Source organism: Macadamia integrifolia, chromosome 5, assembly GCF_013358625.1.
Source record: "Macadamia integrifolia cultivar HAES 741 chromosome 5, SCU_Mint_v3, whole genome shotgun sequence".
NCBI lineage: Eukaryota > Viridiplantae > Streptophyta > Magnoliopsida > Proteales > Proteaceae > Macadamia > Macadamia integrifolia.
This window is the reverse complement of record NC_056561.1, coordinates 45,736,280-45,803,710: the sequence shown is the minus strand read 5'-3', so window position 1 is coordinate 45,803,710 and position 67,431 is coordinate 45,736,280. Positions and strand designations below refer to the sequence as shown.

Here is a 67,431-nt window from a genome sequence, read left to right as displayed (position 1 = left end):
GGCCTCCTTTGCCTTTATGCATGTCATCTCAACAATGCTTCCATATATCCTTTCTCCTTTCAAAGTAGCTCCTAATTTTTTTTTTTGTGTGCAAAAGCAGCTCTAATGTAGCAACGCTCCAATGGATCAACCCAAACCCACTCCAGAACCCGGACCAAGACCAAGATCCAATTTGGGTTCCAAGTTACTGATTTGGATTCAAGATCATTAGAATATTCTAGGATTTTATTTTATTTGAGAATATTTGTTACCTTTTATTTTAAGTTATTTTGGTGTAGCTATTAGGTAAGTAGAACTTTCCAATTTTAGTTTTATTGTGTTTCTATTTTATTAGATTTTAAATTAGGAAGTTTCTTTTATGTTAGATTAATTTCCTAGTTGGCACTTGTATTTTTTTAGCAACTCTTCTCCTACTTATGTAAAGGCCATGTGTAATGCCCCAAATTTTGGAACCTTATATATATATATATATATATATATATACTTTTTATGCTTGCTTAAAGATTTAAAGTTAGGATGTATTTAATAACTCAATGAGTTAGCCTAGCGTTTAGTACCTTGACTAATTAGAGGTCCTAGGTTCAAATCTAGTTAATATAGAAAATAAGGGAGTTTTATTTAATTGAAATTCTTTTCTTTTACTTCTAAGATTATTTTATTTTATTTTTAAGATTCTCTCTTATTTATTTTTTAAAACATTCTTTGTGGACTCCACCCAATTTACACAAAACATTAAGTTAGAAGAGTGAGAGAGAGAAGGAAGAAATGGAAGAAAACCTTGTGAAGAGAGAGAGACGTGGAATATGAGAGAAAAGAAAAAAAAATAAAGGAAAGAAAATAGAACCGTGAGAAAGAAAGAAAGAAAGAGAAAAGAAGAAAGGAAGAAAGGGAGAATAGAATCGTGGGAAAGAAAGAAAGAAGGAGAGAAAGAAAGAAAGAAAGAAAGGGAGAGGAAGAGGGATTTTGGAGTCTACTCTTCTGTTTTTCAGACTACTTCAGGTAATGATGTTCTCTTTGCTGGTGGTTTTTCTTTTAGGACCCAATTGAGGTCTTATTTATCTTAGTTTAAGTTTTGGTTATGCTATTTTTCTTTTTTTTTTGGACCCTAAATATTCTTAGGGTTGATGATTTGTTGTACCGTTAGGGTTCTTGGGACCCATTAGGGTTTTTTTTTTTTTGGGACTCGATATGGGATCCAATACGGGACAAACCGTGACCTAAATCTGAAACTATTTATAAACGTCTGAGATTTAATTCATTGGGAACATATATATTTTTTTTGGACTCGATATGGGATCCAATAAGGGACCTAAACCGTGACCCAAATCTTATATTCTTTATAAGGTCTAGGATTTAATTCATAGGGATCATATATATTATTTTTTGGGGACCCAAATTAAACTAATGGGTTATTTTGAGACCTAATTATTAGGACCTTGTGCCGGTTAGATATGGCAAAGATTTCTTAGGATTCTCTGGGCTACCCAATAGGGGTAATTGGGAGACCTGAACTTGTATTTCCCTAATTGTTTATAATTCGACTGTTAACTTTTGGGCATACTTTAGGGGTTAGTAGAGCCTTCCTAGGGGAGGCTTCAATCAGAAATTGGAGACCATATGTTCAGCAGATTGAGAGTAATTTCAGAATTTCTTAAATCTAAAAGTTTCACTTTGAGATTGTAGTTTTTCAATTACTCCTTGACCACTCAAATGATCATTCTCATCTTTGGAAGGGTGATAATACATGTAAGGGTAAATAGACTACTCCGTACCAGACTAGAGAGGGATGTCCCATTGAGCCGTGGGACTTATACCCACTTTGCACAGTGGTGTATATTTAGTCACAGAGTGGTGACAATAGTGTGATTGTGTGATCGTGTGATTGTGGGGGCCATGTTTCCTATGGTATTATGGGTGGTGGTAGCTTATTTCCCTCAGTGCCAGCTAAAGTGTGATAAAAATGAATATATTTTTTATATGATCGCATTTTAATTAAAAGTGTGGTTTTGAGAAATTAAAACTATTTGTTTTAACCATTGTTTTTGTCTGATGGTTTGCCCTGTGATATGTTTTACTATTTTCCCTTGCAAGGCCGTTGAGCTTAACCTATTATTTGAACATCATAGATGATTGAGAGGAAGGTACGCGTGGAGCAGGTGTTCGAGGGCGACCTGAAGCTATTATCAGTTTATTTTATTTTATTAGATATTTGTAGTAGTATGTGGATTTATGTAACTTTGACGGAGCGTTTTTATTTAAATTTGAGAATGCACATTAGATTGCCATCAGTAGGTAAGGTTTGCGATATTTAATCTGTGAGTAGCTATTTTGTTTTGTTGACATTTGAATATTATGAGTTCTCATATGCCTATTTGTTTTGATGAATGTCTTGGATCGTTTGATCATTGCTCGCGAGGGTTGTACCCTTACCTGTATCTGGGTCTGGGACATGACACCATAGGCCACAGTAGTTTTAGTTGAGGAATGAAGAAAAAAAATTTGATTTGAGTAATGCCTGCGTGGCTGTCTCTCTTCCCCCCCCCCCTTTCCTTCTCTCTCTTAATCTATGATATCTCTCCCTCCCCCTCTCTCTTTTATCTCCTCATTGTCTAGCGAGACACTCACTTTCTTCTCTCTCCCTTAATTTCTTCTTCTTCTTTTTCCTCCCTCTTATTTCCTATTATTTCTCTTCACTGCTGATACTTTGTTCTGCCTTATAGTAACACAGTACTTTCATAGACTCTTATCGATCTATCACTTCCCCCTTTTCTGTCTCCCTATTACTTTGGGTAGATGTTCCCTTGTCCTAAGCGACTCAACCTTGAAGTCCTTGATCATTGAAACCCTCCCTGTTGGTGGCGGTGTCTCTGAGTTGTCAATGACTTACAACTACCACCTGGAGAAATTTCAGAGCTTTAATACTTGATCAATGATTGTTGTTAGATGTCAATGAGTCTTGGATTCAATAACGCTGGGGAAGGCAATTATGTTCACAAATTTTTGTGAGATTTGGAGCCTTGGTTAGGTGGCTTGGATCAGCTTCCAAGTTTTGGTTCTCCACCTCCCTGTTCTTGGCTATAGGCTGAAGGTAACCTAATCGTTGGGTTTATTTCAAGTTCTTTTTTCTGGATTTCCCATTATACCCCTATAAGACCCCTTTATGCCATTTTGACCTTTAACTTCTTTGGTTCCAAATCCAACCTTGAAAATAATTTAAATTCCCACTTGAGTCCTCTTCCTTAACCGACCCATTGAAACATTAGAGATTTCTAGTTGTTTACAAGAGTGCCATTCCCCTTATAAACATCAATATATTTACTGTTTTGACCCTTGATCTTAGACCAAAATCACTTAAGTTTTAAGTGGGTCCCCAACCGTCCTAGAAGGGTCTCCTTGGACCCACCGGCCCCGTATTATTTTGTATCAAAGAAAATTTCCTGTCAACTCCTTTACTCCAATGGTCGCTCACATCACCCCCTCATCTGAACTGTGGGCTCAGTTACTTCAACTGAATGAAGAGACCTTGAAGGTCGTTAGAGCCTTCCAAGAAGAGTTGGTTGCTAGGAAAGCACAAGTTGTTACCCTTCAGGTCATTACCACCAGACTTGATGCCTTAAAGGCACGTATTATGAACCTTGGCAGATAGCAACACCAAGTTATTCATGACATTGTTATGACACCTCAGGAACCATGCTCCGATCAACAAAATGAAGAAGCATTAAAAACCCTCCAAGTTGATCCAGAAGTGCCTAAAGCTTCCCATCTAGAGACCATTACAGCAAGCGTTGCTATTGAAGTTGAAGTTAAACTGGATGACCCGATGAAGGTAGCACCTGAAGAACTGATCGATGGCCCGATCTCATTTTTGAAGCCCCGCCATCTGATTCCAATCAAAATCATATCATTTGTTGACGACCATCAGAAGATCATGATTGTTAATCATGAGTTTTAAGTTACAGATTTGGGTTCAAGCTTATTAGAATATTCTAGGATTTTATTTTATTTGAGAATATTTGTTACCGTTTGTTTTAGGTTATTTAGAGGTAGCTATTAGGTAAGTAGAACTTTCCAATTTTAGTTTTATTATGTTTCTATTTTATTAGATTTTAAATTAGGAAGTTTCTTTTATGTTAGATTAATTTCCTAGTTAGCACTTCTCTTTTTTTTTTTTTTTTTAGTATCTCTTCTCCTACTTATGTAAAGGCCATGGGCCATAGTAGTTTTAGTTGAGGAATAAAGAAAAAAAATTGATTTGAGTAATGCCTACGTGGCTATCTCTCTTCCCCCCTTCCCTTCTCTCTCTTAATCTGTGAAATCTCTCCCTTCCCCCTCTCTCTGTTATCTCCTCCTTGTCCAGCGAGACAAAGCCCTTTCTTCTCTCTCCCTTGATTTCTTCTTCTTCTTCCTCCCTCTTATTTCCTATTATTTTAATTCACTGCTGATACTCTGTTCTGCTTTACGGTACCACAGCATAGACTCGTATCGATCTATCACTTCCCCCTTTTTCGTCTCCCTATTACTTTGGGTAGATGTTCCCTTGTCTTAGGCGACTCAACCTTGAAGTCCTTGATCATTGACACCCTCCTTATTGGTGGCTATCTCTGAGTTGTTAATGACCTGCAACTACTGCCTGGAGAAATTTCAGAGTTTTAATACTTGATCATCGCTTGTTGTTAGATGTCATTGAGTCTTGGATTCAATAAATCTGGGGAACGCGATTATGTTCGTAAATTTTTGTGCGATTTGGAGCCTTGGTTACGTGGCCTAGATCAGCTTCCAAGTTCTGGTTCTCCGCCTCCCTCTTCTTGGCTATAGGTTGAAAATAACCTAATCATTGGTTTATTTCAAGTTCTTTATTTTGGATTTCCCATTATACCCGTATAAAACCCCTTTACGCCATTTTAACCATTATCTTCTTTTGTTCCAATTCCAACCTTGACAATAATTTAAATTCCCACTTGAGTCCTCTTCTTTAACCGATCCATTGAAACATTAGAGATTTCTGGTTATTTACAAGAGTGTCATTCCCCTTATAAACATCAATATATTTATTGTTTTGACCCTTGACATTAGACCTAAATCACTTAAGTTGTAAGTGGGTCCCCAACCATCCCAGTTGGATCACATTGGACCTACCGGCCCCGCATTATTTCATATCAGAGCAAATTTTCTGTCAACTCCTTTACTCTAATGGTCGCTCACACCACCCCCCTCATCTGAACTGTGGGCTCGGTTTCTTCAACTGAATGAAAAGACATTGAAGGTCATTCGAGCTTTCCAAGAAGAGTTGGTTGCTAGGAAAGCACAAGCTTTTACCCTTCAGGTCTTTATCATAAAACTTGATTCCTTAAAGTTATGTATTCTGAACTCCAACAGAAAGCAAGGTCACGTTATTCATGAAATTGTGATGACACCTCAGGAACCATGCCCGATCGACAAAATGAAGAAGCATTGAAAGCTCTCCAAGCTGATCTAGAATTGCGTAAAGCTTCCCTTCTTGAGACCATTACAGTAAGCGTTGTTGCTGAAGTTAAAGATAAACTGGATGACTTGATGAATGTTGCATCTGAAGAACTGATCAATGGCCCAATCTCATTTGTGAAGCCCCGCCATCTAATTTCGATCAAAATCATACCATTTCTTGACGACCATCAGAAGATCATGACTGTTGATCATGAGGTGCACTGGATCTTTACCCCATCAATGCCGTTGATCAAGGGTGCTGATTCACTCCTGTAAAACTCGTGGATGAGTTTTTCTAAACATCAGGGGAGTTGATGTAGCAGTGCTCTGATGGATCAAACCAAACCTGCTCCAAAACCCGGACCAAGAACCAGATCCAATTTGGGTTCAAGATTATTAAAATATTCTAGGATTTTATTTTATTTGAGAATATTTCTTACCTTTTATTTTAGGTTATTTTGAGGTAGCTATTAGGTAAGTAAAACTTTCCAATTTTAGTTTGATTGTGTTTCTATTTTATTAGATTTTAAATTAGGAAGTTTCTTTTATGTTAGATTAATTTCCTAGTTAGCACTTCTCTTTTTTTTTTAGTAACTCTTCTCCTACTTATGTAAAGGCCATGGGCAACAGTAGTTTTAGTTGAGGAATGAAGAAAAAAAAATTGATTTGAGTAATGCTTGCCTGGCTATCTCTCTTCCCTCCTTTCCTTCTCTCTCTTAATCTGTGAAATCTCTCCCTTCCCCCTCTCTCTTTTATCTTCTCCTTGTCCAGCAAGACACCCCCGCTTTCTTCTCTGTCCCTTGATTTCTTCATCTTCTTACTCCCTCTTATTTCCTATTATTTCTCTTTACTTCTGATACTTTGTTCTGCTTTACAGTACCACAATGCCATCTTAGACTCGTATCAATCTATCACTTCCCCCTTTTTTGTCTCCCTATTACTTTGGGTAGATGTTCCCTTGTCCTAGGCGACTCAACCCTGAAGTCCTTGATCGTTGACACCCTCCTTATTGGTGGCTATCTCTGAGTTGTTAATGACCTGCAACTACTGCCTGGAGAAATTTCAGAGTTTTTATACTTGATCATCGCTTCTTGTTAGATGTCATTGAGTCTTGGATTCAATAAATCTGGGGAACGCGATTATGTTCACAAATTTTTGTGCGATTTGGAGCCTTGGTTACGTGGCCTAGATTAGCTTCCAAGTTCTGGTTCTCCACCTCCCTCTTCTTGGCTATAGGTTGAAAATAACCTAAGCATTGGTTTATTTCAAGTTCTTTATTCTGGATTTCCCATTATACCCCTGTAAAACCCCTTTACGCCATTTTACATTTATCTTCTTTGGTTCCAATTCCAACCTTGACAATAATTTTAATTTTCACTTGAGTCCTCTTCTTTAACCGACCCATTGAAACATTACAGATTTTTGGTTATTTACAAGAGTGCCATTCCCCTTATAAACATCAATATATTATTGTTTTGACCCTTGATCTTAGACCTAAATCACTTAACTTTTAAGTGGGTCCCCAACCATCCTAGCTGGATCACCTTGGACCCACCGGCCTCGTATTATTTGGTATCAGAGCAAATATTCTATTAACTCCTTTACTTCAATGGTCACTCACACCACCCCCTCATCTGAATTGTGGGCTCGGTTACTTCAACCGAATGAAGAGATAGTGAAGGTTGTTAAAGATTTCCAAGAAGAGTTGGTTGCTAAGAAAGCACAAACTTTTACCCTTCAGCTCATTACCACAAAACTTGATGCCTTAAAGGCATGTATTATGAACCCTAGCTAACAGCAAGGTCACGTTATTCATGATAATGTGATGACACCTCAGGAACCATGCTCTGATCAACAAAATGAAGAAGCATTGAGAGCTCTCCAAGCTAATCCAGGAGTGCGTAAAGCTTCCCTTTTAGAGACCATTACAGTAAGCATTACTACTGAAGTTAAAGATAAACTAAATGACTCGATGAAGATTGCACCTGAAGAACTGATCGATGGTCAGATCTCATTTGTGAAGCTCCGCCATCTGATTCCAATCAAAATCATATCATTTCTTGACAACCATCAGAAGATGATGATCATTGATCACGAGATGCGCTGGATCTTTACCACGTTAATGATTTGATCGAGGATGCTAATCGAGTGGTGCTGATTCTCTCATTCTATAAAACTCGTGGACGAGTTTTTCTAAACATTAGGAGAGTTGATGTAGTAGTGCTTTGATGGATCAACCCAAACCTGCTCCAAAACCCAGACCAAGAACCAGACCCAATTTGGGTTCAAGCTTATTAGAATATTCTAGGATTTTATTTTATTTGAGAATATTTGTTACCGTTTGTTTTAGGTTATTTAGAGGTAGCTATTAGGTAAGTAGAACTTTCCAATTTTAGTTTTATTGTGTTTCTATTTTATTAGATTTTAAATTAGGAAGTTTCTTTTATGTTAGATTAATTTCCTAGTTAGCACTTCTCTTTTTTTTTTTTTTTTTAGTATCTCTTCTCCTACTTATGTAAAGGCCATGGGCCATAGTAGTTTTAGTTGAGGAATAAAGAAAAAAAATTGATTTGAGTAATGCCTACGTGGCTATCTCTCTTCCCCCCTTCCCTTCTCTCTCTTAATCTGTGAAATCTCTCCCTTCCCCCTCTCTCTGTTATCTCCTCCTTGTCCAGCGAGACAAAGCCCTTTCTTCTCTCTCCCTTGATTTCTTCTTCTTCTTCCTCCCTCTTATTTCCTATTATTTTTATTCACTGCTGATACTCTGTTCTGCGTTACGGTACCACAGCATAGACTCGTATCGATCTATCACTTCCCCCTTTTTCGTCTCCCTATTACTTTGGGTAGATGTTCCCTTGTCCTAGGTGACTCAACCTTGAAGTCCTTGGTCATTGAAACCCTCCTTGTTGGTGGTTGGCTCTATGAGTTGTTAATGACCTGCAACTACTGCTTGGAGAAATTTTAGAGCTTTAATACTTGATCAACGCTTGTTAGATGTCATTGAGTCTTGGATTCAACAAAGCTACGGAAGGCGATTCTGTTCACAAATTTTTGTGAGATTTGGAGCCTTGGTTAGGTGGCCTAGATCAGCTCCCAAGTTCAGGTTCTCCGCCTCCCTATTCTTAGCTATAGGCTGAAGGCAACCTAATCGTTGGGTTTATTTCAAGTTCTTTATTTTGGTTTTCCCATTACAACCCTATAAAACCCCTTTACGCCATTTTAACCTTTAACTTCTTTGGTTCCAATTCCAACCTTTACAATAAATTAAATTCCCACTTGAGTCCTCTTCTTTAACTGACCCATTGAAACATTAGAGATTTCTAGTTATTTACAAGAGTGCCATTCCCCTTATAAACATCAATATATTGATGTTTTGGCCCTAGATCTTAGACCTAAATCACTTAAGTTTTAAGTGGGTCCCCAACCATCCTAGTTGGGTCTCCTTGGACCCACCGGCCCCGTATTATTTTGTATCAAAGCAAATTTCCTATCAACTCCTTTACTCCAATGGTTGTTCACACCACCCCCTCGACTGAACTGTGGGCTTGGTTACTTCAACTGAATGAAGCGACATTGAAGGTCATTAGAGTATTCCAAGAAGAGTTGGTTGCTAGGAAAGCACAAGCTATTACCATTCAGGTCATTACCAGAAGACTTGATGCTTTAAAGAAACGTATTCTGAACCCCAACGGACAGTAAGGTCACGTTATTCATGACATTGTGATGACACCTCAAGAACCATGCTCCGATCAAAAAAATGAAAAAGCATTGAAAGCTCCCCAAGTTGATCCAGAAGTGCCTAAAGCTTCCCAATCAAGAGACCATTACAGCAAGCGTTGCTGCTGAAGTTAAAGATTAATTGGATGACTTAATGAAGGTTGCACCTGAAGAACTAATCAATGGACCGATCTCATTGGTGAAGCCCTGCCATCTGATTCCGATCAAAATTATACCATTTGTTGATGAATTTCAGAAGATTGTGATTGTTGATCATGAGATGCGCTGGATCTTTACCGCATCAATGCCGTTGATCGAGAATGCTGATCGAGTGGTGCTGAATCTCTCATTCTATAAACTCATGGATGAGTTTTTCTAAACATCAGGGGAGTTGATGTAGCAGCGCTCTAATGGATCCACCCAAACCCACTCCAGAACCCAGATCAAGAACCAAATCCAATTTAGGTTCCAAGTTACTGATTTGGGTTCAAGATTATTAGATTATTCTAGGATTTTATTTTATGTGAGAATATTTGTTACCTTTTATTTTATGTTATTTTGGGGTAGCTATTAGGTAAGTAGAACTTTCTAATTTTAGTTTTATTATGTTTCTATTTTACTAGATTTTAAATTAGGAAGTTTCTTTTATATTAGATTAATTTCCTAGTTAGCACTTCTCTTTTTTTATTTAGTAACTCTTCTCCTACTTATGTTAGGGCCATGGGCCACAGTAGTTTTAGTTAAGGAATGAAGAAAAAAAAATTGATTTGAGTAATGCCTATGTGGCTGTCTCTCTTCCCCCCCCCCCTTTCCTTCTCTCTCTTAATCTGTGAAATCACTCCCTTCCCCCCTCTCTCTCTTATCTCCTCCTTGTCCAGCGAGACACCCCCCTTTATTCTCTCTCCCCTGATTTCTTCTTCTTCCTCCTCCTTTTTATTTCCTATTATTTCTCTTCACTGCTGATACTCTATTTTGCCTTACTGTACCATAGTACCTTCATAGACCCGTATCAATCTGTCACTTCCCCCTTTTCTGCCTCCCTATTACTTTGGGTAGATGTTCCCTTGTCCTAGGCAACTCAACCTTGAAGTCCTTGATCGTTGAAACCCTCCCTGTTGGTGGTTGTCTCTATGAGTTTTTACTGACCTGTAACTACGGCTTGGAGAAATTTCAAAGCTTAATACTTGAACAATGCTTGTTGTTAGATGTCATTGAGTCTTGGATTCATTAAAGCTGGAGAAGGCGATTCTGTTCACATATTTTCGTGAGATTTGGAGCCTTGGTTAGGTGCCCTGGATCAGCTTCCAAGTTCTGGTTCTCCGCCTCCCTCTTCTTGGCTATAGGTTGAAGGCAACCTAATCAATGGGTTTATTTCAAGTTCTTTATTCTGGATTTTCCATTATACCCCTATAAAACCCCTTTAAGCCATTTTGTCCTTTTAACTTCTTTGGTTTCAAATCGAACCTTGACTACTTTAAATTCCCAATTGAGTCCTCTTCCTTAACCAACCCATTGAAACATTAAAGATTTCTGGTTATTTACAAGAGTGCCATTCCCCTTATAAACAAGGATTAAAGTATCAGTATTGGTCGCCGTATCGGTTGGCCAAAATTAAGATACATATCGGAGGGTATCATATCGTATCGGAGAAATATTTTTTTATACACTTTTGCATAAAAAATTTGTTAAGAAAGCTATTGATATGCATAAATACTAAATTGAGGGTATCGCACTAAGAATTCAAGGTTTGTAGTTGTCCCATAAATGTAAAATCCTTGTTCCCAACATTGATTTTTACTTTAGTTAGAGAGAAATTTGGCTGGTAGTAACTTTGGAAAAAAAACCCCTAAAAAAATCGTGTTTTTTCTAAAACATGACCCAACTTGGCCATTATATGATCGTAGCGCACTATATCGGTACGTATCGTACCGTATTGATATGTATCAATATGCACCGATACATACCCATACATACCGAAACATACATTTCACTCGATTTTATTTTTTCATAAAGTATCGGTAAGTATCGGTGTGTATCGTATCGTATCGGTGGTGTATCAGCGTGTATCGTATCGTATCTATGGTGTATCAGTGTGTATCGGTATGTATCATAGGATATATGTTGATACGAAAGGGTTTTAAAAATTCCATATATCGTATCAATGTGTATCATATCGGTAAGGATCGATATAGATACGTATCAGCCGATACGGTACAATATGTACCTATACTTAAAACCATGCTTATAAACATCAATATATTTACTGTTTTGCCCCTTGATCTTAGACCTAAATCACTTAAGTTTTAAGTGGGTCCCCAACCATCCTAGTTGGGTCTCCTTGGAACCACCGGCCCCGCATTATGCTCCGATATTCGATTTAATGTACTTATTTCAAAATCTATCTTTCCTACTCTTGGCATTCACTCATTACAACATCAGCTGAATGCTACCTCATTAACCTGTATCTAGCAGCTCTCCACCAGTTAATCAAATAATATATATCATGCAAACACAACCTATGGAAAGGTTGCATAAACTCTGATAGGAAATTCCAATAAAACAAGAAACTTTTGTTTCTCTTTTACAATGTCAACTCTTCACCATCACAAGGACTAAAATGGCTGGAGAAGATTATCGCATATCCAAACATTTGCAACAATGAAAGAAAATCCCCAATAGAATGAGAAAAAGTTCTATTGTAGCTGGCAATTCCTAACCTAATCCACCAACCCCTCCCAGGCCCAGTTAATGTTGGTCTTCTAAATTCTGTCAATGCTATCCATCAACCTAAACTCAACCGATCTTGGTTGAATGATACACGTCACGGTTTCTTGGGGTGGGGAACACAGAGATAGAGAGGGGGAAGATAGAGAGCGGCACTGCCTAAAGAATAGCAAATAAACAATATATAGAAATTAGCACATGTGTTGTTATGATCCTTATCTCTATCTAGCTTTGCATTCATGGTCCCAAATGCTGCATGTACAAGTTGGCAGTCTTTCTTACATCGACTACAACAGTATCCTAATTAGATGCATAAAAGAGAACATGGGCAACAATCAAGACCAAAAGGGAATAGGAAACAACATCAACAACAAAAGCCCTACAACATGGGCAACAATCAAGACCAAAAGGGAATAGAACCCAAAGGAAATGCTAAGACAAGGAGTTAATAGGTAACATAGGGACTCCGCAAGATTCCATGATCCAGCTATTACAGGAAGAAGGCTCCCCTTTGAATATGAGCTCACATTGTGTTTTTCATTATAAAGATATAAGACCATGTTTGTGGATGGGGTGGATTGGATATGAGTTGTTTGGTTCAGAGGGTCTAGCGTCTAGTACCTCTTAACTCTCTGCAAGAAAGAAACATGAAACCTATATATGAAGAACATGTCCTTGGTCAACAGATTCTATCAGTCTACCTTAATTTCTCTTTTCCTGAAAAGTATTTTTATTGGAGGTGATACGAAGAAGAACATAGAAATGGATGAAAATCCTTGGAGCTTATATATACAGAAGGAAATTGAAAAAACAAGGATCAGAATTTGAGGTTACAACTTCCATTATTTTTTAAGAAATAATAACTTTGCATTTCATTTTATGAGCATGAGGGAAGTTTGTTCTAGGAGAATTATTCCAATCCTAGACTTGTATCATAAGTGTTACTCAAGGATCAATTCTCAGTAATTGTATAACAAGACTTGAGAGGTGGTGAAAAAACTAAGAACATTGTAGGATAAAGCTTCTCTTTTCCAATGTGAGGAGATGGAAAGTTGGCACGAATCATAGGTGGAAGGAGATCTAATCTAAAGAATTACATATATTAAAGAATAGAGATTGAAGAAGATGATACTCAATCCCTAGCAAATATCTTGCCATGATCCTTACCTCTGTCCAGCTTAATTTGCATGCATGTTGGACCCACATTGTCTCTTGCTATGATTACAAAAGAATTATGGAGAATTCAAACCTTAATTACCTCATGAACTAATTAGAGATGTAGTTCTCCAAGTAAAGATCATTCCCAGTAGCTTATTGTCATGCAGCAACAATGTTAGGTTAAGCAATCTCAAAAAAAATTTGAAGGAAGGTAAATATTTTACAAAAAAAAAGGGGTGGGGGTGGGGGTGGGGAGATGAAGACATGATTCCGAGAATCTTTAAATTAATTGGTTATAACTGAATACGTTACCTCTTCATACACCTGGGTTAGAACGAGATGTTCGTCCTCTGACATGCGCCTCAAGATTGACATGCTCCTCCCTCCCTGTCCTCCACCACCGAAATGACGGAACCAAGTGGGGTTGGTGGGGGTTCATCATTAATAACTTCCTCCTTCGAAGAACGAACCAGAGGTCTAAGTTGAGGGTTTTAACAGAAAACCCATCATTGCTTCTTGAATTTACTAGGGCAAAGTCTCAGATGAAGTCCGATAGAAAAATAGATGGAACGTAGGACAAAGAAGACGATGAAGCTGTTCTCCCCACTTCCGCGCCTCTGATTTTGCAGTTAGAAATAGGGAATGGAGATTTTGGGACAAAGCTATCGACAGGAGAGAATATTGAGATCGTATTTTGCTTGTTTTTTGATGCAATATCGTATTTTGCTGACAACGTATATGGGTTATATGGAATTGAACAAATGAGTTTTCTTGATGCCAATCCCACAGATGAAACTACTCCCAACCACCATTATGATTAGTTGAGGAGCCAACCAAAAAAACTTTTGACTATATATATTATATATGGGCTTTACAAATTTCATTGAAAAGGCCCATATTTCCTAGAAGTCTTCATCTTCACTTGGATCTCTCACTCTTTGGTGCTCCATCTTCTTTTCTTCCTTGTTTCTTCTAAATTTCCCTTTTTCTAAGATGTAAGACTTATGTTATTATTGATGAAATTATCAGTGTTATCGGCTTCTACACTCAACTTGTCTCCTATGTGTGAACTATAAGTTATGTATTTATCCTTAAGCTTTTATTCAAAGCCTAATCACTAGTATTCCTAGCACTTCATAAGTTTATGACTTAAAGCAGAGTATCGCGCTCTGATACCACTCATTGTCACACCATGCCTCCACTCATCTGAAGTTTGGTGACATGGACACGCACATGTGTTCACAATCCGTCCAGGATCCACGATGTAATACTTTAAGTTCATAAAACTATGAAATGAATCTACGATCACATAGATAATATTAATCAAAATATATATAACTAGCGATGTCTAATGATATTACCGTATTTACCAAAAAAGAATGTTTCATAGATAAATCATAATTACAGTTATGCCACTAGAGTTACATCTGATAGGTACCAAAAGGAAATTAAAGAAGAAGATGCTACTCTCATCCTCAGTGTGCTCCAAACGCACAGTCATCACATACGCAACCGTCCTCATGCATAGCTAGCTCCTTATCTCAGAGGTCAACTCCTTAAAGAGCTGGTTCCTAGGTCACAGGCTCTGAATGATTACCTAGATCAACATCTAAAAATGGTGCAACAAATGGGGTGAGCTTCCATGAAGCCCAATGAGGGGTACACACAAACATACACAATAATTCATGAAATACAACAAATATATAAATATCAAAACAAACCAATATGAATGATTTAGATGAACGCAATGACATGATCCGGATTATTAGCAAACAATTCTAAGCAATAGATTCTAAGTCCATAGTGGGTATCAGTGCTATTGTAATATAGATGGTATCTCCAATCATGAATGTACGTTATCGGTCCCCAAGGATACAAAGGTAGCTGCGAGTTAGAAGCATCCCGGTCCCTACATGGCTACTTCGATACCAGTAAGCCCCTATCTATAATCCCTCATAATACTACTATATCAAGTCCAACATCCCATGTAGGGCATACCCAACACTGAATCTAACATCGTGAAGGTTTGTCATGACACTGGCATCCCCACCACCTCAATTACCGAAAATGTCCCCAATCTCGAACCATCGGACAGTAGGATTAGCCAATACGTAAACCCCTATTGGCAAGGGTTGTAGCACCAGGGTGGTTATCCTAACTCAATGCATTCTATATAAGTCACATCACAAATAAACTCACACACCCCGTGGGCGTACATTGTCGAAAACTCAACCTTTGGCTACCCTGTACCCCACACTCACACACTATGGGCATGCAGTAACCGGAACCAACCTTTGGCTACCTTGCATCCCAATCTCCATAACACACTCACACATACTCACACTGGGCATGCAGTGTCGGAACCAACCTTTGACTGCACTGCATCCCAGTCACAGACACACACATGCACAATCATAATTCATACCATCATGAACATCAACACACACTCACCCTGGGCATGAAGTGCCAGAACCAACCTTTGACTACTTTGCATCCCAGTCACAGACACACACATGCACAATCACAATTCATACCATCATGAACATCAGCATTCTCCACAAGAAAATAAGGTTATAATATGTAAAATTACATGATCATCCACATATGCATTAGGAAGTAACATTCCATAAAAATCACACAAATCCCCTCACCTTGAGTCCTAGATAATGGTATATAGTAGACGGTCTCGTGTCGCATGCTCCTATCACTTATCGGTTCCACTCCTAGGATACATAGTGTTTTTAAGAAAAGCAATCATCCATAGGGAAATGAAACCCTAGGCACATGTTCAATCTTCATTTCTTATTTCTCATTTCTTTGAAATCGGTCTCAAATTGGGGGTTTTATGACTATAGGTCTGATTTATATGTGGGGGATGTCCACCCACCTCAAGTAACTGAGATTAAGTGTAATTAATGGGTTAGTTAAGATAGGTTTACACAATGCACCCAAAATTCCCCAAAGTTCAAGTCTCGATTAAGTTAAATTAAGAAATTTTGGTTGAGGGTTTATGTGGTGATCACCAATGGTTTATGTGGTCACCCCAATCCATATGTATTTAATTTTATTTTTTCTAACTCAATTTTGGGCTTAAATAGTGGGGGGTAGAGAATTTGGGCAAAACCCACCATTTCTAGGGTTTAGTTACCCAAATTGAGAATTTTAGATAGGAATTTCATAAAGGGAAGCTCATAGACTCAATTTAAGCCTCCCACCTTGCTAGGGTAAGTCTCCTACACCAAAGCCCTCTCCCAATTGGTAGTTTTGATAAGTGGGAGGTGGATTTTAGGCAATTTCCCCATTTTTAGGTTTTGTGTCGCCCAAATTAGGGTTTGAAATGGGGATTTCACTAGGGAGGGTTCATGGTTTCAAATTAAACCATTGATCTTGCTAAGACAAGTCCCCAACATCAAAATGCCCTCCCAAATTAGTAGTTTGACAAGTGGGGAGGTGAGAATCGATTGGGGTTTCTCTTACCTAGCTTAAGAAAGAGTGGAAATGGAAGAGAGAGAGAGAGAGAGAGAGAGAGAGAGATAGAGAGAGAGAGAGAGGACCTACCTTGAATGGGTAGGTGCTCCCCTTGCTCTCCCTTCCACGAAAAATACCACTGCTACCTAGTATTTATTAGTATTAGTGTCCTCCGGTGCCCCATCTATACATTAAAGTAAGAAATTTTAGGGCACGGGTATAATATCGATCATTTTAAGTAATCGGTCCTCATATGCTAGGCATGGTCCCATTTATAAATGGCCAGTCAAGTTCTGGTATTTAATTAGGCTACCAATAATCAGGATAAAAGGGCCTTAGTTGGGATTTAAACGAGATATAATTAGGCTTTCAACAATCTTTAAATGTGTTTGATTTAGTAAATAGACGAGCCTTAAATATGTTGGGCCAAGTCGGACTATTAATCGGTCGGTGTTGTTCTAGCACCAATCAAGTAGCACCCTTGCATCAGGGAACTACATATTAATGAACATGTTGGGCTGCAACTCAACATGTTTATTAATCGGGCCAAGCCAATTTGGGTTTTAAATGGTTGATCTCAGTGGGGCCCGTCTGGGCCTATAGTTTGACCTGAATTGGGATTGGATTGGTATCGGCCTTATCCAATCCCAATACCAAGTTTGATATCTTAAACCTTTTGTTTGATACCCTTTCCTGTCCATCCAAATTCACCATTGACTTTTTACCAAAAAAATCTCCTCAATAGCTAAAGTAAAACTCAATAAAGAGGAAGAAAAAAAAAAAAAAGGGAAATGGTCTCTAAGCCTAAGGCATTCTACACGACCTCTTACATTGGATTATTATACTGGTTTTTAATTAAGAAAGGGAGAGAGATAACGGTAAGCTAGTGGACAACACCTATTAGAGCGTCGGATGAGGTATTATACAGGAGGGCTAAGGTCATAATTCAAAAAGGAGAAGAGAGAGACACAGTGGAAGCTAACTTACGGTATACCAATAGCATACCCATCCATTTTCAAAAAAATAATTAGAAAATCAATATGAAAGGGTGAAAGAAAATACAAGTCTTGGTCAATTCGAACCACCATGTCCTAGAAAATTCCCAAGTGCTCTACTATTTTGAGCTAAAGACTCCTTACCTAAAAAATAAAATTGTTAAGAATTACATAGAAAACATCAACAAAGTATGGTATGAATATATGTAATAGCACAATCAAAACCCTTAAAAATCAATCTAAATCTAATCTGAATCTTGTAAGTGTTGAATTGCTGATGCTTGAGAAGAAAAATGAGAAAGTGAATCAATAGAACCCTACACAAGATAATATTGAATATATATATATTAGATTCTTTAGTTTCCAATAGAGAAAATTAAAAATTGTTTGGAAGTACTCACCAAAAGTGAAGTGAAGCTTCCATATCGGTTCTCCATCTGTTGTGCATCATCCGGTAGATTTGACATTGAAAATTCTGAATTGAAGTTCGTAGGAGTTGAAAATTCTTCTGACCTTTGAGTGTTACTCAGTTTCGAACTCTTTTCTTTTCCTTTGTTTTTACCTAGCCCTTTGTCCGTCTACCACCTTTTGTATATTTTGTTTTATTATTCATATGTATTCCATTGTATACGTCATCTGGTTCTACAGTAGGGATTGGCATTTGTGGACCATCAAAGACTTGGATACTAATACTTGCAAGCTTCAACAATAATTCCTGTGCAATCTCCTTGACCAGAGCATATCCCTCAGTTGTATTTGAGGCTTTTGATGCTATCTTAATAAATTCAGGACAAAGATGCCTATAACGTTGCATATAGTCCAAGCAAACATCTTCTTTAACAGTTTCCCCCTATTGCCGTTACCATTGTCTTTGCACCCCGTGTCCATCTCTTCAAAATATAAGATCCAGGAATACGTTTAACATCTAGTAAACTAAAAACTTTTAGACAATGACAACAAAGAACACCATCTATCTCAACTTTCTTGCAGTTGCAATATATAATATGCTCATCTGGGTTACAACATATTTTATAGTCACAATATAAATCAACAATCACAATAAAAAATTCACTAAAAGGAATATGTAGCAAACAGTCATCCAGTTATATTGCTCTTAAAATAATTCAAAAAATAAAGGAGTGTATACTTTCCCAGCTTGTTTCATAACAATTGACATTGAGCACATGAGTCCTAGAATCTTGTTTCTTGATTCAAATTTCTCTTTTAACTCATTAGCATGCTTATTATTTAAAACCCTCTCAAAGTACTTAAAATATTGCACAATATCCAAACTTACATTCAAATAATCTTGCCAATCACTATTCAAACTTTCACTAAGATGTGTACTCTAAATGCCTAATGTTAATGTGTTTTCATGTAGCAATTCACCCATTTATATTTATGCTTGTTTATCCGTTGTAATCATGAATTATTCTCAACTTCATATTCATTAAGCAGTTTCAACCATTCATCCTCGAATTGAAGTTAAGACTTGTATTGAAATATACATTTTTTTTTTAAAACTCTTTAAGAAAACATGAGCCACCTTTTATCATGTTATCCAAAAGCTTAATGCCATTTTGCATTAGGTGCCGGGTACACAACCCATGCCTCTCTTGTAATGCTCGTGCCATAGTGGCATCTTGATTCTTGAAGGTGGTAATAAGTTATTTTATCACTATGTGCTTTAGCAAATGTCTCAAATATCTATTTGAAAGATTCAATCATCTCATCATATAAAAGTGTTACCCCAAATACAGTGCATCTTCTGTGATGATTAAACCCAGCGAATATTCCAAATGGTTGTACTATTTGTTTGTGCAAAATATAGTATTAAAACTAATTACATCTCCAAATTGTGCATAGTCAATTTTTATTTTCGGTTCAACCCAAAATATATTGGTTATTTGCTCTTCATTATCCAGTTATATTGCATATGTAAAAGAAGGATTATACCTACTTTGGGTAACAAAATATTTTAACAAACTACTTGCTTCATCATAAAATAAGGCACGCCTTCTTTTAGTACGGAGATAATTCCTAACATCAAGAATCATATAAGAAAGGTTCTCTCCCCAACCAGCCTACCTACCTATGTACTTAAATGTGGATTTAGGTCTGATCCCCGAGTCATCTGCAAAATCAATTTTATTTTTTATGTATATTTGACATATTCCTCTGGGAATACATCATATGAGAAATAACTGAAAAGATGAAGAACGTGATAATGGCCTTCAAATATATGTTCAGTTGTGCCTGACATCCTATTCTTGTCTCAGCTCGTGGATTATTAGTATCAAGAAAAATTTACATCCACCTCCCCTCGCGTTTGCTTTTATTACGTTCTCCCCCCTCGGAGTTTCATTTATTATATTTAAATCCATCCAACCTAACACCATGAGTGAGGTGTTAATTTTTTAAATGGAAAAAACTTTTATACGCGTACTATATTTTGAACTAAAACATCCTAAATTTGAAGACCATTTTTCCCTTTACATCTTCAACCCTAAAATCCCTAAATCTCCAAATACTATTCTTCCATGTCCGCTGTCAAACATTCTCCCATCTTCACTATCCAAATTGGCTCCCAACCCAACATTTTCCCTAACAACCATTCTCTTGCTCATCAAGCCCTCATCTAGAACAGAGCCATCTTTGCCGATCTCCCACGTGCGTTAAATCAATCTGCCACTGCTTGCAAGCCAAGAGCCATAAGCACTTCTCCTTATGGCCCATACTGGCGGCTTCTCTGCCAAAACCTCACCTATGAGATCCTCCACCCTTCTCGGCTGAAGAGGTATTAATTCAGCTATCTTTGGTTTTTCAACATTGACCTCAATCCATGTTTGATTTTAGGTCTTATATCCACCCCCCCCTTCATAGTCAAACATTTGATGAAACAACAGAATGAGGTAAATCAATCCATGAGTGTGGCCTTTTCTGCTTCAAAAAGCCTCACCATTCTTCTTGGATCAGTTATTAATCCTGCAATAGACCAAAGAAGTTCTTTGGATGATTATCAATAATATCCAAAACTACTATGAATCTCCTTCCAACCACTCATCATAGTAGCCCCCTCTTCAATAAGCATGAACTAAGCATTGTAGAACAACAACCTAGTCCTACGCCAAAGATACAGTTACTCTCCAAAAAAAAAAAAAAAAGAAGAAGCAAAATCTAAGATATGGCAATCCTTGTTTTCTCTATAAACATTACAATAAGATCTAGAAGGACCTGGGTTATCCAATGCTAATCCATCAAATCTGAGTTTGATTTCCTTCAGTGCTCCGAACCCTGGAGAAGGTCTCAAATCCAGGGGAATCTTGTAGCCAATGAAAGTGAAAATTACCCAAAATTCCTAAAATTACCAAAGTATTCTTAACATGTAGGATCTAGGCTTGGATCTGAAACTGGCCAAGAGAAACACCTTTGCCGGAATATTCTCTCCTCTTTACCTTCGCTGGACATTAAAGAAAAGCATTTGGAGATTTAGGGATTTTATGGTTGAAGATGTAAAGGGTAAAATGGTCTTTAGATTAGAATGTTTTAGTTTAAAATATAATAAGGGTATAAAAGTCTTTTCTATTTCAAAAACTAACACCTCACTCACGGTGTTAGGTTGGGTGGGTTTAAATGTAATAAATGAAACTCAAGGGGGAGGACGTAATAAAGGCAAACGCGAGGGGAGGTGGATTTAAATTTCCCTAGTGTCAATGTTTCGCTTGTCTTTATCAAACAACCACTTTTAGAACATACAAATCTCGGTAAAGTTATGGTTGTCTTGTCTTTCTTACTCCTATTAACAAATCCTCTCCTAATACTAAACCCCATATCTGATATAGAAATCATGAGACTCTGCCTCTGAATTAAACATCCCAATTCGAGGTCTACACTCAAGATCTCCACCATGGTCATCCTCAAGGAATAAACTAGCATTCTCTATGATTCAATGATTTGATGTACTTTACTAACCAATAACATCTACAATGAAGCAATCGTATGATAAAGATCTCTCTTTTATTTTATAGAGACAAAAATCCTACATCCATAACTCTTCAAAAGCAATATAACAGAGAACAAAGTATGTCCTACCAACTTCCCACATAGTAGTCATAATTTATAATGATGCAAGCAAGGCTGCCAAACCTAAAATTATGAAGTAGTGTAGCAACTATATTCATGAAGCAATGAAGAATTCAACTATATTCAGATTCAGCAATAGCAGTCAACAGTTAAAATATCTTCTTATGCATGGACAATTCATTCATATATGTTTGTCATTTCCCCAACTACCTTGCAACCAAACAAACAAAAAATTCCATTGTAGTCTTCAAAGACTATAAAAGCTAATCCAAATTCTGGAGCCATCAAAGCATTAGATAGAATAGATGACTATGCCAGAAACCCATTTTATATAATCATATGATTGTGCCAAATTCCCATTTTAATAAGTATCATATAGAAAATATTTTTCCTCTAAGCAAGACCCAATGTTAATCATGTAACAATTTAAGGGAGGATCTTAGGATAATCTATACCACACAAACATCTAAGAATTTTAGATACAAATTGAAGACAGAAAGCAACAGCTGAAAATAAAAGAAAAAATAAATAAATCATTCCATTCAGCATATGTGATAGGAGATAAGACTGAATCCTAAAAATATAAAGATATAAGCTTCAGTCAGTTAGCATGTAAGCTGCATTGGTAAAAAAAATCACCTTAAATGCCAAAAATAGGATTCTCTTGTTTAAGAGATTATCTCATTCAAAGATAAAAGCTTCAGTCAATTAGCATGTAAGTTGCATTGGTAAAAAAAGTCATCTTAGATACCAAAAAATAGGTTTCCCCTATTTTAGAGATTATCTCATTCAAAGATATAAGCTTTAGCCAATTAGCATGTAAGTTGCATTGGTAAAAAGAATCATCTTAGATGCTAGAAAATAGGTTTTCCCTGTTTCATAGATTATCTCATTCATCTATTTATTCATTGAAGGAATAGACAAAGGTATTCTAAATAAGAATGTAGGTTTTACCTCAAAGAGAAGAATGTCCAGAAGCCGGCGAGCCTTCGATCGAAAATCTAGGTCAAATCAATTTAGCAACTTCAAAAATTGGAGAAATCAGAGTGGAGCTTCAGTGCTTTGAGAGAGAGAGAGAGAGAGAGAGGTGAGGATCCGATCGCAAGAGATGGAACCATACAAGAGCAATCGGTATCTATCCTTCAGTGATTTGAAGACTGAAGAGTGAAAGAAGAGATGAATACACCTAAGAAAGAGGAGTGTATTCAACGATATGAAAATTGGAGATTTAATGTCTTTGAAAATGGATCGGGTTTTACCTGAGAGGCCCACCTTGGGATAGCAGCCAAACTACTGAAATCCTATCTTTGAATCTAGACTGGCACGTCATTAGGGACATGTGTCCAAATCTTGTAATAGAACTGCACCTAATTGCATTCAGAGAATTGGAGAGGATAACCATCCAAAAAAAAAAAAAAAGAGCAAGTATAAATTGAAGTGAATGATAGACCACCCTCACTTTTAGAAAGCCCAAATGCCTTGGGTGTGACCTTTCAAACCCCTGAGGTAGTGGTGATGACATGGCAACTGCCTAGACACCCTCACTTTTATAAAGCCCAGATGCATTGGGTGCTACCTTTCAAATCCCCGAGGTAGAGGTGATGACATGGCAACTGCCTAAAAGACACAATGCCTCTATAATTAATGAACTTTGATAACAGCACAACGCTAAAGGAACAAGCTCTGCCGTAAACTCTGGATTACTTGGACAACTAAACTCAGAAGCCCAAGGGCTCGGCCATACAAGCCAAACAAGGCCGAGGAGAATGGACCAAGCCAAGCCTATTAAAGCACATATTCTAAAGCCCAAGGGCTTTGTCATATGAACCAAACAAGGCAGAGCATAATAGGTTGAGCCAAGCCTATTTATGCACATGCTCTAAAGCCCAGGGGCTCGGTCGTACGGGCCAAACAAGGCAGAGCAGAATGGGCCAAACCAAGTCTATTAAGACATATGATCTAAGCCTAACGCCAAGCAGAATGGACCGAGCCAAGCCTATTAAGGCACGTGCTCTAAAGCCTTGGGGCTTGGCTATACAAGCCAAACAAGGATGAGCGGAATAGGCCAAGCCAAGCCTATTAAGGCACGTGCTCTAGAGCCCAGGGGCTCAGCCACCTGAGTAAAAGCAAGGGGCTGAGCTAACCCAATCTGAGGCCAAACAAAAAAAATTGAAAATTTTACTCTCTGAGTCCAGATGACCTAAGTTCACAAAAGACCTGGAGGACTAGAGGGCTTCTAATATGTATAAAAATGACCTGCCAATGAGTGATCGACACATGGCACGAAAAACCCTCCCCAAAAGGAAACTGAAGAAACTGAAAGGAAACAAATCACTCAAGATTTTGAGATCATACAAAGATCTTGCCTCCCTCTTTGGCAGACTCCTATCTAGACTCAACTCTCCACGATCTGGTAACCGACCTCCACAAGGAACCCATCTCTAGGCAAGACTCTACTCTACCCTATGCTATAAAGAGTGGGGTAGAGTCCAAGGTAACTCATTCCACAACTCGCTAGCTACTATTGCTCTCGTTTATATTCTTCATTTTTGCACGGATCTGACTAAAACATCAGAGAGTCCCCTCTTGGGGTATGCTCCGAGCCTCTCTTGTGTGTTCTCACTGTGCAGGTTCTTGGGATAGATTTCGGCGACATCACCCATGAAAAGTGCCAAAGTTTATCATAAAGTGAGTACTGAGATCTAAAAGAGAGCTAAAAAAAATTGACTAATTAATTCTTGAACCAGAGCTAATTGACAAAAGTTGGTTCAACTAATTGAGTTTGAACCAATGTTTTTAATAACTAGCCAAGTATCAATCCTTCTAGTCTATTGATTGTCGGTTTGACAATAAAAATAAAAGGATGCTTTTGGTTATTGGTGAAATGAGAACTTATAACTTTTTTTTTTTATTGCTCCTTGTCTTATTCCCAAAATTACTTAAGGTAAGGGTAAAAAATGATTTCAAAATAAGTTGAAAGTGACTTGTCATTATTATTGGGCGAAGGGATAGGCAAACTGGTAAGCAACATGGACATAGGAGGGGGATTGGGGGACAAGGGCAGGCAGAGGTCTTCTCACTAGCAAGAGAGAGAGGCAAACACAAGCTAGGCACAATGCTAGTGTGCCCAACCTTTTTCCTTTATTATTATTAAAAGTTGGTATTGTCTTGCACATTTTTTTGAATACATATAAAATGACAACTTTTATTATCATATAAAACATTATGTTATACTAAAGCCTTACAGGCTATGAACGCTAAGCAGTATGTTGTTAAATCGGATATGTGATGTAAGGACTTTTAGTTATTAATATTATGTTTCTTAGATTTAAAAAAAAAAAAAATATATATATATATATATAGATGCTATACTAAAACGGAAATAATTAAAATTATAAAGTGCAACACAATAATAGATATTCAGGACACCTGACAATAAGAATCAATGACTTAGATTTCATTATTCTAAATAAAAGAAGGATATAAGATGACAATTCTAAATTATATTATATAAATCAGGGTTGGGTTGGGTTTTGGCCTCAACTTAGGCCTGGCCCAACCGTGATCCGAAGTCAGTGTTTTTCAATCCCAATCCACCCTCAGGATCATAAATCTTACCCAGACATTATTCGGATTCAGGGTGAGTTTAGGTCAATACACCCCCAGTGAAGACACTGGCTTGGAGTCTTTGGACCATCCAAGCCCAAAGCCCACAACCCATAAGTTATCCCAGGGAAAGTTGGAAACCTATCACCAATATCATCAATTGGTGGACTCGAAGGGAGGAGGAAGATCAAGGAAATAAAATGGAAGGAACGGTAATGGTGGTTGCTACGATGGCTTGGATCATGTTGTCTTCTTGTAGTTGTAGTAAGCTTCACCCAATAATTTTGGTGCCCGGGAGTGGAGGAAACCAACTAGAAGCAAGGTTAACCGACGCTTACAAGCCCACGAGCTTGGTCTGCAACCGTTGGTTCCCGATCGTTCCAAAAGAAGAAGGGGCCTGGTTTAGACTCTGGTTCGATCCTTCCGTCCTCGTTGCTCCATTCACCAAATGCTTCGCTCATCGTATGACTCTCTATTACGATCTCCACAAGGATGACTACTTTAATTGTCCCGGTGTTGAAACCAGAGTCCCTGATTTCGGCTCCACTCGTTCGCTGCTCTATCTCGATCCCAAACTCAAGTATTCTCTCTCTCTCTCTCTCTCTCTCTAACTCTGTTTTCTGTTTAAAATTGTGAGAATTTGTTCAAAATTTTCTTTATCATTTTTATTTGTTGTGAAATATTTCTCTCTTGAATCTCTTTAAAATGCGAACCTAGAAAAATCCCAAGACGAAGATCGAAGTTGCATAAACTCTCTTTCTCTTACACACACAGATAAGAGAAGACTCCTAAGAATGGTTTGTATGTTGCCACGTGAGCTCTTTTTTTTTTTTTTTTTCTGCTGAGAGAAGGGATTTGTTTTTTCTTTTTTGGGCTGCTGCTGAAGAGAGGTGTCTCTACTCTCTACTCTCTACTCTTAGAATACGAGGATTTATATAACAAGGGGAATGGGTTCCGGAAAAGGCAGCTGGGCTTCTGCATCATGTAGGGACTAATAGTAATGTATGTGAAAGCATCAATATCGGTGGGATTTTCACTCTTCATAAATACATGGTTATGTCGTCAAGTCCAAATTGTCTATAGTGAGGGATGAGTTGTAATGAACATCCAAAGATTGGGAGGGCCCAGCTATGCAACTCAGCCGTTGGATGCTCATTGCTCCTAACCGCCTCAGCTTAGGAAATTTTGTTGCTATTTCGCCGTCCCATGTGTCTTGCTGCAGGGGTCACATTGTCTTTCATGTATTTTTTTTTTTTTTTTTCCTCATAAAAAATTATGTTAAAGTTCTTTGTCTGGTAGCATGGCCCCTCCACCATCACAAGCCAAGCACACAATAAAGTGGGCATTTTTGCCTCTCATGAGGTCATTTTGCCCCCTTGTATTTGGGCGCTGGCTCTTGACAAACTCCTTTCTTTTTCTTAAAAAAATGAGGATTAGCTGCTACGTGAACCGCACAAATTTGTGGATAGAAAGTTACTCATGCCAATACGCCATTGCTTGAATTCACTATGGCATTGTGTAATATTAAGTCATTTTTTGGACTACCCATTTTGGGCTAAAGTTTTACCTAGGAAATGTGTATGGTCCTGCATCTTGCACATGGACCTTCACTGAACAAATGAAGTTTTGTTTTTCCTACTTGCTTACCAGTTATTTCTGTAGGGCATTAATTTCCTAGCCAAACTAGACCTAACTAATAATTAACTAGTAATCAGAGATTTGTGTGCTTACATGCTGCTGGTGTCCATCAAACTCAATTTAAGGTGTTTAAATAAAATTTAATTTGTATTTTTTTTTAAATAAGCAATGGACTGGAAAACGTAGACCTTAAATTGTTCGTAACTAGAGATAAAAAGAGATATTCTATTTATAATTTTTTTCACATTATATATTTTAGGAATATGATTTCAAATTTCGAAAGTAGAAATATAGTATTTATATTGTGGCTGTATCGAATTAGATCATTGAGAGTCTTGTCTGTATTGATGTCAATTGTATGTGAGCTTTTAGTGTACAAAATGTTGATGTATATATTTGTTAAAAAAAAAAATGTTGATGTATCCATCTGTATATATCAATTATAGGATTCACAATGTTTATTCGTGAATAGAAGAGATGTTAAACATGAAATTCACTTTCAAAATATGGTGAATATATTGAGAGAGATATTTATCTGTGATTGGAGAAAATTTCAAGTTTGATAGTAGATTTGTAAATAATTTGTAAAAATAATTAAAATTATTTTTTATATTTTAAAAGTGTTATATAAATTTCATGTGTCTAATCAATGGTCGAAACTCTCTGACTCAGATATTTCAACAGACTAGGTTTTTTATAGTAGCTTATTCCATGATCGCAAGCCTATTATATGATAGTTTCAAATAAGGAGACTAAAATACAATTAATTATATCACTTAAAGGATTAATTAGTTATATCCAACCTAAGTAAGATTGAGTTACTCATTAGTAAATAATTCTATTTAGGTGGTTGAGTCTGACTCATATAAGGCAACCTTGGTAGGATCACTAATAGGATCTCATCGCTTGACTTGTAGACTGCTACAAGGATACTGGGTCGCATAATGTATAAAATAGCAGTCGACTGCCCCTACACATCTTGAATCTTCTCTTCCTCTATTGATTATGAGTCAGGGTTTTTAAACCTTACAAGAGCATAGATGGATCATTTGCTATTGTTCTTCTTGTTCAATCATTTATTCAAGGGATACTTATGTCTTCTTTGTGTGTTTCTTAAGTGATGCATTCCATTGGAGGTACTGCATTTATGGTACCAACTGCTAACCCTAAAGCCTTCTTGTGTATTCTTCGAAAACCATGATGTGTATGAGGATTGATCTGTGATTGAAATTTTGAATTGAGATCATCTATGCCAACACCAACTCCTTCAAGGACTATACTAGTAAGAGAATTTTTTTTCTTCTAATGTTTGTTGTTCATGGTTGTTGAGATATATTACAATATCAGTCATGTGATGGGAGCTTATGGGCTAGCCTATCTCATTTAGTTGGGATAAAGGATAAAGGTGCATAATTGTTCTGTACAGAAAATTTGATTTTTTTCTTTTTTTTTTAACCATGCCCCCCAAAACTGCCCTACCATTAAAGGGTTAGGCTCATGCGTGACTTCAGCCTACATGGCCCAAAAATGTGAGGCATCCTTATCTTACCCTTGCCCCAAGACTGCACCATTAATAAACATCTCTGACTATAACTTTTACCCATTTGTGGTAAAGAGGGGTGGCTTGATCCTTTTTATTTATGGGTAAAAGAACCCTGGTCATGCGGCCTTTGCATCAGGGTTGGGGTCAATGAGGAGATATATTGACATCTACAAGGGTAGGGGCATCATTTCGCTCCCTCTGTGTCTTGACCCAGGGACCACATGTCAGGGAGGATTCTTGTCCTATTTATTTATGTTACTTTAGATGCTCATGGACTCATGGTTCTTGCTCCATTTCTAATTTCCGTAGGCACATCACAAACTACATGGCAGACTTGGTGGACTCTCTAGAACAAGAAGGCTACAAGGAAGGTGAAACACTCTTTGGAGCACCATACGACTTCAGATACGGTCTAGCAGCGGCTGGTCACCCATCTTCTGTAGGTTCCAAATTCCTAGAAGACCTTAAGGGACTAATAGAGATGGCAAGCACATCCAATGGAGGAAGGCCAGTGATAATCCTTTCCCACAGCTTAGGTGGCCTCTTCGTCCTCCACTTTCTCAATAGAAATAACTTATCTTGGCGTCACAAGTACATTAAGCACTTCATCTCCTTATCAGCTCCTTGGGCTGGTACTGTCCAAGAGATGCTTACCTTTGCTTCTGGTTACTCCTTAGGTGTCCCTTTGGTTGATCCATTGCTTGTAAGAGAAGAGCAAAGGAGTTCAGAAAGCAACCTGTGGCTATTACCCTCTCCTAAACTATTCCCTCCTAACAAACCTCTTGTAATTACAGAAAACAGAAACTATTCTGCCTATGACATTCCACATTTTCTTGAGGACATAGGGTTTCCCCAAGGTGTACAGCCTTATAGAACAAGAATTTTTCCATTAATAGGTAACTTTACTGCACCAGAGGTCCCTGTGACTTGCATATTTGGGAGTGAGGTCAAGACACCTGAGACTTTGTTCTATGGGAGAGATGGAGGGTTTGATGAACAACCTGAGGTTCTGTATGGAGATGGAGATGGGACTGTGAACTTGATGAGCTTGTTAGCACTTGAATCAGAGTGGGCTGGGATGGCATCCAAACAGCCTCTTAAGGTGATAAGAATTCCTCAGGTCTCTCATACATCTATTCTAAAGGACAGTGTTTCTATGGCGGAAATAGTAAGAGAAATTTCTATGATAAATTCAGTCCAAGTTCTGAGATCAGTTTCTTAGGAAAGTTAAATATAAATTAGTGGTTTTCATTCTTCAGTTGTTGTATAAGCACATGTGCAATTACTAACATTGGACATTTTTTTTTTTTATGAGAATGAAAAGGTGCATTAAATAAAACCAGAATAGATATCTACATCCATAACAAAGAGGGAGATTTGTTATGCATAGTTTGGTAAGTAAACGATTTAAAGGAGCCGTTGGTAGGCCTGAGCCAAAAAATTGTGTTGGGAATGATTTAATAGACATCCAAAGAACAAGGGACGATGCTCCAAGGCCATGATTTGTTGGAATTTAAGTTTCAGCTATGGTCAAATTGGTCTTTTCAAAATGGTTTTTTGAAAATCCAAAGTAGTCTTTTTGAAATTCAGTTTTCCCCCTCAAAAGTGTCTTTTCTACTTTTACTATTTTGTCTTTAGCACTTGTGGAGTTGTGTATGAGCTAAAAACAACTCACAAAAGTTTAGTTCTACATTGCTTAGGGATGAAAGAAAACTTGGATATATATATATATATATATATATATAGAGAGAGAGAGAGAGAGAGAGAGAGAGAGAAGAATGTTTGTTAAGGGTGCAAGGCACTCTCTCTTGTCATGTGTGTGTGGGGGTTTCTGGGGTGCTTTTGGATAACGCGAGAGTTGAATCGGGCCATGGCCGAGGTTGGGGTCAGATACAGGTGTGGGTGTGGATAGTTCAAAGAACTTACTTTTTACATGTTGAAAGTTTCACACCCTCACACGTTTTTGTCCCAAGGGACACCATTGATACATGTACCTATATGAACACCCAACTACCAATGTACATACTTGTTTGTACATTCACCTGTATGTATCAATATATGAATACATATATAGAGTTACACCTGTATACGTATGGGTACCTGTACATGTATACCCATTCATTCCATATATACAGAACACTATATTTTGGGTACTGTATAAAAATACATATTGTGAGAGTTTTTTATTTCTCTGTTCTCTGCAAATGCTTATGTTCTCTGTTTTCTTTCTGGTATCGGTTTTTTGTGAATTTTTCTAAGTATTACCTTCGGACATACCTATTGGAATCGATTATTGGAAGTGCACCTTAGTTGATTTGGGAGTTGTTTCATCTTGGAGGTGAGAACGTACAGTCAACCCGATTGCATACAAATATACAGGGCGTTCAAATACCTTAAGGAGAGTATACATACTATACGACTCAACTCTACTTAAGTGGGACGATTTCTACTACTGTTTCAGAGGATCAATTGAACAAGTAAGTCATCTTTTACTTGTATTTATATTTCCATTAATATAATAGTTTGTCAAAGTCTTATACCTTTGCCTGGTTATTCTTTTTCTTACAATCTTAAGGTATGTGAACCTAGGTATAAGGCTATGGCAAATGATACGAATTCTGATACACCTAATGCAAATGCTGAAATTAATAGAAGTGGTGCCAAACCAACTTTGCCTATCAATACTGATGTACCAATTCCTCCTATCATTTTTGCTCTACCATTACTACCTACTAATCTCTCAATACCCATTAATGTTAGGCCTACAGTTGGATCACTTCAACCTGTCATGGAGAAGATGAGGATCGTTTCTGAATTTGAAAAAATTGATCAATTCAACGGCCAAAATTTCAAAAGATGGAAGCAAATGCATTTGTTCGTTTTATCTCAAATTGGGATTGCTTTTGCATTGACTGAACCCAAGCCGTTACAAAGTGAGGATTATGAACTTGAAGCAAAAAGACTTGCTTGGGTGGAGGCTGATTTTCAATGTAAGAATCAGATTTTGAATGCACTTTCACTTAAGTTATATAATGTTTATAATTCTTTTGAAAGTGCATACATGATATGGGATGCTCTGTCCAAAGAAGTACACTCTTAAAGATGCAGGGAGTAGTGAGTATGCGGTGTCCAACTTTCTGAATTTTTTTATGTCTGATGGAGAGGACATCTTCTCCCAGATTGACAAATTTCAAGTAGTTGTTGAGAGGCTAGCAAAGGAGAATATAATTTTGTTGGACGCATTTGTCACTGTTTCATTAATTGAAAAACTCCCTTCTTCTTGGAACCCATTTAAGTTAACCATGAAGCACAAGAGAAAGGAGTGGACCTTTGAATAAGTTGTAGTCTGGATCAAAATAAAAGAAAACAATTGTGCAAAAGACAAGGCTATTGAGACTCCCAAACTCAATAAAAATTTAGTTGAAACAGGGAAGCAAGGAAGCTCTAAGAAGGGTCTTCATGTTAAGAAGGACAAATCTTTCAAGAAAACGAAAGGTAATTGCTTCCTTTGTAGAAAACCAGGTCATTTCAAGAAGGATTGGAAGAGCAAAAAGAAAGGGCCTGAAAAGACTAAGATCAATCTCATTGAAAGTGAGATTTTTACTGTAATGATAATAGAGGTTAATATGATTGAAAAACCAACGGATTGGGTACTTGGTACTAGTGCTACAAGGCACATCAGTGGAGATCAAAGTTCCTTTTTTAAGTACTCTGTTATAAAAACTGATGATAAGGTCTTCATAGAAAATTTCCAATCTTCAAGTGTGGTTGGAAAAGGTCAAGTGACAATAAAACTTACTTCTAGAAAGAAATTTGTTTTGGAAAATGTACTCCATATTCTGGATATAAGGAGAAATCCGATTTTAGGGCCACTTCTAAACAAGGCCGGGTTGAAGTTGTCTTTTGAGTTGAATAAAGTTGTATTATTGAAAAATGATGTATTTGTAGGCAAAGGCTATTTGAGTGATGGTTTTTTTGTATTAAGTGTATCTGAAATTATTAATGAGCTTTTCTATTTACTTTATTGACTTTTATGATTTATGGCATGGTAGATTAGGACATTGTAGTGCTCCTTCCATTTCTAAAATGTGCGAATTAGGATTGCTTAAAAATAAAGTTAAGCTTTCTCTAGACAAGTGTCTCACTTGTATAGAAGCTAAGTTTACCAAAAAACCTCAAAAATCTGTTGTTAGGCAAAGTGGTTTACTAAACTTAATACACAGTGATTTAAGTGATTTTAAGTCATATGAATCAAGGGGTGGTAAAAAATATATTGTGACTTTTATAGATGATTACTCAAGATTCACCATGTTGTATTTACTTAATTCAAAAGATGAAGCAGGAAATGTTTTCATATCATACAAAACTGAAGTTGAAAATCAACTTGGAAAGAAAATTAAAAGACTTAGGACTGATAGAGGTTTAGAATATTTTAGCATAAATGAATTTTGTGAAAATCATGGTATAATTCATGAAATTACAATCCCTTATCAACCTGAATAAAATGATATAACTGAAAAGAAAAACCAAACATTAAAAGAGATGATGAATTCTATGTTAATTAGTTCGGGTTTACCATTTGATATGTGGGGTGAAGCAATTCTATCTGCTTGATTTTAAATAGCCCCACAAGAAGATCGGTAAACTACCATTTGAAATATGGTATGGTAGAAAACCTAGTGTAAATCATTTAAAAGTATAGGGTTATTTATCAAAAGTGGCAATTACTGGACCAAAGAAAAGAAAACTAGGGCCTAAGAATTTTTGATTATGTGTTTATTGGATATGCAAAGCATAGTTCTGCATATCGTTGTATGGTTCTTAAAACTATAGATGATGTGTGTGAAGAAAATGATATTGTAGAATCCAGGGATGTTGCATTTTTTGAGAATATTTTTACTTTTAAGTTCAGCTTACAATTAAATAAAGAAAATGTTTATGACTTAAGTATAGGAAAAGATTTAAGTTTAAGAGAAGAAATGTCAAAAGGAAGTGATCCTACATCTAATGAAAATGAAGCAAGTCAACTAAAGAGAAGTAAGAGACAAAAGAAGTCTACCTACTCAGAAGATGATTGGCTTTTCTATCTTACAGACAAGGATCCTCTTACATATAAAGAGGCAATAACATCTTAAGATGCAGTATTCTGGAAGGAAGCTATAAAAAGTGAAATAGATTTCATTTTATCCAATTATACTTGGGAACTAGTTGATTTGTCAACATAGTCTAAAGTGTTAGACAGCAAGTAGATATTTCGAAAGAAATTGAAAACGGATGGATCACTTGATAAGTTTATGGCTAGACTTTTTGTCAAAGGTTTTAGACAAAAGAAAAATATAGATTATTTTGACACTTTTGCTCCAGTTGCTAGAATTACTACAATATAAAGTAATGATAGCAATGACTTCTATCTATAATTTGGTAATGCACCAAATGGACATGAAGACAACATTTTTAAATGGTGACTTAGAAGAAGAAATATACATTAAATAACCTGAAGGGTATACAATATCTGAAAAAGAACAAAAGGTTTGTAAACTAGTAAAATCACTATATAGACTGAAACAAGCACCAAAACAATGATATGCTAAACTTGATATGGTACTAATATCAAATGATTTTGTTGTAAATGATGCTGAAAGATGTTTACATAATAAATTTTATCAAGGTAAAGGTGTATTTATACTTCTTTATGTGAATGACATATTAATCATGGGTACAAATTTGGACATTGTTATGCAAATGAAAAATCTATTGATGTCTAATTTTGATATAAAAGATTTGGGTGAGGCTAATGTTATTCTTGGCATCAAGATAATCAGGAAAGAAAGAAAGATAATCTTATCTCAAGCACATTATGTGGAAAATATGCTTAAAAAGTATAACTAGTATGACTAACCAAAAATAAAGACACCTTTAGAGGTGGGATGCCATTTATAAAGTATTGGAGTGAACCAATAAATCAAAAGAAATATTCACAAGTTATTGGTTCTGTTTCATATTTGATGAATTGTACCAGGCCTGATATAGCATTAGCAGTTGAAAAGTTAAGTCAACATACTCATAATCCAAGTAAAGAGCATTGACATGCCCTAGACAGACTAATGAGATATCTAAAGGGTACTATAAATTATAGCCTTCATTACAGCGGTAATCTTACTGTTTTGCAAGGCTATTGTGATGCTAATTGGATATCAGATACAAATGAATTCTTAGCAACTAGTGGATACGTGTTCATACTAGGTGGTGGAGTGGTTTCATGAAAATCAATTAAACAATCTTGTGGTACAGGATACACCATGGAAGTGAAATTTATCGCTTTAGAAAAGGCTGGAACTGAAGCCGAGTGGCTCCGAAATCTAGTGACAGATTTTTCATTGTGGTCAAAATCGGTGCCTTCTATTTCACTTCATTGTGATAGTTAGGCAACTATAGCTAAAGCAAAAAAAACAAAGTATACAATGGAAAAAAGAGATATATTCGTCTTAGACATAATCTAGTAAGACAGTATATAAATGAAGGGATAATAGCTATAGACTTTGTGAAATTAGAAAGCAATTTAGCCGATATGTTCACAAAAGCAATGCCTACTAAGGTTATACATGATTCATGTAAAGGAATGAGCTTAAGGTATGTGTCATAGGTCATCTGATGGACACCCAACCTATGTGAAGAGGTTAAATCCTAAATTAGGTTCAAAGGGTACAAACGAAGTCACTGGATGACCTGCTTAGTACTACTATTCAATTGTTCATTTTGGTTAGATAGTAAAGTAGTACCACTACAAAGAAAAGATGATGGGTTACAAATTCTTAATTAAGCCAAATCTCACGAATTGTGGGGGCGTGTTAACTGTGGTGCACACTATGGGCTGACCTAAGTGGTGTAGGAGGTGTGGCCATCAACCGATGAGAATTTTAAAGGTGAATTCTCTAAACATCCATGAGACCAACATAAGGGATAAGGCGGTAAAAATGTCCAATATTGTCATGTTAAAGGTTGTCACGAATATCGATTGGTAGGATATGGGTGGTGACCTAATCGGCTACACAGATGAGGAAAGGTTCAAGAAGTCTGACTTCACCCGTACTCTGTAGCGTAGTTTATTAGACCTAGTGTAGGTTTATGTCTTGAAGACACCTGCAACATGTGCCCTACTATATTTAATATACTCAGTTATTCTGTTTTTGATTTTGTCGATATTTTGAAACTTGTGGGGGAATTGTTGGAATTTAAGTTTTAAACTGTGGTCAACTTGGTCTTTTCACAATGGTTTTCTTGAAATCCAAAGTAGTTTTTATGAAATTCAACTTCGCCCCTCAAAAGTGTCTCTTCTACTTTTACTATTTTGTCTTTAGCACTTGTGGAGTTGTGTATGACCTAAAGAGAACTCACAAAAGTTTAGTCCCATATTTCTTAGGGATGAAAGAAAACTAGGATATATATATATATATATGAATGTTTGTTAAGGGTGCAAGCCCTTTGGAGATGCACTCTCTCATGTCATGTGTGTATGGGGGTTCCTGGGGTGCTTTTGAATCACACGCAAGCTGGGCTGGGCCGTGGTCGGAGCCGAGGTTGGGGTCGAGTACGAGTACGGGTGTGGGTGTGGGTGTGGGTTTTTCAAAGAACCTACTTTTTACATGTTGAAAGTTTCGTACCCTTATACGTTTTTGTCCCAAGGGACACTATTGATACATGTACCTGTATGAACACCCAACTACCAATGTACATACTTGTTTGTACATTCACCTGTACATATCAGTGTATGGATATGTTATCCCTTACATACATAGAGTCACACCTGTATATGTATGGGTATCTATACGGGTATATCCATTCATATGCATAGGCTTACATTCCATATATACTAAACATTATATTATGGGTACTGTATGAAAATACATACTGTGAGAGTTTTTTATTTCTCTGTTCTCTGCAAGTGCTTCTTGTTTCTTTTTTCTTTCTGGTATTGGTTTCCTGTGAGTTTTTCTGAGTATTACCTTTGGACATACCTATTGGAATCGATTATTGGAAGTGCACCTTAGTCGATTTGAGAGTTGTTTCATCTTGGAGGTGAGAACGTATGGTCAACCCGGTTGCATACAAATATACGGGGCGTTCAAATACCTTAAAGATAGTATACATACTATACGACTGAACTCTACTTAATTGGGACAATTTCTACTACTATTTCAGAGGATCAATTGAACAAGTAAGTCATCTTTTACTTGTATTTATATTTCCATTAATATAATAGCTTGTCAAAGTCTTATACCTATTGCCTGGTTATTCTTTTACTTACACGATTTGGTACTTTTCTCCAAAATAAGCTATTCCATCTCCTCCGAATCACTCTACACTTCCATCATCTGTCACCCATTATCTTGAGTTACCTTTAATCCATATAAAAAACTCCTTGTGACCGTTTCAATAATTTTCTTATCATAATAGTAGTCAATGATACGTAATTTTCAAGAGTAATAATGCCATAGGCCCAATGGAGATGTTTTTACATGAATTGTGTATTCTAGTAGAAATCAAGATAGGTGAATCAGAATGGGCTAGGTTCAAAATCACAAGTCCCAGTTTGGGAGCATGTTCCAAGATGGGAACCTGTTGCATACCAAGTAGGATCCATTGGTTGGCAGGTTTGACAATTGAGTAGGGGTTAGTTCAAAATGTTTGAAATTGTAATATAAATTTTGTGATTCTAGATAAAATAACATAAAATCATAAATGAGATAAAGAAGAATCACCATTGGATATTGTTTTCGGTTATCCTTGTAGAAATGGCATTAAAAATTTAACAATACTTTATATGGAAAAAAATCAAAAATTTTTATAATTAAAAAGTAAAAATGTTGCCAATAAATTTATTTATTTTTCTGATGATCATAAGGAATATGTATTCAAATCCTATCCACAAGTGAGGGTTTTGTGTCATTCTCTTTCTTCTTTTTTGTGTCTGTCTCACTCCTGATCAAGGTTTGAGAACTCGATAAGGGGAAGGGTTTTGGTCAAGGCTGATATCGATCTAATACCCATTCAAATCGCCTAGGAATGGATAGAAATACTTTCAATTAAATAACTATTTTTCTTTTTACTATTTGTTACTGCCAAGAATCTGTGGAAGGTTGAGCGTCAATCCTACACAAGCACAGAAGGCAGAGGCCCAGAGATGGCTCCTAATTAGTCTTCAGATGCACAAGTTAGAGACTCGTGTAATAGTGTTTTACAGAGCAAAGGCGTGAATGTGTTTGCTTACCTTGTTTTGTCTTCTGGGTTTCCTCGTATAGGGTTCTCCCTTTCAGAGTCCTACTAGGAAACGTATTTCTACTCTTAGCGGACTTAGGGAAATTTTGGAGGACTTTATCCTTCATGTTTCCCTTCCTCCAGAGGGAATACTCCCTTCTTAGGTATTATCTTCCTTCTAGGTAAATAAAGTCCTAGTATGCCTCTGCTACCTAAAGAGGACTCTAGTTTCCTTGCGATCCCGATATTCCAAGTTCATGGTTATACGTCGTGTCCTGGATATTAACTCCAAAGATCCCCTCTAGTTGGGTGCCACGTGTCCATGCCTTACCGGGCGTCTAATTGGAGCGTATTAGAAGCCCCCTTACTCCCTCTGAGAAGTTCTTCCAGAGAGAGTAACAGCGCGCTTGTGTCTTCTCTCTTTTCTTTTTTTTTTTTTCTTTTTTTATCCTTTGGCCTTCTTCTTTCAGCTTTGTTCAGAACTCTTCGGTCAGGTCAGCTTGGCCTTGGCCTGAGCCCCCAATTGAGGGAGGACGCATCAGTCAGGTCTGCTCGCCTTGGCTTGAGCTCCCAACCGAAGGGGAGGAATTGAAGGTCATACTCCACTTGTCTTGGGAATCCAACTGATGATGTGTCTGGGTCATTAATGACCTTCGGTAGTCGGACCGTCGCTCCTTTGCTTACAAAAAGGGTGGTTTCTCCTCATTTTGGCATCCTACCTTCCTATCAAAGCCTTCGTTCTTCAGTTTTCTTTCTCTTCCCTTCATCTTTGGTTTAAGATTCATTTTGGCTTTGTCCTCTAAGAGGATTGTATCCGACCCTAGGGATAGTAGTCCAAGGAGTATTCGAGGGATGTCCTCGGACTCGACCTTTGACTCTTCTTCCTCATGGGACTCCACCCCTGTTGCCACCCCTCGGGGGTCCGAAGGTGGTTCAAACGATGGGGGTTTTAGAGAAGTAATCCTGGAGTCCCGAGCCCAGAACGATGATGCCCTAGCAATGGAGGCACGGAGCATTGTGTCCACCATTATCGAGGTAGAGCTCAGGGAGTTGAGGGCTTCTTATGGCATTTCGGAAGCCTTCGACCTTCGGGTCCCTAAGCCTATAGATAGGGCTAGTTATAGGAACCTTGGGGAGCTGTGTCTTTATAAGGAGGCTTTTAAGGTAGGCCTTCAGCTCCCTTTTCATCCCTTCTTCTATCAGGTGTTTTGGCACTATGGTATCTGTCCCGTCCAACTGACTCCAAACGGGTGGCGACAGGTCCTCAACTTCATTGTCTACTTTCTTTCAGATGTTGAGATACCTCACCCTTCCTCTCTTCATTAATTGCCTGTGCCTTGGTGCTAGTAAGGGAGACTCAGGCTGGTATTACTTCAGCCCTCAAAAGGACATCAGACTGTTGAATGGGTATCTATTGCCGATCCACGGTTGGAAGTTAAGTTATTTTTCCTGAGGTCGTCGAAGGGGTTTCCCTTCGGTAATGTTTGGGACATCCACGACCTCAGGGATGTGAACTTTATGCCTGCCCTCTTTGGGACAGACGTGAAGTCATTGGCCTTGGCCAAGAACAAGGTTCGATGTTCTCCTGTTGAGTCCAATAGCCTTTAATCGGACGTCGTCTTATTTCAATTCAGGCTTAGCCCAAGTGAGTCCTAGGCCTGCCCGAACTTGTTCTTGCTTCGGTCCTTTGTACCTCATAATAATTTTCTTTATTTCTTGCTGAAGTGCAATTTTCCAGGGCTAAAGTCAAGGCAGCTACTGCTCAAAGGCAGGCTCAGGCAAAGGAAGCCAAAGTGAGGGAGGTACAGCTGAAGCAGAAGAAGAAGGAGAAGAAGAGGGGTATTTAACCTTCAAGGCACCCTCAAAGAAGAAGGCCAGGGTCGAGGGCCCCAACCTTGATGTCATTCAGGCCCTTACTGCTCTGGGTCATACTGCACTGCCTTCTCCTGCAATGTCTCCCGAGGTCGACTTCTAAAGTTTAGGGGTGAACCTCGGCCAAGCCAAAGTTGGATTCATCCCCAGCTGGTCCATCAAAGAGGATGATACCTTAGCTATCCGACGGGTAGCCCGTGAACTAGTGCAGAAGGGTAACCTCCCAAGGGATGCCGTCGATACCGAGGGCCAAGGGATTGCGGCCATGATCACCAACACCAACATCTTTATGGTGGGGGTAATCTTCGACCTTTGAATTTCGTCTTTCAGTTTCTTTTTCCCCTTATTATTTTTTTTAAATTGACTAAGTATGGGTGCTTTGCTCAGGCCCAGAACCAGGTGGCTCAGCTAACGATCAGAACAGAGGCATTGGCCAGGGATCTAGAGAACGAGTATACCATCCTCTTTGAGAAGGTGGAGCATCGGGAGGCCGACCTCCTTTAGGCCCTCTAGGAGTATGATAGTAAGCTTTCAGATATGAAGGCGTAGATGATGGCGAAGCTTCAGGAGGCCGAGGCCGAGGCTTGAGGAATCAAATGGTACAAGGGCACGGAGGAGGTGGGAGGAGGTCAAGTATACTGCTACACCCGGGTATACCATGGGTGCCACTGAAGTTTCAAACTGGATACTCGAACATCATCCAAAGATCTCCTTCGAAGGGAGCGGCCTCATCTTTGAGGACGAGGGCGATGAAGCAGCTCCAATCGCTATCGAAGTGGCCAATGATGAGGAGAGCAATGATGAGGAGGAGGTTCAACTATCACGCGAGGTTCCTCTGACCCCCGACCACAATGGCTCCGACCGAGATGTCCCTAACCGTACCGAGGATAAGACTCCTCTGCCGACTGACGTTATATGAAGCTCCCCCTTTATGTTCTTTTTTGTAGTTTCCTTTCAGCCTTCAGGCCTAGTTATGTAATTGAGGCCTTTGGCCTCCTTTTCTGTACTTGCCCTCGGAGGGCTTTTTATTTTAATGAATGAACTATTTGTCCTTTCCTTTATTGTTGTGTCTCTCTGCTTCTTTTTTTGCAAACTCAATGATTGATCTTGAGTCTGAAGGATGACTGAGGTATACTTTTGACCCGAAGTCCAGAATTATCCATGTTTTTCACAAATGTGGCGTACGTCATGACCCGATGCCCGAAGTATACCATCTGACCGAGAGCGAAGGCCAATATTTGATCGAAGTCCAATACTTGTGTAATACTTGCATTTTCTAAGTGTAGTATGCGCTTTGGCCTCAACAGAAAAAGCTTCCTTCCTAGCAGAAAGCTAAAGGGTAATGCATGAGACTGTTGGCATCCTTCTCTCCTCGTCTTTTTTTTTTATGGCTTTGGGTGAGCCCTTTCGACTATCTTTGGGTCTATGACCAAGGATACTTGCCAAAGGATAGGATAAGGTTGTGACCTCGGTCAAATATGCTAGGTTTTGGCTTGAGCTCTTAACTGAGGGTGACTCCTTTGGTCAAGTCTACTCGGCCTTGGCCTGAGCCCCCAATTGAGGGTGGTCCCTTCGGTCAAGTCTGCTCGGCCTTGGCACTAGCCCCCAACTGAGGGTCGTCCTTTTGGTTAGGTTTGATCAGCCTTGGTCTAAGCCCTCAACTGAGGGTGGTCCCTTCGATCGCTTGGCCTTGGCCTGAGCTCCCAACCGAGGGACGTGTCCTTGAGTTTTTTGTAATTATCCGGGATCAATCTACCGTGAATCAGATTTTTATAAAATTCCTCCGAAACTTTTGGGGACGACAAACTACAAATTGAGAGTCTTACTTTCAAAAAGTGACAATTGCTAAAAAATAAAAAATAGTTGAAACTAAATATTCATGCTACTACTACTGGTAGAATTTTCTCAGATTCTTCAAGTTCCATGATCGGGGTACCCTTTCTCCCCTCGTAGTCTCTAGGTGATAGGAGCCTAGTTGTATTACCCTAGAGACTTTGTAGGGTCCTTCCCAATTAAGTGCCAACTTTCCTTGATACCTCGGGTCTAACATTTCTGCTCTTCTTAGGATGAGGTCTCTAGCTCTGAATTCGTTTCTTTGGATTTTAAAATTGTAATATGTTGCCACATTCTATTGGTAAGCTACAATTCTTTCTTATGAGTCTTCTCGTACTTCATATAAGAGATCCAAATTGGCCTGAAGTCCCTCATCAGTTTTTCCTTCATCATAATATTGGACTTTGTGGGTCATAACACCGATCTCAACCGGGAGTATAGCTTCTGTGCCATAGGTTAAGTTAAAGGGTGTTTCTTTGGTGGCTAACCTTTTAGTTGTTCGGTAGGCCCAGAGGATGCTGTGTAGTTCATCTGTCAATAGTCCCTTAGCATCATCTAGCCTTTTTTTATTTCCTACAGCAGTGTACGATTTGTTATCTCTGTCAATCCATTGGTCGGGGGGATAGCCAACGGCTGTCTTTCTGTGCTCAATGTTTAGGGCTTTACAAAACGATCTGAAAGTTGGATTAGCAAACTGGGTTCCATTGTTTGTCACTATCACTCTGGGGATCTAAAATCGATAAACCACCACTCTTTCGAAGAAGACTCGATATTCTTTTCTGTTATTATAGCCAATGCTTCGGCTTCCGCCCATTTAGTAAAGTAGTCTACTATCACTACAACAAATCTTCATTGTCTCGTTGCCAACAAGAATGGCCCTAGGATGTCCATTCTCCACATGGCGAAGGGTATGGGATTGTATAAGGAGGATAGCTCCGCGGCGTACTGTCGAGGGACTAGGGCAAACATTTGACACTTTAGGCATTGTCTGAAGAATTCTTTGGCATCTTTCCTCATGGTCGGCCAGAAAAGGCCTTGCCGCAACACTTTATGGGCCAAGGCTCGTGCTCCTAGATGTTGGCTACATATTCCTTCGTGTACCTCTTTCAGAGCATACTCAGGATCAACAAGGTCCGTACATTTGAGATATGGCGTGGTGAACCCTATTTTATACAATGCTTCATCCTTCAGTAGAAACCATGCCGACCTTATCCGTATTTTTCTTGCCTTATCTTTATCCTCTGGGAGCACTCCTTCCTTTAAATATTTTACTATGGGATCCATCCAGTTGGGGCCGTTTCCATCTACGAGTAACACTTCTTGGGAACTCTTGGTGCTTGATTGTGGTAGTACCTTGAAATACACTGAGCGCCCCATTTCCATGAAGTCTGATGTATCTAGTTGCGATAGTGCATTTGCGCTAGTATTCTCTACATGTGGTACCTGCTTAACCTCGAATTCTTTAAAGGCTATCACTTTTTCTTGCACCTTCTTCAAGTATTCTGCCATTCTGTGCTCCTTTGCCTCATACTCACCATTCACTTGTCGCTCTATAAATTATGTGTCACTGTGCACCACTAGCTTTTGCACCATCAGATTAATTCTGACTATTAGTGCTTCGTACTCGGCTTTGTTGTTGGAGGCACTAAAGTCGAACCGCAAGGCATATTTAATCTTGAACCCCTCGGGACTAATGAGTATGACTCCTGCCCCACTTCCTGTCTCGTTAGATGCTCCATCCACATACAGCACCCAAGCCCTGCCTTCCTTAGCCTTGGTCAGCTCCTATGCTTCATCCGGGAGTGTGGTCTTAGCTATAAAGTCAGCTAGGCCCTGCGCTTTTATCGCAGTCCTTGTATGTATTGGATGTCGAATTCTCCCAATTGACCAATTGGTCGGACATGTCAGGCTTCTGTAGTATTCTTTTCAGGGGCTGGTCTGTGAGCATGCAGATAGTATACGATTGGAAATAGGGTCTCAGTTTTCTCACAGCTATCACAAGTGTATATGCCACCTTCTCCATCTTTTTGTATCTTTTTTGGCATCCAGTAAGGTTCGGCTGGCATAGTATATTGGTCACTATTGTCTTTCTTCTTCTTTTATTAACGTCACACTTACTGCTATGACTGATACAGCTGGATACAGTTGCAAAACATCTCCAGTACTTGGCTTTGTCAGCAATGGGGTCATCGCTAGATATTCCTTAAGCTACTCGAAAGAATTTTCGCACTCCTCAGTCCATTCGAATTTCTTGGAATCTTTTAAGGCTCTAAAAAAAGGGAGGCACTTGTCAGCCGCTCAAGACATAAATCGACCTAAGGCAGTAATTGTTCCCATCAGCTCCTGGACTTCCATCACATTCCGAGGAGACTTCATCTCTTGAATGGCCTGTATCTTTGTTGGGTTGGCCTCAATCCCTCTTTTCGAGATGATAAAGCCCAGAAACCTTGATGCTATTCCGAAAGCACACTTTGTTGGGTTCAGCTTCATACCATACTCCCTCAGTACTTGGAACGCTTGGTCTAAGTCCTGGATATGATGCTCGGCCTTCAAGTTTTTCATGAACATGTCATCTACGTATACGTATACTTCAATGATCTTACCGATCGTCTCCTTAAAGATTTTATTCACTAGCCTTTGGTAAGTTGCCCCTATATTTTTTTTCCCGAAGGGCATTACCTCATAGTAGTACAATCCTCCTTCGGTTATGAAGAAAGTCTTCAGGACATCATCATCACACATCTTGATTTGATTGTACCCCGAGTAGGCATCCATAAAACTTAATGCCTCATGCCTTGAAGTGGCATCTATAAGGAGGTCTATCTTCGGCAGGGGGTACCTATACTTTGGGCAGGCTTTGTTTAGATCCATGAATTCGATGCATATTCTCCATTTTCTGTTGGCCTTCAAGACCATCACCACATTGGATATCCATTATGGATATCGGATTTCCCAAATAAACTTAGCCTTTAGCAGTTTCTTTACTTCTTCATCTATCTTCTTCTGCCTTTCGGGGGCGAAGGTTCTTTTCTTCTACTATATTGGCTTCTTCATCGGATCGACACTTAGTTAGTGCTCAATCACTTCCCGGGCTATTCCAAGCATGTCTGAGGCTGACCAGGAAAAGACATTGGAGTTGTTCCGAAGAAAGGATGATGTCCTCCCATTGTTGCCTTGGCATCAGTGTTCCAATCTGGACCTGGCAGGTACTGTCTCCTTCTTCAATGTCTACCTAGGCCAGATACTCGACTGGTTCCCCTCGCTGACGGCTAGGATCATCACACAAGTCCTTTATAGGCAACACCTCGCCTGCCTTTTCTTTCCCCTATAGGGTGGGGGCGTAGCACCTTCGAGATGTTTCTTGATCCCCTCAGCATTCCCCCACCCCATTCTTTGTGGGAACTTCATCTTTAGGTGTGGCGTGGACACTATGGCCTTCAGCAAGTTCAAGCCAACCCTCCCAAGTATTGCATTGTAGGCAGAGGAAATGTCGACCACTAGGAAGTTTATCATCACCGTGACTTGACGATCCCCGGTACCAGCTCTTACCGGTAACTCGATTGACCCTTCTACCTTTACCGAGGCTCCCTAGAACCTTTACAAGGGGTGCTCAACTTTCTTTAGTCTGCCCCTATCTAGGACCATCATTTGGTAAGCTTCGAGGAATAGGATATCAGTTGAACTACCATTATCTACTAGAATCCTTTTTACCCTACACTCGGCTATTGTTATAGTGATTACCAGGGCGTCGTTATGGGGTGTTTGTACTCATTCCAGATCGTCATCTGAGAATGATATTACCATCCTGGTCTTTACCTTTTTATTTGACCATTCAGTGATGTGGACACTCTGGGCATAGGCCTTAGCCTTTCGGGCTGAGAGGGAACTTTCTCTGGCGGCAAGTTCCCCACTATTCTTGTCGTCTTAGGGGTGAGGGTTGGTCCGTTCGACTGTCCGATCTCTTTGTTGCTCCCAATTATCTCTATGGGTCGATTCCTTCCTTCCATGGCAACCTCTTCCCTCTCTCTAGCGGTTGTCCCGCTAATCATTGCCGTCTTGTGCGTCTTCTTTTTCCCAGTCCATAAACCGACCCAGGTACCCTCTTTGGATCATATTTTCTATCTCCCTTTTTAAGTGCCAACAATCCTTGGTATCTTGGCCATAATCCCTGTGGAAGTGGCAATATTTGTCCATGTTGCACCTCTCGGAGTGTCGCACCATCTTTCCTGACCACTTTAGGGCTATCCGAGGTATCCTTGATCTGCATCAACATATTAGTTCTTTTTTAGTTAAGAGGGGCATATCTTTTGAACTTTTTCGGGGGGCTAGGTGCGTGCTCCCGCTCCAAACGTTGCCTCTTTCCCTCTGGAACTCTGTTCTCTTCCCTTGAGGTTCGTTTCTTCCCCACCTTCTCTTCGGCTTCTTTGTCGACCTTCAGGGTTTCTTCCATTTGAATGTACTTATCACATCGGGCTTTCAGCTTAGCCAAGTTCTTTGGTGCATGCTTTGCCAGATATCTCTTTAGTTCTTTATCTTTGATGCCTACCTAAAAGGGCTATGAATTCTTCCTTCGGGTCCAAGCCTCTGATCCCAAGCTTCTCCTAATAAAATGTTTCATGTAATCTCATAAGGATTCTCCCGATTGCTGCTTGATGTTAGTCAAATTATATGTTGTCTTCTGGAGGGGTTGGCTGCTAGAGAATCCTTATATGAAGATGTGGCTCAACTCGCAAAAGTTATGTATCAACTTTAGCATTAGCCGATTATACCACAACCTCGCTGCCCCTCTGAAAGTCAGAGGTAGGGCACAGCACATGATGTTCTCTAAGACTCGAGAAAATTGCATTACAACCTTAAATCCTTCCAAGTGATCGACGGGGTCTCCTATTCCATCATAGGTGTCGAACTTTGGCAAGCGAAACCCAACAGGGAGTGGATCACTCATGACTTCATCAGCTAGAGTCGTGTCATTAGTGAGGTCCGGTTCATAAGGCCTGCTCGATTGTCTGCTACTTTTTGGATCTCATCCTTCAGGTCGAGGATCATCTACTTTAGCCCTTGGTCTTTGGACCGCTAATCGGCCCTTTGACATGGTTCTTCATGTCTTGCCCCTGTGGCATGCAGTGCCCTCTCTCTGAGCGCGGGGTTCTCCCTTGCACGATTTCAAGGTTTTCTTCCAGATCTTACTGAGCCTGAACTACTTCGGTCTTCGTCTCGGACTCGTTCCTACTAAATGCTGGAATCCCTTGTTGTTCCATTAGTTCTCAGAGTGATATCACCTTGGAGACTTCCTTCATTGTTTCGGCCAATCGGTCGTACTTCTCTTGGAGCGCATCAAACTGCACTTTAGTCACATACTCTTGCCCCCCAGCTGGAGTGGGTGGGGGGTTAGACTCCCTCTCTATCTGGTCTCCAGCTGAACCTTGATTGCCAAGGGAACTTTCTTATTGTTCTTCTTCCTCAGTGCTCATAGGTGGCTGAGGATCCGAAGGTTCTCTAGCATTCATATTTCAAGCCGATACTGCTTTTGTTTTCTTACGATTGTTGGTTTTCCTCACCATTACTCCATCCTTTCCCATGGACGATGCCAATCTGTTGCTGCCGAGAATCTGTGGAAGGTTAAGCGTTGATCCTACACAAGCACAGAAGGCAGAGGCCTGGAAATGGCTTCGGGATTAGTCCTCTGATGCCCAAGTTAGAGACTCGTGCAACAATATTTTAAAGAGCAATAGCGTGAATGTGTTTGCTTACCTCTTTCTGTCTTTTGAGTTTCCTCTTATAGGGTTCTCCCTTCCAAAGCCCTACCAGGAAACGTCTTTCTACTTTTGGCAGACTTGGGGCGATTTTGGAGGACTTCATCCTTCACGTTTCCCTTCCTCCGGGGGAATATTTTCTTTTCGGGTATTATCTTCCTTCGAGGTAAATAGAGTCCTAGTATGTCTCTGCTACCTGAAGAGGACTCCAGTTTCCTTGCAATCCTGATATCCCAAGTTCGTGGTTATACGTGGTGTCCTGGATATCTACTCTAAAGATCCCCTCTAGTTAGGTGCCATGTGTCCATGCCTTACTGGGCAGCTAATTGGAGCGTATCACTATTTTACCCTTCATGCATATCAATCCACTAATATAATATTAGCCCAGAATTGAAGTCGGTCCAACTGATCTTGATCAATCCAATCTAATTACTCTTCATTGGTATCTCTCATGAATCCCTGGAAGATGGTGTGGCTTTTTTTATTCACCCAAAGTTTAAGTTATTCTTTTGGGAAAATTAATGCCTTAAGGGCCGTCTCTCAAAATTTATGATTCTAATAAAGTTTTGTTTTTTTTTTTATAAAACTGAGGTTGAATCTGATTGGCACGGTTTATTATTTCCGGATTTTAGAAAGCATATATTGGATATTAGGACCTTTTGGACTTCGTACTGAGCATCTAAGTAGCTCATCCTTAATTCAATTATTTCTGATCTTGTTGAGTCTTCTCAGTTTGATAAATGCCAAGTTAATTCGGTTCCTTTTATCTGTCACAGCCATTACCTTATATTTTATTTGATTTATTAGCATTAAAGTTGTTTTTCAAAGGCAAACCTGATTAAAAAATTTTTAATAAGTAAATTTGATGTATTAAGAAAAGAAAAAGAGAATGTGGAAGAAGAGGCATCCATTATCACCCTCACTTTAGACAGGCCTTAGAGGAGGGAAATTAAGGACCCTAATAAACTGTGAAATGCCCTAGATAACCAACACTAGAGAAACCAGTAAATTAATCTCAACGGAAATAACTAGTAAGCTTCATATTATGCTTGATAAAATTTAATAGTTCAGCCGTAAAGTCCGAAGGTTAGATTCCCTAACCCTATCATTCAACGATGCCAAATAATCAGTTGGCTTATTAATCTGTCGCACACATATGTAATCTCCTTGCAATCTAATTGAGATAGAAGATCCAAGAGACTAGTCTTCAAAACTTGCACTCGCCAAGGGCTTAAAACACTACCATATTCAAGATATCCACCGTTATTTTGGAATATCTGATGGAAACCCAAGAAAAACATCTCTCAATGCAGATAAAAACCACTCTTAAAATAGCAAGAAGTTCCTTATAAAAAACTGAAAATTCATTCCCTCTACCATTCAGCTAATCTTATTCTATAAGTCTTCAACTCTAAGCTTTATCCTAGTTCTACATCTCGCTCCCTGATCCCTTCTCATCTTGCAATTCTTGGGAGAGGATTGAAGAGAGAAGAAGAGGATCTAACAGAGAGTGAAGAGTGAAGAGAGAAGAGAAGAGGAAACTAACTTTTAGGGTTTCACGATTTCAAAATACCCCTCTGTATGGGTTGGGTTGGGTCATCTCTCTCGGTTTGAACCGATTTAAACGGACATAAACCAGTCTAAGTAGCATCCACTTCTCCCTCTTCATCTGGGCCATCCACATCAGCGCCGCCAGGAGTCGCATTCTGCAGATAGTATTACACAAGAATTGCAAAGGATTTAAATCCTCAAGGTGGCTCTCCCAAAGAACTAAAAGTGGATGGCCATGAGAGCTTTTTGTGTTGCTTTCTGATATTGTTAATACTTTGAACTCTTTTTCTAAAAACTGATGGTTTTAAGAATGATCGGAGAGGAGAGAGATAGAAATAGGAGATGTCATCGTACGTTACGTCGTCAAACATCGTTCTCTCCATATTTCCAAGGTGGACACAAAATCACAAACTACATAGGGGTGGCTTACCTTTTCTGGATTGGCAGGAAGAATTACAATGGGAGAAGGTCATGAGAAGAGGTTAGACATGTTGCCGGCTTTCCTAAAACTGGTAGCTCAATTAGTGGGAGTATTTGAATAAGAAGATCATAGGGAACTTTTTCAAAGAGAGGAGAAGAGAAATAGACATAAATCTAGGTATTGGGTGGGGGGTGGTTTAAAACAACAGATTATCACATTTGTTTATCCGTACTGTTAAATGAATGATTTTTTTTTTCTTTTTTTTTGATTGAGAAAACAAAAAAGAAAACAACCACAAGAGATTACTCATTTACAAAAACCGGCAGTGGTTGATCTACCATTTGCCAGAGTTGCTATGGATGCAAGATGAGATACCTGGTTAAGCTATGGTAGTAACCTACAAAGAGTTCTATCCATAATTTTGTATATTGGCAAAAAATTAGAAGCCATACTAAGAGGCCAAAAGAAAGTTTAAGTCAAAAGAGAGTTGTTGGATTCTCTCTGAATTAGTCCAAATTTCTGTTACTTTCCACCCGTGACTTACTGCGTGTTGTACTCCAAAAGGGTTTCATGTCATCAAATAATCTGTTGTTAGAAGCTGCTCGGTATTACAGTTAATAATACCTACAGCCCAACTGATTATTTTATCAATTAATGGGGCTAAAAGCAATGGTGCAAATTAAAATAGTGCCAATATGAGATGGAGAATGCATTACAGTCTGCTGATTTGTTGGATGGGGTTTTCCCGACTGCAGTTCTAGGGATGGCTTTGTGCTTTTTGCTAGTTGTATCCATTGTAAAGCAAGCTCCAGTACCTTGTGTGGGTTCAGCTTATCCGTCTTAAATATTATATTATTCCTATGAGTCTACATGTAGTAGCAACAAATTATAAAGGTTATAAAGAAAGATTCTCCGTCCTTGTGAGATAAAATTTTGAAAAAATACATGATAATATCTTGGAAAGAAGAACCCTGGAGGGCCATGGTATTTAATTCTAAAGGACTAGCAGCTCATATTCGTTTGGAAAACTCGTAAAACAGAAAAAGATGTCAAACGGCTTCCATCTCGGAATTGCAAAAGACGCAGATGTTTTCCATGGAAATCCATTTGCCTAATACATCTCTTGTTGGCAAACCCCATGGGCCATTCTCCAGAAGAATGTCCTAAATTTGGGATGAATTTGAATTCCCCAGAAGAAGTTCCACCAGTGTGAGCAAAGATATAAAGAAGAACACTTGTTAGTGTTAGAACAAACACCAAGAAATACGAATAAAGGGAGACAATAGATCCGTACGACACAGAGATTTAACGAGGTTCACACACCAGGGTGGTGTGCTACGTCCTCGGGCGAAGAAGAAGATGATTCACTATGCAGAAGAGAGATTACACCCTAACAGCGACGAGGAAGAACTCGCCCTGAAAAACCCTAGCTTCGTGAAAACCCTAGAATACAATGACTCTCAACAAGTAACAGTACATTATATATATATACTCCAAATAGCGGTTCGACCCATCGGGTCGCGGTCGATCCGGTCAAACCATACCGCGGGGGCGTAGCCCCCGCACCCCCATACGAGATCAGTGATGGATAGGCCCAAGCCCTCTGCTTCCATCACAGATCTCAGAAAAATTCCCATTCGGGTAGCCACCAAAATATGTCGGATCGGGTCAATCTTCAAAACGGGTCAAGAATTTGAGACAAACTTAACAGTTAGAGAGTCCAATATTGTTAGTATGTTTTCCATTGGTCAAAAAATTTTCTGCCAGTTTAGCAGTAACGGTTCCTATTTTGAAAAATTACATCTCCAATTGTCCTCATGAGTTCCAACTGGGATGGAAGCAATAGAGGAAGCAAAATGCATAGGTAAAAAATAAAGAAGCAAATTAGTATTCCAGCTATTATTGAGAAGGAGATTGCTTACCTTCTTATTTTTCAGAAACTCGGGGATGGAGATATTTATCATACCCAAAGGTTTCCGTATAGGTGTAACCCAAGATTCCCATTCAATTTCTGTTTGTTGGCCATTACCTATGGTTTTGGAGCACCATTGTAGGATAATAGGTAGAATAGACAATAAGTTATTCCATGGCCATGAACCCTTCTTTTTTACTGTATCAGGGTGGAATAAGCTTCGGTTGGGAAATATTTTCTTTTAAAAATTCTAACCCACAATGAATTAGGCTCATTCATCAATCTCCATCCCAATTTGCATAAGAGAGCTTTGTTTTGCACTTCAAAGGATTTGATTCCAATGCCTGGGTTTACAAATCTTATGCCACCTAATAAGATGGAGCTTTTTATGGTCTTAGCTATCTCCATTCCAAAATATGGAATAGATGGAATCAAGTTTATTCCAGATTTTCCTAGGTAATAAGAATGAAGATATGAGGTTTGAGGGGATGGAAGCAAGTGTGGATTGAATCAGAGCAGTTCTGCCCGCAAAGCTAAGGGATTTTGCCTTCCATAGAGAGTTTTTTCTCAATCCTATTGACTAAATGCTGAAGGCAAATTCCCTTTCCCCTAGTATGATATAGGTAAGGGACCAGATAACTAGAGGTATTATTCATTTCTGACATCCCCATTAAGTTGCAAATTGACCTTCTTTGGTAAGGAGAGACCGAGAAGCTGAAGGCAATATTACTTTTAGCAAGGTTGCTGGTGAGACCAGAAACCTTTGCAAATAAATCCATGATTGCCCTGATAATGTTCAAATCCTCGTGCGAAGCCCTACAGAAAATAAATGTGTCATCAGCAAAGAAAATGTGTGTTATTTCAGGAGTAACTTTAGCAATTTTTATGCCCTTAAATAGGTTCAAATCATGATAACAAGTTAGTAATCTAGAAAGGGATTCCATGGCAAGGATAAATAATAACCTTGTCTGAGTCCTCTCGAATGTTCAAACCAAGAATAGGCCAATCCCTGCAGTTTGATGGAAAAGGATGGTGTACTGATCAAGTAGCTAATGAGATCTCCCTATTTGTCCCCAAAGCCTAAAAAATCAAGGATGCCTCGAATGAAACCCCATTCAACCCTATCGTAGGCTTTTGCCATATCGAGTTTGAGAGCAACACAACCAGGTTTAGCCTTTAGTGTTTTTGAGAAAGTGGAAAATTTTCTGGGCAATGATGATATTGTAGAAATTTATCTTCCAAGCACAAAGGCTGATTGAAAGGGGGAAATAACCCGATTTAGAAAACGCCTTTATCTTAATGAAAAAAATTTTGAAATGAACTTGTAAGTAACATTACAGAGACTAATAGGCCTGAAATCCTCCATAGATTTGGAGTTAGGTTTTTTAGGGATGAAGCAGATCAAGGTGTAGTTAAGACCACAAGAAAGAGATCCATCTCGAAAGAAAGAGGTGACTAAGTGGGCAACATCCCAATAGATCAGGTTCATGAACCGTCGGAAAAAAACATAGCTTGATATCCATCAGGGTCAGAGGGTCGGGGGCTTTATAAGCAGCAATTGAAAAAACAGTCTTCTTTTATTTCGGTGGGTGAGGGGATAGGCACAAGGGATGAGCGATCCATATCACTCAAGGAAGGGGGAATAGCCACAAGGGATGAACTATTAAATGAATGTTAATAGTTCTCTCTTTCTCACAAAAATGATGTTCCCATCTCAGTCTTCAATACATGCCAAGTGTTGCACATCCAAAGCTTTACAATCTATACATAAGTAGCACATCCGCCCTATATATTATACTTCAAAAATCAGTATGATTAGACGATTTCAAGTCATTGATATATATTTTTTTTCAAATGAATGTTCCGAAAGCCTATTTAAATGTTTTTTGACCATCCAAATAAATCAAGGGTTGAACCATCGAAGAAGACACACATCTAGGTTGTGTTTGATATGTATTCTTATGATATATTTTAGATCTAAAATGTATTCTGAAGTAGGAGAATAGAAAAAAATCACGTTTCAAAATATATTTTAAAATCAAAATCTATTACAAAAATACATAACAAGCATAGCCTGAAAAATACCTATTGGTCTTCAGTTCATTATTCAAGTGTCCTCATATTTCTAGCAGATAACACATGCGGCTATGATATCCGTAAGACTATAAACGAGTTTGGGTACCCAAACCTTGAGTTAGCCTTTTTTTTTTTTTTTTTTTTTTCTCCCTCGCATAGATAAAAGGAAACGCAATGTACACCTCATTGCCCTTTGGCATTTACATTGTTGGAATTTTGCACCACAGCTCCGATGACTTTAAAGTGGATAAAGTGTATAGGATCCTATCCAGTAAGTCATGGTCTCAAATTTTGTTGAACCTAAAATGGATAGGGAGGAGGTTTAGGTATGCTGTTAATCTTCCTACAGTTAGCTGCTCATGCAATAAGAGGGTTGGGATGAAGAGGGTATAGGAGACTTTTTTAAGAGAAGGAAGAGAGATATAGGCACATATCTAGATATACTAACGATATACCTAATCTTTTCCAAAAACTAAAAATAACAATAATGTTTTGCACACCATTGTGTTTTTATTTCTTTGGTTGGGCAAAAAAGCAATCCATCGGATTCTTGGGAAAGAGCATTTTGGGCACTACAAATAATAGGAGAATAGTTATGGGATGGGGGTCCTATCCTGAGCGCTGATTGCCCAGATCTTACTCAGCTACTTGGGTAATCAACATGTGTTCAAACGGTGATTCAACGGCTTTGGATGTGGCACCTTTGTTCTAGTTGATAGAAGCACAACTGTTGGATCACCACTTGGATATGGTCGATCACCCAAATAGCTATGGGTAAACTTGGACAATCAACGCTCAGGAGAGGAACCGGATCCATATTTATGACTCTTGATCACATCTACTCCACCGATCAGAAATTTTTTGACCAATATGACAAAGTTTAAAACTTCCCTTAATTGGAGTCCCAAAGAGTCCCATCCAAGGATTTAGGGGATGGTATCGGATCAAATCGGTGGGTATCAGTCTATTTTACCCCTGCTTTTTTTAAAAAGTACTATTTATTACCATATAACCTCCTGAAATGATACAAAATACCAATTCAGATCGATCAGGAATCAAGGATCTGTCTTGGCCAATATCAATCTGATACGGCTGATACTTCAAACCATGGTACCACCTAACCTCAATAAAGATGATGCTGAAAAATATTCATGGTTCAATGTGGATGATGAAACCTAGACCTATACTTTTAACTTCTCAAACTAGCAGACTAACAGATATATTGGAATTTAGGGGTGTCAATTCCAGACGACCGACACCCCTACACTGGATAATCCTTTGCTTGCTTAAATTTCAACCTTTTTTTCTTGGTTGGGGAAGGGGTGGGGTTGTGATGGGGAGAGGGGACGGATGTTTCAAGTTTCAAGTTTCAACTCTCTACCTCCTTTTATTGGTTATTGAGGGCTGACGTGGGATAATGAATTGGAGAATATCTCTTCACTATAATAATTGCCATGAGGGGCCTCTTTTATCATTATTGATGGGATAGTATTAATATTCCCGCGGTACTTGAGAATCTGATCAATGAAAGAGGCTTTTTGACATTTTCGTCCTTTTTCATCACAACACTAGATGACAAGATGCATGCCTTGTTTTTGCACAATGCCACCACGTTCATAAAGTGGAGTGAACTGTGATCCCGTGACACAACTACTACTATGTGATTAAAAGAGATGTCTTTCTCTAACTTGTCCAACCAAAGCTTAGCTGGACTCCCTCGCACCTACAGTCCACCTACAAGCCATCAACGCTGTCACGAGGCATACATACGTGAGAGAGAGGATGCTACTGTTGCCAGTTGGCAAACATTGGGTCCCATGTCCTAGAGTATTCCAAACTCACTTCACCAAAAAGTATCTAATCGGAAATTAAGAAGAATCGGTCATAAATCGGGAAGGATCGGAGGTAAAAGATGGATCTGAATCACATGAAATCGGGATCGGTTGTGAGTTGTGACCGATGCTGCTAATCCGAATTCCAACTCTCGAAGCGTGATTCCAATGTGGGATCCATCCCATCGCACGCATAGCCCGTGACCGACCAAAGCTCGTGGATCTTCACGTAGTGGACAAATTTAGCGATAACACGTCACTCTCTTGCGGGTTCACGAGCGTATTGTAGATTTTGTAACCCATTAATTATTAACCTCATTTGTTTTGACAAAACTACCCTTGGAATGTATGGGATTTTCTAATGTGACACCCAAGTACACGTTCTAAAGTGGCTAAATGAGCTCAACCTCCCAACTCCCTTATGATCCATTTCAATGATTGCATGTTCTTGTTCGGGGGATACCTACTCCACAAGGCTCCAGCCATTATAAGATTTAGGGAGAGTGTATCCTTGCTTTGCGAATAAAATGTTTTACGATTTAATTGAAACAAAAAATTAAATTAACTTTGAATCAGTTGAATTAATTCATTGAATATTAATCAAATCAGTCAATTGTTTTGGACTCGAGTTCAATTTCGAGTCTTCCCCCACATTTGCATAGTTAGTTGCTAATGCTATCTTTTTTGGGTCACACCCCACCCTTGACAACCTTTCTTGGGATGCAGTCTTACTGGCCTATGGTCTCTCCTAAGAATTGGTTGAATTTGATATATTTAGTATTCAGATAAACCTTAATATCACAAGATTTTTATAGTGGAGCATTACAACTACCAATCAAAATGTGCGGAAATATCTTTTTATTTTCTCTCCTTATTCAACTATGCTTCCCATATCTCAAGTGGCATTGGTGTTGGAGTCGTAATGCCTCTTTGTGAAGACTTTGGAATGCTAGCAAACCAAAATATTTAATCTTGGATGTATTTTATTGTCATCAAAATGTGAAGTGAAAAGTTGTAGTCATCTTTTGAATACCCGTTTTCTTATTCTTAAAACTTATTTAATTCAAGAATAAAAATGGATTTTCGACATAAGTTGAAAGTGACTTGTTATTACGTCATTATTAAAAATTGCACATTTTCAAGTATACATGTGCAATGATAGGATTTACCTCATTAAAGAAAAAAGGTGTTACACTAAAACAGTAACAAAGTAAGGTTACAACCCTTTTTTTTTTTTTTCACCAACCTTAGTTACAACAAGATTTTTCCTTTGATTTTTTTACTTGCAACCTACTCTTTTTATTCCTTACAATCATTCACTTTGGGGTTGGCTATTTTCATTTCTCACTCCAACTTTTACTAGTTTGAAGCTTGAGATAATTTGTATGTAGAATATTGTGGTAACTGACTCCAGATAAATGAGAATATAGAGCTTATCTCAACGAGCAACCACATATTGTTGTAGATGTTTAATCATGAACAATAATCACCAACTCTTGATGGGGCTGACTCGTGCCACCAGTTGCTCTTGTTAAAAATTATTTTTCTCCCCTACAGTGAAATACAGGATCCAGCCGCTCTCCTTAAAATTATATTCCTCCCCCTAAAGTGAAATACATGTTCTTGTGAATTGAATTCCAAGATGAAACAACCTCTGAAGCAACGAAAGAAATATTATTTAAAAACTCTTCAAACACTAAGCTAGAGGCAAAACGCGTGCGCGAGCGCGCACACACACACACACAAAGACTAAAACACTTAGAATCTCTCCTAAATATCCAGGAGGTCCTCTATTCTTGACAAGTGCATTTTACGCCTTAGTAAATGACCCCCGACAACCAAAGATGTCTTCACAGGTGGGATTCAAAATAGTCATATTTCTTGAGCAATCATGCTTACTACATAATGAGATTGAGACAACATTTTTTTATCGAGTTTCTTAAGATCTTGATTCCAAGAATCACATCAGTTTCTCTCATATCTTTGTATCTTTGAAATTAGGAGTTTTTTTATTGATTTCAACAATCTTAAGACTTATACCCAAGATTAGCATATCATCAACATATAGAATAACATATACAGATTTTTCATGATTGAATTTATCGCATACGAACACACATTTGGCTACTAGAAAAATTCATAAATTTAAAGTTGTTAGTATGTAGTAGAATTTATGTTGAGAAAACCAACTTTTTTTCACTTGTGTGCAGGTAATGGAAATACACAATGATTAAAAAAAAAATTATATATAAAATAACAACTCAATGAACCAATCAACCCAGCTAGAAAAGCAGATATCAATCTTAATGCGGAAAACCCTTCCAAGGAGAAAGCGGAAAACCATAGGACCTTATTTATGCAAAAATTCCATTATAATAAGAATGATGTTATATCTTCTCTCTAGTCGATACTAAAGGCTACTAAAACACTGAGGGAAAAATCCCCTTTTGTTACAAAGTAACTCATCAAATAAAGGTGGATTCACAATATTACAATGCTCTCACCTCAAAAGATGTCATGATAAATATGAAAAAGCTAAAGTATCTCACCTTCTCCCTTTAACTGAGAGAATGCCACCATGGTGCAATCCAATACAACGAACACAACAGAGTGCACTTTCTCTTCTTTCTTTTCTCTCCTCTTTCACTCATGAAAAAAGCCAAAGCCAAAAGATATCTACCAATAATTCTTCATCTCATAGATTTGGAATCATAATAGATCATACTACGTACGCATAATTGTCACACCCCGTTCACACAGAACCAGATCGGTGACCGAGTTAACTCCGGTTAAACCAAACCTGCCAGGATCATCTGATACAGTACCCCACCACAGCATACCCACATCTAAGATAAGTATTCAAAAGTTCAGCGGAAGACTTAAATTACCTGTAAATATCTCCAATATATTTGATACCTGAATTGTAGTATATAGCTAAGTACATATGAGCCCGCAGGCATAATATTTACACAAAAAGAATAACAATTTACATATCAAGTACACAAAAAGGGAGGTCATCAAAAATCAAAAAGTTAAATCCTGTACGGTGTCATACTGCGATCCCGCAGCACAGCCCTCGCACATGCAATCAGCACCGTGCTCATACACCTCAGGGACCCACCAATCCTCAACAGGAAAATCGACTGTGGGGCTCGACTCCTGATCTTTAGGCGGGTGACCTGCAAAATCATCTAAAAGAGATGTGCACGTGGGATGAGCTCACTAGCTCAGTAAGTGAAAAGAAAGACCACACAAACATCCACATCCATAGGCACTATATGTTATGCAATTCATTTTAAATCTTATCCACCTAAACAATATTACTAAGTCTTAGATTATGTGCTACTCACAACCACAGTGTGCGTATGCCCCGGGTATGAGTCGTGAACTACATCCCGTGATACGCCCAAAGGGTTGTCGGAGAAGGCCCACCATGAGTACTCAGAAAAGTAAAACATGCCGACTACCGACTCTCAACATAAAAGTAAATGACAGAAATGTAAAGCTGTTGACCCCGATAATTTAAAAGCAGTACGATTCGCCCTCTTGAATATACCACTGAGGGTGCCGATTATCCTAATGACCCATTAGGCGTATGTCTAACTGCCACAGTGACCCGACAACTGCGACCAAGGATTAAAGTATCGGTATCGATCGCCGTATCGATCGGCCAAAAGTAAGATACGTATCAGAGGGTATCGTATCGTATCGGAGATACACTAAGATACGCTAAAGATACACACATAAATGGATAGGAAAAATTTTTTTAAACACTTTTGCATAAAGAATTTGTTAAAAAAAAGCTATTGATAACATGTATTATGCATAAACACTAAATTGAGGGTATCGTACTAAGAATTCAAGGTATGTAGTTGTCCCATAAATGTAAAATCCTTGTTCCCAACCTTGATTTCCACTTTAGTTAGAGAGAAATATGGCTGACAACAACTTTGGAACAAAAACCCTTCAAAAAATAGTTTTTTTCTGAAAAATTATCCATATTGGCCATTATATGACCGTAGCGCCGATACGTATCTATACTCACTGATACGTACCGATATATATATATATATCGATACTCACCGATACGTACTGATATATGTCGATACGTACCAATCGATACATACCGATACTCACCGATACGTACCAATACATACCGAAATGTACATTTTACCTCAATTTTATATTTTTCATAGAGTCGTATCGAGGCATGTCGTATCGTATCGATGTGTATTAGTGGTGTATTGATGCATATTGGTATGTATTGTAGGATATATATCAATACGATATGATTTAAAAAATTCAATGTATCGTATCGGTGTGTATCGTATCGGCCGATGAAATTTAAGATACGTATCGGAGGGTATCGTATCGGTATCGGAGATACTTAAAACCATGACTGCGACCACTGCTTCCCCCAAGTGATAACCCAACACCTCAACCCCTGTTGGGAAGGGTCGTAGCACAGAAAATGATAATCCTAAACTGTATGCTCCTATATGACAAAGTACGATTGCATAGTACCATCGCGTCCCATACCACGGGGTCACTAATGCACTTGTTTCCAAACTAACTATAGTGTCTAGTCTAATAATGCATCATGCACAGCAATCTAACCATTTATCACATAAGCACATCAATCATTTAGCATTTAGAATGTAAATCACAACACACATATCATAAATCATTTGCTTAGAATACACAAGCAATGTGTGCGAATAGCATACGAGGATGACTAATCAACATATCATTTGCATGATGACATGGCTAGTCTAGATACAATTTAATGATACAAAAACAAGCTTAAAATAAAGTCAAATGTTCTCTCCCCACGTACTTGTTGGGTACAAAATCTCACGTTTGGTATGGGTGAGATCCAGCGTGAGAAATGTAAATTCTAGTGGAACCTATCATAAGCAAATGAGATTAGCATTTCTCTACCTTGGGGTCAAAACTAACGACGTTTGATGTTTAAATCATATTTAAAATCATAAAATAAGGTTGTCCACCTGTTTTGGGCCCATTCGGGCTCAAAAATCTGACTGGTGGGCCAACAGGTGGGCCAGACAGCCCACCTATCATTGCCCGTCAGTCCAATAGGCGGGCCAGATAGCCCGCCGATTCAACCGATGGGCCCCCTCAGGCAGATGGGTTCGTCCACTGGTCTTCGTCCACCTGTTGGAATTGAGGTTCTACCCGAACAGGTGGGCGGCTTTGCCCGCAGGTCTTCGCCCACCTGTGGGGGCGAAAATCGATTTTCTCCTTTGAAATGCTCCTTAACCTTAGGAAAACCAAATGGGGTTGTTCCAATTATATTGTTCACACATCTAAAGTCTTATAAGATGATTCTAACCTAGATCTAAGTTAGATTTAAGGATTGAAAACCAATCTTACCTTCTTTGCTCAAGAATTCTTCCAAAACCCCAAAATCACCTCTTAACTCAAGAAATCACCAATGCTTCTCAAATCTTGTAAACACTTATTTGAACCTTCAAAATCAATACATAGACCATCTATTAAACCTTAGATTCATCATCTCAAGTGGTATTAACAAGATCTCAAGAAACTCTACCCAAATCAAGGGTTTCACCTTGGGGTTTAGCGAAAGTTTAAGAAGTATAGCCTTCGCTCACCTCAAATCGTAGGTCTCGTGTTGGGGATCACTTTTCCTATGTCGGAATGAGAAGATCAAACCTTGGCATCGCTTAAAATCATTTCTTCCTCCTTTTTCTTTTCCTTTCTTCTTCTTCGTTCTCTTTTCTTCCTTTCTTTTCTCTCTCTTCTTTACTCTTCTCACCCACTCTTTAATGCATTAAATGAGAAAAAGGAAAAACACAATAAGTACTATTTATACTAGAGAATATCTAGTAACCACATGGATGGGTCACACAGGTGGGCGGGTTCGCCCACCTGTGACCGCCCACTTATTGGTCAAAACTTAGCCAAATAATTGAGATTTCGATGGAATTGGACTCTCGGCATATATCTCACTCTCGGCACAAGATATATAATACGTATACACTTTAGGATACTGCTACATACCAGTATTACCCGTACATGGCCTTATGACACGTGCATGTACGCGGCTTAGGTACACCCGTCTCCTTTGACACTGACTCAGACTTGTCTGGCCAACCTGTGTTCAAAGTCACCCTTGCCATCATGGTCTATAGGGAACCCACCTTAACCCTCTCTGGTTTGGGTCCTGCATAGTTAAACCAAGTCAACCGTGTAAGTAAACCAGGCTTTAAAAGTAAAGTATCACATTTACCCCTCTTTTTGAAAATTTCGTCCTCAAAATTGGTATACCTGGTTGTTCGAAAAGATGAGGGTATTTTCCTTAGATTTCATCTTCTTTCTCTTAAGATGCTTCTTCAAGTGAATGATTAGCCCATCCCACCTTTACGAAGGAAATGGAGCAGTTGCGAAGGGTTTTTACTTTTCAGTCCAAGATTTCAGCTGGCTGTTCTCTATAGGTCATATCAGCTTCTAGATATTCTGGTTCCACAGGTAGCACATGCGATGGATCATGAATGTATCGCTTCAGCATGGATACATGGAATACATTATGAACATTTTCGAGTGAAGGTGGAAGAGCAAGCATGTAGTCTACTGAACCAACCCGAGTCAAAATCTCAAATGGGCCAATGTATCTCAGGCTCAACTTACCCTTTCTATGGAATCTATGCAACCCTTTAGTAGGAGAAATCTTGAGAAACACCTTTTCTCCTGTTTGAAACTCAATGCCTTTCCTGTGGGTGTCTGCATAGCTCTTTTGACGTGACTGAGCTGCCTTAATCCTTTTTCGAATAACATCGACCTTGTCACATGTCATCTGTATCATTTCGGGTCCTAACATTGGTGTTCGCCTTCCTTATTCCAATACAAAGGAGTTCTACACTTCCTACCATATAATGTCTCATATGGAGCCATCCCAATTGTAGCTTGATAATTGTTGTTATAGGCAAACTCCATAAGGGGTATATATTCTTCCCAACTACCACACATTTCCATTCCACATGCCCTGAGCATGTCTTCTAATATCTGTATGGTTCGCTCTGACTGACTATCAGTTTGTGGGTGGAAAGAAGTACTCAAGTTCACTTGTGATCCCAAAGTATACTGGAAACTTTTTTAAAATCTGGAAGTGAACCTTAGGTCCCTATCTGACATAATGCTCATTGGCACTCCATGTAAGCACACTATATTATTCATATAAAGTTGTACTAACTTGACCATAGAGAATTTGGTCTTGATGGGAATGAAATGAGCAGTCTTAGTAAGCCGATCAACTATCACCCAAGCATCCATCCCCTTAGGTGTGCATGGTAGTCCGATGACAAAGTCCATTGTAATCCTATCCCACTTCCAGTCTGGTATTGGGAGTGACTGAAGAGTACCATAAGGTCGATGCCTCTCAGCTTTTACTTTTTGGCATGTAAGGCAAGTCGCCATTTATAAGGCTATTGTGATTTTCATGTTTGGCCACTAGTAGTTTTGTTTGAGGTTCTCATACCTCTTTGTACTTCCTGGGTGGAGTGAGTACTCAGAGCTATGTGCTTCCTGCACTATCTTGTCTTGTATCTCCAAATCATCGGGCACACACAAACTACCTCGAAATAATAATGCCCCGTCGCTGGCTAAAACGAAATCAGGATTATTCATTGTTTGCTCTTGAATCTTAACTCTGATCTGTTGCAACTCAAGATCCAAAGGTTGTTTCATTATCGTCTCTTGTCTAATAGACGGATGCACTTGTAGCGCTGCCAGGGATACAATTAACCATTTAATGTTTTCTAGTTGATGTTCAAGCTCTAAGGTTGCTCCTTCATATAAGAGGGTTTCATCCATTAGCATCGCCTCTTGTACGAGTTGTGGGTTGACTGCTAAGTATGAGAGTGACACTGTCTGTGCCTTCCGACTCTATGCATTTGCCACTACATTAGCCTTGCCAGAATGATACTAAATGTCACAATCATAATCCTTCATGAGCTCGAGCCATCTCTTCTGCCTCATATTCAAATCTCTTTGCATGAAAAAGTACTTAAGGCTTTTATGATCACTGTATATCTTGCACTTCTCCCCATACAATAATGTCGTCAAATCTTTAGGGAAAAAATGACTGTGGCTAGTTCCAAGTCATGAGTGGGGTATTTCTTCTCATATTCCTTTAGTTGTCGGGATGCATATGCTATCACCTTACCACGTTGCATGAGAATACAACCCAACCTGACCTTAGAAGCATCAAAGTAGACTGTCATTCCACCTGTGCCTTCAGGGATGGTCAACACAAGGGCTGACACCAACCTTTTCTTCAATTCCTAAAAATTCTTCTCACATTCCTCTATCCATTCAAATTTTACCCCCTTTTTTGTTAACTTAGTCATTGGTGCTGAGATTCGAGCAAAATTTTCAATGAAGCGCTGGTAGTACGCAGCTAAACCCAAGAAACTTCTAATTTCTGTAATGTTCTTGAGGTTTTCCCACTCTACTACTGCTTTCATCTTATCAGGATCCACCTCGATTCCATCCTTAGACACTACGTGTCCCAGGAATCCAACTTGCTTAAGCTAAAATTCACACTTACTGTATTTGGCAAATAATTGTTGTTCTCTCAGCCCCTGTAATACCATCCTCAAGTGTTGAGTGTGCTCATCTTCCGTCTTAGAGTAGATCAAGATGTCATCAATAAAAATAATTACCCATTTATCCAGGACATCTTGAAATACTCAATTCATTAAATCCATGAATGCTGCCAATGCAATGGTTAACCCAAAAGATAACACTAGGAACTCATAGTGGCCATACCGAGTCCTAAAAATTGTCTTGGGCATGTCACCACTCTTTATCTTGAGCTGATAATAGCCTGATCTAATGTCTATCTTCGAAAATACATTTGCACATTGTAGTTGGTCAAACAAATCATCAATGCGTGGTAATGGATAACGGTTCTTAATGGTTAGCTTATTCAATTCCCGATAATCGATGCACATACACAAGCTGTCATTCTTCTTCTTGACAATAATACTGGGGCACCCCAAGATGAAACACTTGGGCGAATAAACCCCCTCTCCAATAATTCTTGCAACTGCATCTGTAACTCCTTTAATTCGGCTGGTGCCATCCTGTATGGAGCTTTAGACACTGGAGCTGCTCCAGGAAACAAGTCTATGACAAATTCCAACTCTCTTTCAGGCGGTAGATACATTAGATCATCTGGAAAGGTGTCGAGAAATTCTTTAACCACCTCTACCTCTTCTAGAGGTGTAACCTTTGCATTCACATCAAGTACCGATGCTAAGTAACTCTGACATCCACTTTCTAATAACTTTACCGCTTGAAGAGAGGAGATGAGGACCTTTTTAGCCCGTTTTATTTTATCTGCTTGGTATTCCAGTTCTTTCCCTTCATCATTTATCACCCTAATTAATTTTTCGGCACACATCACATTTGCTCGATGGGCCGACAACCAATCTATGTCCAGTATAATGTCAAAATTCTGCATATTGAATTTGATGAGTTATGCATTCAATTTTTTTCCACTGATTTCAACTGGGCATGGCCCATACACCTCCTTCAACTGTGTAACTTTTCCTATTGGCATGCTAATAATCATCTCATGATCTAGTGTCCTGGACGACATACTAAGTTTCTCAGCAAATCTCTTAGATATGAACGAATGTGTAGCTCCTGAATCAAACAAGACATAGGGTGGTATACCCAATATAGGTAGAACACCTAGTGCAACAATGCATATAAGTATCGCAGGTCATCAAAATTCAGCATAAGGAAAATCTAAAATTAAAATGTACCTGCTACCACTTCTGTGCTGGCCTCAGCTTCCTCAACTAATAAGGCATACATTCTTCCTTGCGGTTGATTCCTCCGCGTTAGGGGAGGTCTGTACACAGAGGGCTGACTGGATGGTAAGGCTGGTCTGACTCGATAGTCTTTGGCAAAACACCCATAAGAGTGGCAATTAAAGCAACGGATCTGTGACATCAAAACTGGGGCAGAGACCCTTTGTACTTGACATGATGTAGAAGGGGGACGGGGTGGCCTTGTGACTGTAGGCACCATACTAGTGTTCGGGTGAAAAGATGTAGAGCCCGGACCACTAGCTGATCGAGGAAGGTAGCCAGATGGTCCATAGGGCTGTCTGTATGCAGGCCCAGAACTATACGACCCACAGTATACCTTGGATGAGTTGCCCATATCCGAAAATAGATTAGTCCTCTTCCACATTCTAGGTGTGAGGGATTGTTCTCCTTTCTGCTTATCTTCCATGGTTTTAGCTTTTTGCACAATCTGGCTATAATCTGTCAAATCTAAGACCTCGAGCATTGACCCAATAGATGCCTTTAATCCCTTCAGAAACCTTATAGCCTTTTCTTTAGCTGACCTCATATGCTTAGGGGAAAAATGGAACAAGCTTTCAAACTGCTGCTGATACTCAAGGATAGTCTTATTCCCTTGAGTCAAGGCCATGAATTCCGTCTTTTTATGGTCTCTGAAGCTACGAGGATAATGGTTTTCCAAAAACAACTCCTTGAACTGCTCCCATGTGGGTTTCGGATGTGCGGCAAATAATATAGGCTTAGAGGCTTGCCACCAAGAGTTGGCTTCATTCTTGAGTTGCAGCATTGCACAAATAAGCTTATGTGCCTCAGTGCACTCAAGTACCTCAAATATCTTTTCTAGCTCTTGGATCCACTGGTCCGTCTCTAGAGGATCACTCCCCACCTTAGAGAATACAGGTGGCAAGTTCCTCTTGAAAGATTCCACTACCCTTGTCATATTTTTGGTCGACGGGTAATTGAGTGCATATACCGGATAGTAAGGGTACGGAGGGAGCACCATATATGGAGGAGTGCTGAGTGGCAGAATTGGAGGTGTACCTCCGGCTTGCTCATGTGGTGTCGTACCAAGTGGTGCACCACCAGTTTGTGATCCCATACAAGACCCTACAGGTGGGTCTTGTGGAACAATTATCCGAGGATGTTGACCAGGTTGAGGAAGGTTTAACTGTTGCTGTATAGTAGCCATAAATGTGTGCTGCTGCTGGAGCATTTGTTGCTGAAAGGCTTACTGTGACTGCTGAACTATGGTCGCAACATCACTCGGAGTGATGACAGGTGGAGGATCCAGAAGTGATGTCAAAGGTAGGTCCCTTTGTGCCACACCCTGGTTAAGAGTTTATTGAGGTTATGGAGGTGGGGTTTGCCCCACAGAGCGGAGCCTTCGAGGATTTGGTGGTCGACCGATAGGACGAGGACCACGTGAGGTTCCTCGAGCATTGCTACCGGATCTAGTCTGTACCATCGTGTCCTTGCACCTGGATCATACCATATACAAAACATTGGTTAAGTACCTTAGAATTTATATAAGCACATAATTATTTCCCATTCTATAACATAGCCCACGAAATCAATTTCCCTCTATGGTTCACACACTCTTAGGTTGACCTTAAACTTTCAACCTGGCCACATAATCATATGCCAAAACATGGGGTATTGTAGTGTATGATGTCTTGCATCCAACGACAGCTTAGCCCCGAGAGTACTGTGCTAGCGCTTCGATAAGTAGGACAACGGTCCCGCTCGATTTTTTTTCCTTTATTATTGCTAATAATGTATTATTATTATTTCTCCTACTATTATTATTATTTTATTTATTTATTTACTTATTATTTTTTTCCCAACCGGTGGGCAGCTCGGGTCAGGGCCCGCTGGTCCAACCCGAGGAGGACTTAAAGGGCTTTTAAGCCTCTTTTGATCTTCATTTCTCCCATCTTCTACCTTAGGCTCAACTTAAGGCGATTTTGGAGGGTTACTTGACGCATCCACTCACGATTTCATTCAACGATTCCTGGATTTTGGAAGATTCAAGCACCTTTCACTCTCAAGTAAGTCTCTTTTCCATTTCTCTTCTTGGAACATATATTTTGGGTGTTGAATCCATCCATACTTCTCAAAACTTGATTTTTTTCATGTTTCTTTCCATAGAATAGTCATTCCATGAGAATATGATGCTTCTTTTGTGACTCATTCATAGTTTTGGGCTTTACTACCTAATCTATGAGAGAAAATCCCAAACCGTGCCCTAATTTCTTTAATTTGGGGTTTTCTTCTATTTCTTCTCTTTTCTCCCCAACTAACAACTCAAATGGGATTTCTTATCCTTGATTTACACTTACATTATTGGAAAGATCATGGAAACTTGTATATGCTTGCAATTCCATCTCTTTTCTATGAAAATCCATCTCTTTTATGTTAGGTTTCTTGAAAAAAAAAAGTTTATGGGGTTTCTATGATTCTCTTCACTTCATTCCATACTTGTGAACAACTTTGAATCTTTCTCATTCCTTGAACCTCAATGTCATAATAAAAATTTTTGCATATTCTTGGTTGTATAATGATAGGTATTACTATCATTGACATGTAAGCTTTAAGTTCTACACTTTTATAGGATTTTCATTCTCTTGGATTGAACTTGCACATTGAAATTGGGGGCTTTCTACCATTTGACACC

General features: G+C 38.9%; 1 protein-coding gene across 1 annotated transcript; it reads left to right on the top strand.

Annotated features, from left to right (window-relative positions):
- The first annotated feature begins 25,243 nt into the window (after nt 1-25,243).
- Nucleotides 25,244-29,748, top strand: LOC122078332 (lecithin-cholesterol acyltransferase-like 1). Its single transcript, XM_042644272.1, has 2 exons — nt 25,244-25,794; nt 28,705-29,748. Exons 1-2 carry the CDS (start codon nt 25,415-25,417, stop codon nt 29,615-29,617), a joined length of 1,293 nt encoding a protein of 430 aa, XP_042500206.1. The 5' UTR covers nt 25,244-25,414; the 3' UTR covers nt 29,618-29,748.
- The last annotated feature ends 37,683 nt before the right edge of the window (nt 29,749-67,431 follow it).

Coding starts and splice junctions, on each gene's coding strand:
- LOC122078332 (XM_042644272.1), top strand. CDS start 25,415: ATGGAAGGAACGGTAATGGTGGTTGCTACGATGGCTTGGATCATGTTG. Junction 25,795..28,704: donor TATCTCGATCCCAAACTCAA/GTATTCTCTCTC, acceptor TAATTTCCGTAG/GCACATCACAAACTACATGG.